The following is a 72,089-nucleotide window of genomic DNA, read 5'->3' on the forward strand; positions in this document are numbered from 1 at the left end:
CTATGATAGCATAGCCAGGGTAAAACTGTACACGGCCATGACTAAGCTGACCCTGAACAATGTACGACGCCAGATAAAAGCAGCAGGATCACTCTCACGACCATTCGACATCAACAACGGTCTATGACAAGGGGATGCCCTATCATGCGTACTCTTTAACCTGACCCTCGAGAAAGTGATCCGTGATGCTGAAGTAAATGCAAGAGGTAAATGTAAAAGGATCCTCTTTAAGTCCACCCAACTACTGGCCTATGCTGACGATATCGACTTCATGGGAAGAACCACCCGAGATGTACAAATTGCCTTCATCCAGATCAATCAGGCGGCGCGAGACCTTGGGCTGCACGTCAATGAAGGCAAGACAAGGTATATGGTGGAAACGTCAGCATCGAAAACCAACCAACCAACAACATCAAACCGCACTGGTCAAACAGGAAGAATAAGGATAGGAGAATACAACTTTGAGACCGTTGATAATTTCTCCTATCTAGGGTCGAAAATCACAACCGATAACAGCTACGATGAGAAAATCAGAAAATCCGCGCATCAGCCAACAGAGCCTATTTCATCTTACAAAAACTGTTCCTCTCGAAACGTCTCACCATAGGGTCAAAGCTTTTACTGTACAAGACAATGATCTTGCCAGTCCTCATGTATTCCTCGGAGGCTTGGGTTTTTGGCAAGAAGAATTGCGAACTCTTGGGCGCGTTCGAGAGAAGAATCCTCGGAAGAATTTTTGGCCCCCTACATGAGGATGGACAATTCCGTAGCCTACATAACGACGAAATCTATGAGCGATACGGTTGTGAATAACATCCGACTCAATAGGTTACGGTGGGCGGGTCACTTAATCCGTATGGATGAGGATGATCCCATCCGGAAAGTCTATAAGGGCAATATCTATGGTTGAAAAAGAAGACGAGGCAGACCCTGCCTAAGATGGAGCGTAGGTAAGGACGCCAGACAGCTTTTAGAGATATCGAATCGGTGGACCTCGGCCTAGACCGGATACCGGTTGTTGCGCCGTTGATGATGATGAAACAATTTCGAATGGTAGCAGTTGAAATGCTAATCTTTCGAAAAACTATAAAACACTGCAAACGTATATCCGTTAATATTGAGAATTTCGCGAAAAGAAGCTTAATTCGTGATCACTTGTATTGAGGAGATTAGAGATATTTACCGGATCTAATAAAGTAAGGTGTGTGTGTCTTTTTGTTGATATGCAAACTAATATTCTAAGTAACAATGCCTTTCTACAGGGGTACAGGATAAGTCGACCTAGATCCATTAAGGGCGTGTAGTACCCATAATTTCTGACTGATTTCACTATGAAACACCCTACCCCAAACTTTTTTTTATAAAAATTGTCGATTTTTCGGCTATTAAATTAGATATTTTGAAATATATGACTCTTATTATTATCATTATTTAATTTGCACATGTAGAATAAGATGCTTTATGACTTCAATAACCATAATTGTACGTAAGTAAATTAAATCGGTCGTTGTAGACGATTGAAAGTTAAAAAAGTTAGTACAAATTTAAAAAGTTCAATTTTCTTCACAGGATATCTCAAAAAAAAAAAAAAAATATGCAACTGCTTTGCGGATTTGCCTAAAATATCTAAGTTTTATCAGCTATCCAACGAGGTATAACATCTGGGGTTTTATTTAAAATCATAGAAAAAACTTAGCTTCTTATGTCACATGGGATTTCAAAACAATGGCCCTTATTTAATCTAATTTATTCTTTGAAGTTAGATAACTAAATAAAATAATAGATAAGTACAAAATAACATTTATTTAACTTTTTTGTTGGAATAAAATACCTCTAAATTGCATGTTCAACATGTCCACCTCTGTTTTGCACACGTTTTCGCACTCTTTTGAGAAGTTCACTTTTTACATCAGTTATCAAAGTCCTTATTTCATTCGTAGCATTAATTATTCTTTCTTTCAGAACTTCAACTAATGAAATTGGGTTGGACTCACTATACACGTGACTTCTCATGTGCCCCCACACATAAAAATCCATGAGAGTTAGGTCTGGACTTCTGACTGGCCAGGTGGAAAGGCTCACCTTGTCCAATCCATTTGTTAGGATAATTTGTGTCCAGCCATTCCCTAACACTTCTCTTGAAGTTCACAGAGCAGCCATCATGCTGAAACCACATATCTCGAAGTAGATTGAGTGGGAGATCTTTCAGTAAGTCGCCTAGGTCACTTCTAAGGAAAATTTTTTTAAATTTATATAATTATAAATTAAATTTTTTTTAGTCTTCGCCATTTAAATTATCAGGGAGAAAGTAAGGCTCAAACAAATGATTAGAAATAATGCCTATCACGCTGAATTTACGTTGTGACTTCTTACTCTGTTCTTATTGGGGTTTCCTTGTTTTTTTTTGAGACCTAGGAGTGAGCGTTGTGGCAATTCGTAATCCCATCTTTATCAAATTTTGATTCATCAGTCCACAATATTAATTTAAGGAAATTCGGGTCTTCTACATTAGAATTTGGCATAAATCTGCAAAAATCTAACTTTCTCGCGGGATCTTCTTCTTCGATAGGTTATACCGGCGTATAATGATATAGGTATAGGCCCGCTGTATGTACTGCAAACCACACTTTCAAATAAGAGAGTCCCAGTTCACGGACAACAATATTAGGGAAAGTGGTTGAATCTAATCTAAATCGTTCCAATATCTCATTATCTTGTTCTTCGTTGTCATCAATGACACGTGGTCTTCCCAAGTCTAAAGTTTGTCTTAAAACAGAGCCAGTTTCTCGAAGTCTTCCTCCAACACGTTCACTGGACGGCCGGGATAGCGTGTATTCATTATCTAATTTCAAAGAATAAATTAGATTAAATAAGCGCCATTATTTTTAAATCCCATGTAACATAAGAAGCTAAGTTTTTTCTATGATTTTATATAAAACCCTAGATTGTTATAATTCGTTGGATAGCTGATCAAACGTAGATGTTTTTAGGCGCATCTGCAAATAATAATAATCGCTGGCACAACAATCCATATTGAATGAGGGCCTTGAAGTGTGTTAGAGCACTTCATTCAAGACCGCAACGGCACACAACAGTACACTGTAGGAGGCAATGTGGTCAGCATTACGCTCGCCCGAGATTATTACCCTGATTTGACTCAAGTACTCATTCACAGCTGAGTCGACTGGTATCTGACATCCAGTAACGATAACAAATCACTCTGTCACCAGTGAGATTTGAACCGCTAACTTTCAATTGTCTACAACGACCTATTTAATTTACTTACATACAATTCTGGTTATTGAGGTCATAAAGCATCTTATTCTACATGTAAAAATTAAATAATGATAATAATAAGAGTCACATGTTTCAAATTATCTAATTCAATAGAAAAATCGGCTATTTAAAAAAAAAACTCGAGTATCTTGAAAACGATTAAGTTTGGGGTAGGGAGTTTCATAGTGAAATTAGTCAAAAATGATTTATACTACACGTTCTTAATCGACCTAGGTCGACTTATCCTGTCTTTTTCTTCAGCCTTTGTCCCGTTCACAAGCGGGGTCGCCTCGTCGTGATCGGTTTCGCCATTTGGTTCTATCGAATGCCTGATCTGGGTGCAATCTTGAGGCTTTTTAATCCCCATCCAGCGTATCAAGCCACCGTTGTTTAGACCTGCCTTTTGGTCGTTTACCATCGACTTCGATGTTCAGACCAATCTTGGGTTAGCACGAATTGCATGACCATACCATCGAAGACGTGTCTCTCGCAAGTTTTCCACGATCGGTGCAACCCCATAACGATCGCGGATATTCTCCTTTCGGATGTGATCAAAACGTGTCACGCCACTAGTCCAACCGTCCATTACCGCAAAACGCCGTTCATTGTCTTTTATAGTTGGCCAACACTCAGATCCATAGAGAGCGACAGGACGGACAACATTGCGGTAAATTTTCGATTTGATACGTTCGTTGATATGTCGGTCACAAAGAACACCAGTTGTAAAACGCCACTTCATCCAGGTTGTGTTAATGCGCGAAGCAATTTCATAATGCAGTTCTCCATTGACTGATAGCGTTGACCCAAGGTATTTAAATCGCTCAGTTCTGGGCACATCACTGCCGCTGACAGTGATTGTGCCTGTTTCATGGGGATCGGTCGTCAAAAATTCAGTTTGGATCGTAGTAGAGCAATTGAACCCAGCGCACAAGTGTTGTCGTAAAGCATACAAGATGAGTTCGTGTGGCACACGGTCAAACGCTTTCTCTAGATCCAGAAAGGCAATGTAAAGAGGGCGATGCTTCTCACGGTGTTTCTCCATGAGTAACCGCGCAGCGTGTATTGCGTCAATAGTTCCGCAGTTTTTGACAAATCCGGCTTGATTCACGGTTATTTCAACGATTTCGCGAATAGGGTTGTCAAGAATGCGTTCAAAAATCTTCATGATAATTTGATCATTCTGCTGGACTACCTTTCTTTTTCCATATTGGAACAGCGGTACTTTTTTGCCAGTCAGATGGTGTTCTTCCTTTCTGAATAACCCGATTTAAGAATTCACTGAGCCACAGTGTTGGGTCCCAGCTCTTCGCTTTCCAGAGCTCAGATGCGATGTCGTCAACTCCTGTGGCTTCCCCCGATTTCATTCGTTTTATTGCCTCCTCGACTTCAGTTGCGATGACAGTTAAGTCCTTGGGGTTTTAACGTAGGTACCTGTCGTGGAGACTTAATCCCACGGTCTTCTTAAGACACGGATTGATTTTGGGACCACAATCAGAGCCCCGCTGTGACAAGCAACAACCGCACAAGTCTATGCTCGAAGTATCCTCGCCACCTATCCGTTGCGGCTCGACGGTTGGTAAACAAAGTAAAGTAAGTGTTCGATATCCTGTGTACGTTCATTACGGTGTTTAGCGACTCGATACAGATCTCTCTCGCCATCCCGAGTGTCCAGTTTATCGTAAACATTTTTGTAATGGTTCGCTCGGGTGACAGCGATCGCTTTCTTTGCTTCCCGGTTGGCATTCTTATAAATTTGCCAATTAGCAGGCGTTTTATCGTCGAGAAATTTGTGGTAGAGGCGTTTCTTTTCACGGACCTTCAACATCATCATTCCAAAGCCTGTACCCCTATATAATTAACTTTCAAACTATGAATGGCTCCCTGATCCATGGGTTATATTTAGAAGAAAAAAAGGCCAGGTTTATGTTAGAAAGCGTAGTATCGGGATGCGCTGGGCAGTTATTGACCAGTAATAAAATATTGCGTTTTTATTCGAGTAGCTCTAGATTCCATCGTTTCGAATAATGACCAAGAGTCAAATATAGTATTTCTTAAAACCTATGCCAAAGTTAGAATAGGTCAAAAACGTGTAGTGAATGACATGTGCATCAATGAACTCACACATGGCTTACACCAACAGGGATAAATATATGACATATGTTATGACTTTTTTGAATACTTGCATCCATCCAAAATCCAAGATACCATTTCATACTTAATGCTCCCATTTTAGGGTCCCGCAACCTGGTCGGTGAAAAGTGAACAATTTCAGGTTTCTTTTCAACGAAACAAATAGTTTAATTAGATTTAAATATGCAATTATAGTTTACTCGCATAAAATGTTTTCTTAATGTAACAACAAAGTGTACATACTGATTCATAGGCAAATTCCTAATATTGTACTTAGTTCCAATTATGACTAGATTATTAAAAATGTTGCATTAGGCAAAAATTAAATTATCTCTGTGATCAGCGGTTCGGCAGCCAGTAGTCAGCAGCTCATCAATATTACATCCTAAAATCCGGTAATTGATTTCTTGTGAATTTTTCGTCCCAGCAGCTGATTTCTGCAGGATTGAGGTAAATGTGAATATAAATTCGTAGAGCATTGAGTGTATTATAATTTACCTGGAATCGATTCGACATCACCCACAACTCCTCTGTATTGATTCTGCTGCGTTTAATTTTCAGTCCACTTATAAATTGTAATGTTGTGGGGTTTTGAGCTACCAATTTGAAATTCGATCTTTGATAGGGCGTGTTAATATTCCAACTAGCTACTGCAATATCGTTCATCAAACCAAAGAACATATTGTCGCGGCTATCAATTGCCATGACAGCACTTTGTGTACCACGACGACCGATTGTCTGGAAAAATAAAAAGTGAATGATGTGGATATAGTCCAAATGCGGTCCGAAAACATTTCAGATCAATTGAATAAACTTTACATTTACACCTCCAAAATATCTTAACTTAACTTACAACGAAATCCCTTGGATTGGAATCTGGGGCATTCAGCCAGATCGTCCTGTTATCAACCAAACTGAGAGGCACACGATTCTCAACCTCGCCGGCCATGGCATGGAAATATAAGTAACGTTCACGTTCCCGCGGCGGTCGTGAAGACGAAGGATCTAAATGATAATCAAGAAAATGAAAAACGAAAAATATAAATTAAAGGGAGAGAAAATTCAGAATTCAAGTTTTATAAAACTTACATCCCCCATATTTTCCTTCGGAAGGTTCATTCCTTCCTCCCCTTGATTGAGGTGTCAGAGCCAGACCCACAAGACCATCCATCAAATCAAAGCTCTCTCCAGCGATAGTGAAGGTTCCCCAATCAGGATTTGGGAACATCAACTTATTTTCAATTCTCCACGATGTGTTTGCCTCGTAATCATAGACCAACAGGCCGAATCCAGTAATATCAGCAATGTAGACCATAGTCTTCCGGCAGCCATGACTTTGGCTTCGAATATCAACAATTGGAGTAACTAATAGTGAAACTGCAGTTTTGAATTGAGACTGGGGGAATCTGTAACGGTGTATCAGAGTGTCCTTTCGCAAATCGAATACAAGCAGTTGAGGTGTGCAGTGTTGTACGTTCCCAATGCGTCCAGTATCAATAACCCACAGTCTTTCGCAATCGTCAATCTATGAGTGAAATAGAAAGTGCATTCAATTAGAAAGAGGACAGATTTGTTTGGAGGACATATTTCACAACATATCTTAGAAATTTTGGGCTCTTAAACTATAGTAGCGATGGTATATGGATTTCTTTATTTCTTGTTTATTGCAGAATTTATCAAAAAGACCACCTCATTGTTCCGAAAGAATTTAAATTTGAATTCCTAGCGTTATCAACACCTACTGAAATCAACACTGAAACCATCTTTAAGCGAATTTTGCTAAAAAGACTGTAAAATGACATTGTAACAGAATGAATGAATAGGCTGATGAGTAGCTATAATTTTATTCGTAACAGGCTCTGGTTAATTATCATCAATAATCAAGGTTATTTGTGGTGGCTCCTGGTTCCCCCCTAGAGCCATTACTAACCCTATTCAACTTAAAGAAAATATTGATGATACAATTTGGTAGCAGCACGGTAGGCAACGCATTGCCATGGTGGGGTAAGTTGTAGCATTTTAACACTACACTAAGAGTGTCCAAAACATTAATATGGAAAGTAAATATTTGCATCCTCTTTAAATCCTCATCCGAGTTTGAGCAATCAAGTCGCAGTCGAAGAGCTAATTGTGGAGATCTCACCAAATTCCCACAAACCACGGGAAAGTCTGAGGAATGCGTACTCTCTTCTTCGATGTAACCCTGCACTTAATATTTATGGCGCAGTCGGTCAGGAAGGAGATTACTGCAATCCCATGATGGGGAGAGTGGAAACCTGACTTCGGCCGGTTTGTTCACTGAAATATTACCTAAATCTTCCAAAAAATGTAGGAGGAAGATTCAACAGAAGGAAATTTCAATCATTAAGCGGGGGAAGGGACTACAGGCTAAATCTTGACTATCGCACCTTTTCTTGTGCCCCAGTAAGGGGAAGCGAACGAAAGGATAGTTGACGGTTCCTCTTAGTCTGATATCAACATAAGCTCCACACGGAACAGACAACGTGAATCTGAGAAAGCACTGCAAAGAAAGCAATGCCTACTGGGAATAAGGGCTTTGGCATTGCTGTATCACCAGTTTCAGCAATGTCCAGAGAAATGAGCGCAAGAAAGCAGAACTTTCGGTGGAAAGTGGCTACAAACTGGTAACCCAAGTGAGACCAACTCTGCACGCAACAGGCTCTTCGATCTGCGACGGTCTTTCAACATAAGGGTTAGTCAAATGAACTGATAGCATAATAGAATTCGTGGGTATTGGATCGTGCCGCGGCGAATCCATGTCCAGGATTTAGAAGGAGTCATTTTACAATACCAGGTTAATAGAAAGGGGAGAAACATCCACATACACACTACAAATGTCCTGTATTATTGAGCTCTCTATAGATTGTGATGCAAACAATTAAATTATTTGTTGGGGAAGTAGCAAATGCAATGCTAGAGGAGAGAAGCTATTTGATTACATCGCTTTAACTCATAACATGACTGTGAATGCAGGGTGCACCCTTACCTTTGTCGGGAAAAGGGGAAGTGAAATAATTAACCTAACAATTTGTTCTTCAAAAATTTTAGAAATGATCCAAGGAAAACGGATTGGTTAAAGTTTGATGAACTACTTGGCAGACGAGTAGAGCGCTTTACCGAGAAAGAAGGATTCCTTTGTCCCCGGGTGGAATTGAGAACTATGAAAATTCAGGAAAGTGGTTGAATTCCAGGCTAGTAAGAAGTTTCAATATACTGTGAGGACCTGGAAGACGAAAGAGAGACTTCAAGGCCGTACAAACCTCTTAAATGAGATCAATAACCTAAGCTGGACGCTCGTACCACCACACCACAAGGTACTTTCACAAACTGGAAGAACAGGTGATGGGACTGGGCGGCAGAGAATCAGCGGTTTCTGGAAATTGGAAAACTGGGAGAACAGTGCTTACGAGTGAAGAAGCAAAAAATACTGGTTTGCATACGTCAGTGTGTAGGATTGTTATCTATTGGAACCACTCCCAACTCTTTCTCTACTCCGTGGAATGATCATAATGTGTTACATCATTACATGAGACTTTCCTTTGAGTACTTCAAAGCACCTAGCATGGATGAGATTTATCGAACGACCTAGGCTGATTTCAAGGAAATATCTTCTTGACCAGTTTTACTTTAAGTTACGTGTCTACTTCTTGGCAGAAGCTTAGAGTAGAATATTATCCAAAAACTTGGACAGAATGACTATTCAAACCCAAAAAACTTTAGACAAATTAGTTCAACATCTTTTCGATGATAAATCTGGAGAAACTGGTTGAGGTTCTTTCTCGAGAAAGCATTCAGGTCACACCAGCTAAATGGAATCCGAAATGTTAATCAACGTGAAAAGTTCTGTGAACCTGCTCTTGATTTCTTGGCTTCTAAGATAGAAAACGCAACTTTGAAAGCGAGTACGGAATTGAAAATTTTTTGTGGAGATTGAAAAAACAGTCCGACCTTTGGTCCTTTCAAAAACTTTATAATGCTTGAGAGAGCATGTTGTTAATGACACCTTAGTTAAGAAAATTTCTGCTATGCTAGCGTAGAAATTGTTGTGTGCTGAGAAACGTGTTAGTTGACAACAGAAGTGACAAAAGACTATTCTTCAGGTGTTGTGCTGATTGCTGTTATGTGAACTGAAATAGCTGCCAATATACGTCCAAACTTATGCAGAACTGTGTGTAGAAATATACAACGTGCCGTTGTTTTGACTAGCAAATTGCAATCGTATTATTTACAAAAAGGAGGAAACTGAAAGGTCTTTTTCTTCCAAAGATGTCGAGAATAACCCTTGAACTTGACAAAGAGGTGAAATAGCTGGGAGTTAAATAAGAGGTAGATAAGGTTGCTTCGAAAAAACATGTAAAAGCAAAAATGAAGCAAGTTCTTACAGTCTACGGACCAGGCAAGCGAACCTTCGCTTCGCCATGGATACTTAGACGTCATATAGCCATGTGGATATACGTAGTTGTCATAAGGCCGATCTTCGTTTACGCATCAATAGTGTTGTGGCTTACGATGAGACAAATGCGTTTTCACTGTGAGAAGGCCTGACTACAAAGAACTAAATAATGATACACTACAGTACATCGTAGGCGACAATGTGTTCAGCATTGCGCTCGCCCGAGATTATTACCCTGATTTGACTCAGGTACTCATTCACAGCTGAGTCGGCTGGTATTCGACGTCAAATTATGATACAAATTTCACTGCCACCAGTGATATTCGAACCGCGACCTTCCGTATGACATCTAGGTATTACCTATGCTATAAGAACAACATCTGACACAGATCTACATGCACCACTCATTTTTCAAGCATGCATATATGTAAATTTGATCAATGGAATGAGAGCAGTTCATAGAATAATTTATTTAGATCTTTGAGAAAAAACAGCGGATGTAAAGGGCACAGTAGTAGAAGAGATATTAGAAGAACTAAATCCTGTTTTTGTGATCTTTTCTATTTTCCGAATCCCCATACATCTTTTTGGTAGGAAATTAGCCTCAAATGCAGAGAAAAGTGAAACATACCAGAAGAATGCGGTTCAGCTAATATTGATGAGTTATACAACAATGACTCAAAACGGAACAACGCTCTGAAGCAAGAGTCTACCTTTCAGATGAAAACGAGAATTGAGCCTTTTCTTTGAGACATAGATCTTTCTAGCTGAAGTAGATGAGATCCTAAGAACGACAACCTGAGTGAACGACGACGGTTGATTGACTGGCGTGGTTAAGCAACCTTGATCACCCTAAAATCATTCGGGAATGCAGAGCTTATTGGAACTCTATATTTATAATAGATTGAATGCAGTGGAACTACTCTGGGTGAACGGAAGAAAATGAAATCTCGGGTTTCTTAGTAAAAGGGGAATTAATTTCTCCCATATCGAGACCGGAAGTGTAAGTATATATAAGTATAAGTAGTATTGGGAAATACTGTTGTCAAAACCGGGAAACAAGCTTCTCGGAGGGACAAGCGCAAGAGAGTAAATGCCACTAGATACAACAAACTTTTCCTGTTAAAACCAAATAAATATACTGCCAAGTTTATCCTTCGAAGAACAGAAGGTTAGACAAAGACTGGAATTCTTACTGGCCATAACTCACTAGGTGAGCAATTTTTCAGAATAGGAGCATTACAAGAGGATATGTGTCCATCCTGCAACGTTTCCTATGTTAGCCGTATCAAGCGACCGATTTTCGGTACTGATGTATTCCAATTTCAACGAGTAACATCACATCCAGATTTACATTAACTAATCCGGGATATTACTTGTGATTAGAGCATCAAATTCAATAGACCATTTCACTCTAATTGCTCCGGGCTGGTCCTCACTCATATCCCACAAATACAATTGTGATTCCAATATATGTTACTTTTCCAACCAGAGGCAGTTTACAGAATGCGTGACGTTTGGGAAACACAAGCACAAAATACTCTGGGCGATTTCAAATGTAGCAGCCAATCATATACTTCCATTAAAGTTCGTTGAAGGGCCGTAATCAATGGGAAAGGATTAAAATTGAAAAGCCTGGGGGACCATGAAATGGAATATTCACTAACTATCCAACGAACACCCTAAATCGCTAGATAACGTCTCAGATTATTCTTCAAATCTGGAGAAAAGAAAGGTAATTCCGATCTTATAGTCAAGGAAGAACTACTCACCTTACTATCGTCTGTTGCCAAGACACTGGAGCCTATGTTGCACCCTATAATTGTTCCCCATATTCAATTGGGGAACATCAGCAAGATTTAGAGAATACACAGTACCACATGCAATGAGTTCAAACTTCTTGAATCAAACCAGGTATACCGCAAAGATAAGTATTAGGTAGGCTGCTAGCTGCTTGGGATCAACACTCCAAATATATGCACCCTGATCATGGTAAACTTGAACGAATCTGCTCCCATGCCTATAGCAGCTGGATGTTTTAGCAATCACTCAACCTATTCCCATCACTGGAAAATCCTGAGGCCCTCATTATTGCTCTCGATAGCAAAGATGCTTGTCACAAGCTTTTACTATAAGTTAAAAGATGATAAACGGAAACAAGATTCTCAAAGTCTGACCTGAGGTTTTAATGGAAGGGATAAGGCAGCTCTACACCTAAATGCTAAATGCTGGTCTCCTGACTTGATGCACCACAAGATTATCTACACCAGGAGGCTCAAATGGTCCTTGTAACAAATCACAGTAACATGTATACTTAGAACTATTTAGTATGATGTGACCGAGATGATTACCCCAACCACGACTTAATGCATAGCCCCTTTGCCCCTTTGAAACCTGCTCAACATGAAGGACTTTGAAAGGGATTCAAAACACTTGAGAGGTAACCTCTGAACCATATCGCTTTCAGCCGTGGCACATTTGCACTATGATTCAACTTCAACTTCGGCCAAAGTGGTGTTTCCTCTTCCCTTTAAGAGAGGAAATGGATCCATGAAGTGATTCAAAAATATGCCGGTAATTCAAAAGGATTTAGTCTGTTCAAATCTTGGATATTAGTCATGAACTAAGAAATCTACTTCTGCATTGCACATGGGTACAATAAATCCGTTTATTTCTTGTTCAATCAAAGTAAATTGATTAAAATTCAATAGTGATAATTAATTAGTTTTGTAGAGTACTCACTGTTTATTGCCAGTAGAGAAGATTTTTTGGAAAAAAATAAGGTTACTTACCGCAACTCGAAACGCCGATGTTATTCCATTACAGTCTAGTCCATGACTTGAATGCCAAGAATATCGTGGATAAGCTACAAGTTGCGGACCTCCCTCAGCAGGGAGATTCGTAACCGTACCAAGGGTAAATGGTATCCCAGTAGTAAATCTTGGTATCGTGACAAAAATTCTGGATAAATCTCTTGCTGCAAAAGAATATTGAATGATAAATTGCATTAGCATAGGAATAATTACTAATAGTACACACTTTTCACCATTAAAGCGGTAAGAAAGTTTGACAATTTCATTTCAATTGATTATGGAGGCATACAGTATATGTAGATACCAAGATACCAAGTATAAGACAGGCTGAAATCATGAGCAAAGGAGAAGTTGAACTTAATAAAGCAGCTCAGATAAAGTTAAAGGAGTACATAAGCCCTTTAACTAAAAATTTGACTGAAAAGTATTAGTGAATGGACCATCAGTTGAAACTCTCAGACAAGAATCGATTTGACTGTTTTATATTATAGTTTCTGCAAACGTAAGATACAAAATAGATTCTGAGAGGCAACTATCATATATGAGATGAGGAACCGAAGTTGTGCCAGTACCACAACCTTTGCAAATAAATATGTACATATGTAGCTTTATTAGACTCCTAATTGAGTATGAACTGTCAAGCAGTACATGTCAGTAGCCTAAAATTGTTAACCAGCTCTTGTGTCAATGTGTTTCCTCAATAATCTTAAATCAATTCGATTTAAATTTGTAATTACCAACCAAACCAAATTATCGACATGCATGCCAAATACATGCCCCGCATACAAAATCCTAGTTTTTTTTGGCTTGACTTTCAAACTTCCAGGAAGAAAAATATAGATCAGATTCCGCTCAAAATCCCAGCAGGCGAGTTTTTTGTGACCAACGTATCACCGAACGTTTCCAATTTCAAATTCACCGCAGTGTCATACGCCCTGTCGCCCTCATGGTTTTGAGTGTTGGCCGCCTATACAAGATAATGAACGGCCCATCGGGGTAATGGAGACAAAGATGTTACGTTAGACTAGGGGCATAACACCCCATGGTCACATCCGAAATGAAGATATCCGCAATCGATATGGGGTTGCACCGATCGTTCAAATTTTGCGACAGAGGTGTCTTCGACGGTATGGTAATGTAATTCATGCTAAAAGGAATTCATTTGCAAAGATTGGTATGAACATCGAAGTTGATGGGAAAAAGCCGAAAGGGCCGGCCGAAAAAACGGGGGCTTGATACAATATTGATTTGAAAACCTCACGACTACTTCCAAATCAAGTCTTTGACAAAGCAAAATGGCGTAACCGATCAAGTTGAGCCGACCCCCCTTTTGAACGGGAGAAAGTCTGAAGAAAAAGAAGATTGAAGAAGTATGATAGCTCCATCGCTGGCAATACCGTGGAATAGTATTCACTATTGGAATATTGTTTAATATTCCAGGATGAAGTATTATCAACTACTATTGTCGAATTTCAACAAGTAGATCAATCGTATATAACGGATGAGAAAACATATACACCAATACGAAAGCCATTGTACTTATGTCATTTCTAATGCGAATAGTACATTACATCCGTAGGGCTGGCAAATTAGCGCAACTCCAAGATTTACAGAAAAACGAGTAACATTTGAAAGAATGTAGTAAAACATTATCGCAGTACATTTGCTCAGTTGGAATAGCTTTGTTCTCATACGTTCCACACGTGAGGACCACCAGGGAAGGTGGATAGCAAACACAAGTGCTAAAAGGAATTCCTTTACAGAAGTAAGCACAATAATAAACTAATTGTACAGTTTGACGGATTAGTTTGAATTTCAGAAGCAGATACAGTAGAAACATAGACTGCTTGTTTCGAATCTGGAATTTTTGAAAGGTTACAAAGTATCTATCTCTTTCTATCAAATGAAATGACTGTTTTGGTACTAAAATTTGAGACGACTATAAAGCTTACAAAAATTTATTTATTTAATCAAAATAGGTGCCAGTCGATTCAAAATACTTCTCCTAACGAGATTCAAGAGCCAGTTTTGTAGAAGTCCAACTGTTGGGTGTTGATAAATTCGTCGAAGGCAATTTTGACAGCCTCTTCGTTCCTAAATTGTTTTACCGCCAAAAAATTATCTAAATGCTTCAAAAAGTAATAGTCGGTTGGCGAAAGGTCCGGTGAATATGGTGGATGAGGCGTTGTTCTGGATGCATGAGGTCGTGCATTGCCGTGAAGGAGTATCATACCATCCCTGTTGACCAATCTCGGTCATTGAATACTCAATTTTTGGTTCATTTCCTCGAGTTGGGCACAATATTTCTGTGCATTTATCGGTTCTCCAGGTGCCGAAAAAGAATAGTGGATAACTCCAGCTGTAGACCACCAAATAGTCACCATTGCCTTCTTCGGATGGAGGCTCGGTTTCGGCATATGCTTCGGTGGCTCATCAGTATCTAGCCATTGCGCTGATCGGCGACGATGGTCGTATAATATCCACTTTTCATTACATGTCACTATTCTGTGCAAAAAGGAGTTGCTTCTGTTGCGGGAAAGTAAAGAACTGCAAATTTCCATTCGAAGCGACATGTTTTGCTCCGTAAGGGCTTGCGGTACCCATTTGTCAAACTTTTTCACCTTTCCAAGTTGTTGCAAGTGCCGGGGAATAGTGTACGCCCAGTTTCTCTGCAATGTCCCTCGCAGACTGACGTGTGTCCGATTTGCCTAGCACAGGCAGCTCGCCGTTATCAATCGACGGTCCTGGATGTACATGTGGCTCACTTTGCAGGTTTACGTCGCCTGACCGGAATTTTCCGAACCACCGCCGTGTGGTTCGTTCGCTTACCGTATCAGCTCCAAGTGCGCTGTTAATGTTCTTGGTCGTCTCCGCTGCTTTATGGCCGAGTTTGAACTCATACAGAAAAAGTATACGTTTTTGGCTCTTTTCCATCCTTTTTTCCTTTTCATTCACTGTTATCACAACGATGGTCAAAACTGAAATGACTCCTTGATTAAATGCAGGAGAATTTATACTGCATTATGCGACACCAACAACGCCAACTGGTGGTGGTTTGATACAGCATAATCGCAACTAACTTCACTTGATTGCCGAACTGGCCATTTCATATGCAAGAACCTAATAATTTGCCTTCAAGAAGAGTAAAAAGAAGTAGCACAGATTTGTATTTCCATAAGGTTTAGGAAGCGATGCGAAAGTCAAGTTCATTAAAGGTCAAAATTCGAATTTTCTCATAGGTATTTATGTATCCATTCGTATTCATCCAGTTCACTGGCCATAATAAAAACGGAACTGAACCAGAATCAAATAAATAATAGAAGTGGCAGAAATGAAACTGATGAAAGTAGTGTCCAGAAAAATAAGTTGCATGCAATTCCCAGCTTTCGTGGGCTTCTTTTCCCGGTAACTAAAATACAAGGATTTCTTTCTTCTTATGAAAAAAAAAACAATTTTACACCTCTTAATATTATTTAAGTACATGCATATGGGAACTTATATCTATTTCTCTATGTACATGAGGTCGTAGAAATGAAAGAGATAGAGGTAGCTTGAGCAATGTAACCATGCCTTATGCATAAGATGAACTTATCCTTCCAACCATAGAATCAGTGAAATGATGACTATAATAATACTCATGAGTCCCTGGATGTTTATGGGTTTGTATGGCCATATTTCTAACTTTGAAGATGGTTTCAGGAGAAGTGAAAAATTACTTAATTATGGCAGTTATAATTTTCAAACATTCCCAGCCAATAGTTAAATCTAAAATCCTTCCAAAACTGGATATAATCTTTGCATACCTGAATCTGGAAACTTTATGCCGTTGATTGTTGCATTTGACATATTCGAATCTGAAATTTCAACTAATGTTACTTCTTTCCAAGATAAGTAAAAGTAATTATAAGATGCGTAGGTTGCAGAAAAAGAGATTACCACGCCAAACTCAACTTAAGTTTTGGTTAAATTACAGTAGGTTAGAAAAACATTTCCCTTTACGAATCTTAATGATAACATTAAGATCCCGGGTGTAGTAACTCCCGTAACGAAAACTATTTCCTCTACGCGGGAATTGTAACTGTTTAACAATTTGCTTCCCAAGTTCTTCAAATTAACAAATTAAACTTTCATAAAATGTACCCCCAATCAGTGAATTGAGTAACGGTCAAATATTTAGGTAAACTAACTTACTGGAAAATTAAAAGATCATTGTCCACATCTTTTGCTAGTTTCACCCAAAGTAGTGTGCTTTTGATATTTTGTCATATCCATCTTTCTTCACTTCTTATAAAATAAGAGTAGAAATACATTTTATTTTACACACATCAATTCGCGTCATCCCCGAATTGAATATTATGAATTCGGTTTAAGAAACCCGTTTAAAGATAATTATATGGTAAATCCCAAATGTCACACCTAACGAAGGGAGTTTCATTATGTCTCCTAAGGGCCTGAAAGAACAGACTATTAATTAAAGATGAGGTCTTATTTTTAAGTAGAGTACAAACAAATGAGTCTTTAGATTTTAGATGTTAAGAGTTCAAGACCACTACAAAATCTCTTCGTTCTTCCTTATATGGAGCACACAAAGAATCACCGCGTAGGTACACAGAGCCAACTATGCCGCTTCTCCCCTTGGCATTAACCTGGTATTGTAAGATAACCGCAGCTGGATCCTAGGTGCAGAATTGCAGTTGGTTGCTTCTAACAAATTTGTTCATCATCATCATCATCAACGGCGCAACAACCGGTATTCGGTCTAGGCCGCGGTTACCAGATTGCCCCCCCCCCCTCCTTCCGTCAAAAATGTCAACCTTTGTGAAACTGGTAGTGCACCAACGCCAATGTCCTTGTTCCTAAGAAATCGCCCTCTTTCGCAGTACCTTATGCTGCTGAGCGCAATGCTGACCACATTGCCTCCTAGTGTACCGTTACGGTCTTGAATGAAGTGCTCTAACACACTTCAAGGCCCTGATCCAACATGGATTGTTGCGCCAACGATTATTATTATTATGCTGCCGTTGCCTGAAAGCTTTCGTTTCATAGTGTTCGGGCTACCGTTATTAGACCAATTGCTTTCACTTTTCTTCGCTTTTCTTGGTAGAAGCGGAAGGAAAAGTTATGTCACGCAGGGTTTTATATGTAATTCGCTCTTCTTTGCAGCTGAAGTAGTCTTACTAAGTCTCGCGTTTCCGTTTTGTTTTTGCTTTTCCTTCGGTCGACTTCGCATCCACGCTGATGAAGAAATGAAGAGGTGGAAAGAACACTTCCCTACGGTTCTTAATCGTATCACATCCGGTGAAGTAACATGCGGATGCGGATTATTCCTGCACCCAAAACGAGTTAAGTCGGTGGACTTGATGGGCTCTCCGCAGAGGTATTTATCGCTGCACCTACAAACACTTTAAATCTACTGCTTCCATTCGTGTGGAAATCTTGGTAATCATCGCTGCCGTCGCAAAGATAATAGCTAAAATACTCTTGGAACATGTCAAACAGCATCTCGAAAGCTCGATCGACCGCTCCGGATACTTGAATGCATCAACGAGCTACGGATCATTTGGAGAAAGTGCGTGGAGTGTAGATATTCGCTTCACCTACTCTTCATCGATTTCGAGAAAGCTTTTGATAGTGTCAACAGGGAGTGTATCTGGAGTGCTCCATGCAGGAGGGGCATTCCGGAGAAATTAGTTGCTATTATCAGAGGGGCATATAATAGTGCTAAATGTCACGTACAACACCGAGGTAAAATCTCGTAGCATTTTGAGGATCAAAGCGGAGTCCACCAGGGTTGCATCTCGTCCGGAAGGCGTGGACGAGTTTGATAGACCATGAAATCTTTACTCAAACACCTCGACTACGTTTATGATATCTTTTTGCTCCCTCACCTGATGCTGGACTTTGGCAAATGGCTCTGGATTTGGAAAGAGAGGCAATTCTTTCTGTGTTGCTTGGTCGGCACACAGGCCGAAGATGAAAATAGCAGAGGATTGGTCACAAATTAAAGGGGCGGCAATTGTATTGCAGACTACGCCATGCTGCAGAATATTGTTTCCTTTTGCCTTCTGGAGTGCTATCATGTTGTTCTATTCATTCTCCTAATTTGCTGCGGCTTCTATCAAGGGGATTTTAAAAAAGGGCACTTGCCATGTGCTCTAACCACTCAGCTATCCGGACACCGGACACATCTGGAGATATTATCACCGAGAGTATATTAAGGCTTAGATATCATGTGCATGGACCACCATAACATTTTTCGGTTGGGTAACGTTTCCTTGAAGTAATCGACCCTTTTCCTCCCTCCTACCTTTGCGAAAATGACGAATCAAGGCCTTTCATAACTATATTTAATTGAAAAAAAAATCACCTCTTTTGCGTGAATGGGTAACCTCTCCCCCATTAAGTTAAATGTGGTACAATGTAATTTATCGTATGTATGGGTGCTCGCAGTTGCAAAATGTAACCAAATTTCGTGTCAACAGGTGTAACTGTTTCTGAGAAAAGTGCGTGTGACAGACGGACAGACAGTGAACCTATATTAATAAGTTTTCATCTTGCACAAAACCTTACAAAGGAAGGGCAAAGTGAAATTTTCTTAACAGCTGATATCATGTCTTCAGGAAAGAAAATATTGACGGAAGCTTTTAAATGTGTTTTATCGAAAAAAAGAGAAAGAGAAATTAAGTTGGTATAATTGAAGCAACCAAATCCTATCATTTTTAAAATGCCTATAATTTTTTTTGTACATGTGTACATAATATCTGGATGTGCTTGGGATGAGATTAAAATAACAACTCTACTCAAATCGTGGAGAAAAAACTGGCCTGATATCAAAAGAAAGGTCCAATAAGATGATTTAGAAATGAGCGCTGACCCTGATATTTGGCCGCTGCGTAAAAAAATCGAAACTCTGCAAAGGGGCAAAATAATGGATTAAACTAATATTCAGATAAGACTTCTAAAATTATCGGGTTTGAGGGTTCCACTTTATATGACCTTCGAATTTTGTCCACACTTAAATTTTATCTATACACCACAAAGCATACTTTCGGTCACGCTACTCCCAGAGCAATGGTGAGGCAGCATCTGATGAGTTACTTCTGCCCTGGACAAAACCGTCAGTCAACTTTTTTATTGAAAAAACGATCTCTGTGTTTCTTTAATCCTATTTCATATGTGGGAATATTTTTCTTCTCAAACCGGAAAAGACACTTCTCTTTCTTAAACCCACACACATGTCTCTCTGGGGATGGCCAACCTTATCTAGGGGCCCGATGCTGGGGATACAGCCCAATTTGACCCGTGATCTTAAAGTTTCTTAGAATACTTAATTTCTACGCGGTCCACTAGGAGTTAATATAGTCAGGAAATATTACGCTCGTTCCTGATTATTACCCTTTTCGCCATCACTGATATTTGAAGGACGACCTTCCGTTACTTGCGTTTAATACTTATGAGTACACCATAATGGTGGGAGTAAATCAGTTATTCCTTTTGCTACTGCTATGGTAATCTAAACCGGAAACACTTAAGGCTTTCATGAAATGTAAAGACTGAGGAAGAATTCTTGATTCCATATCATGAAAAATCTACATTCAATAAGTTTTGAAAGATAATTAGTTGAACATTTTTGTAAACAAAATATTATTTTCAACTTCAATGTAACTAAAGCAGCAAACCAAAATGTTTATTATCCAATGAGAACTAGGAAAACAGTATATTTTCATATATAGTATCGATATATATATATATACCTAAATCTTTTTATGGATATATATATTTTTTATAGAACTATATTTTCAAACACAAGAAATTTGTGCAAATGTTACTCAAAAACTTACCACCATAGTGAACGTCTACGTCAATTGGAACACCATTTCCATGCACGTAGAGACCGTCTCTGATAGCTTGTAATCGATCCGCATTTGATGGAAAACTATATTCCATCTCCTTCCATTCTATTAAAGTGCGAAGACCTCTTTGAGCTAGACACACACTAAGTATTGTTGAAAATAATAAAAATAATCGTGTTAAGTCCGCGTTTCGCATTTTAACAATCTGTAAATGAAAAAAAAAAAACTTGTATTATTACTTGTAGCAAATAATAAAACATTAGGAATATAATGCACGTTTAAGCCATATTTGCTCATTGACGCTTGGCATACAAATAATTCAATTTAAGTGAAGAAAGAATTTGGGTAATGGTATTGAACAATTATTAAAATTGTTGCTGAACTTTCGCCAATATATGGCGAAGGTGTTGCAAATTCAATTTATGAAAATTGTGAGTCTCGAATGTGAAAACATTGCATATTAACCATCAGTCATTAAACCCCAAAGGACAAGGTATATAGTGTGACAAGGTATATTTCGAAACGAAGCGAAAGATATGGCAAAAAGTAAAAAACGAAATCTGGAGACAACCAGATAAGGTTCTGCTGTCAGACCAGGGCAACCTTTTTTGGTCATTTGAATATGTAACAGGATTCTAGAAAAAGAAAAGGTGAATGTCTCAAAACCCGAAAAGGTGACAGATCTTTTACACTTCATGGTGCTTACACTTTGAGTACCATTTCCCCTATCTTTCACCTGATATTGAAAGTTGGGCCAGTTCTGAAAAGTACTTCTTGAACACCTTTGATATCCCGTATGACCATAGTTGAGAAAAAAAATTTAGACCCCCCTTTCGAATATATGCAGAGCGTTTCGTAGACCAAACTCCGGTAATTATCTACACAAACCAGCAATATGCAATATCAGAGATATCGCAGCGGATCCACACTGAAAAACAAACCAACCGGCTGCAATTATACAAATAGCTGAAATGCCATACTCCAACCACTCCAAGCAATTCACACATTTTTGAGAGAAGTGGCAATCCAAATAACATCAAAGCCACGAAGCTTCATCTCAAATCGAAGTGACAGGCAAAACTTAGGGAAGCTATTGTACCTAACGGAACTGTGCGGATACTTATAGTAGAAAGTAAACAAGATGACCATTGAGCCTCTGCCTGTGCTCAACAACTGTGCTTTGTCTCCCGAATTACATTAACAAGTAGAAGCCACAAGACAGATCCCTACGGTATCAGCGACACTTGAACTGCAACCTTGGGAAAGCCTAATTCTTTAATCACTAAGCCATCGTCTGATTAAATCAAATTATCTTTGCTAAATTAGGTCGAGTAGGATAATCTTAATCCGGATCGGAAACACTTCAGGCTTTATACGAATATAAAGTTAAACGCGTCCCCAGTTTCACCAGAGGATGTCTCAGAAAGTCGCCTGGGCTTACCATAGATGTGGAACTTCTGTTTTCAGGCCCTTTTAAGTAAGCCTGTAATGAACAGTTTCAAGACCTTATTAACATTCTTTTACTATATACTTGTCTGTCTATATGATACTCGCACTTGACTCAGAAACGGCGCAACTATTGTTGGCATAAAATTTTAAGAGGAGCCCATACATGTAAAAGTGTCGGGCACATATGATTATAACCGTGTAGTTTAATGGTTTTTCCTTTTGACATCAGCTACGAGAGAAAACTGATATGTCAAAAGATACAGACAGAAATGATCGCTCTGAAGGTGTGGTGGCCACTCGAACTTATAAAAAGTTCATAATGAAAGAGCGTGTGTGGCATATGTGGTTCAGCGTTAGAGACGTTGGACCCTCTCATTTGTGGTTGCACTCTTACAGCGCGGGTGCAATATACGGACAAGAACAATGATGTACAAGCATGGACTGCTTACAGAAACATACCTGGTTTATCGGTGTGAACCACAGAATAGAGAAATTTGGCATCTGGAGAGGTGCTTGAAGTTCTCATAGTATTGTCAGCTACAAATATTATACCTAAATCCATCACGGATTTTCTGATGTCCTTTGATTTTCTCACAGTCTGATTCAAACCATGTATAAATACATCATTCTGCAATCATATAAAATGTTGCAGGAGGTTCTGGACGGATTCTCCCGCTAACCTACCACTAGCGACCACCACCAGAGCCCCTATATATTTACTTTTTAAATAGGATTATTTGAGCCTTAATGCTTGGCATTTAGTGCTAATATTAGATAAAATCCGTCAACTTCCGAAATGGGATAAGTCGGGGACAGCATGAAATAATAATAGTAAGAAAAATAATAATATAATATAAAAATGAATTGAAAAACATTTCCTCAATCAAAAGAAAATATCGAAAACAGTCGGAACATTTGTGAAATATTTGATTTAGTTCAAGAAGAAGGGAATAGTAAACGAATGAGGGAAAATTAAATCAAAGTAAAATGAAGTCAGTGAAACCCCCTTCCCTTCAGATCTCTAAACACATTCGTATCAAGTAAATCGAAATCCATATGATTTCATGAACAAATATGCGAATATCATAGAAAGTTCACAAAAGCGATAACTTTTTATAAAAAAGTCGTTTTTAAGATCGTCATGCTCTCGTTTAGTTAATCAGTCGTTTTTAAGATCGTAATGATTTCTCAATAAAAGTCGTGTTTGAATTCAAAATTAAAAATAGTTTTCTTTTTATAAATTACAGAATTTGTAAACTATAAGTTAGTCGTGTTTAAGTTTATCATCATTGTCAAATAAGAAGAAAGCTATTTTTGTTTATAAATTGAACTGAACTCGAGTTTAGGAAGTTATCTGTCATAGTTTACAAATTCTGCGCTAAGAATTTCCGCGGATACGTAAATGCAAAACTGCAACGTAGCGTCTAGCAGATTTCTTTTGCTGAAGTTTTGTTCGAAATTTGGAATATTATACGTAACTCGCACAACCTACAACTATAACAACGGTTCTGCAGCATCAGGTGTCCCCAGCATGATTTGCATGAATGCCTGAGAGGAAAGCAGACGCTAAAAATGCATTTTCATTATACATCATAATCAAGTCTCATGATGAAGCAATAACAAACAAAAAAGTTAATGATGGATTTTGGAGCATTGGAGAAAAATATTTACAGGGAGTTTTGCTTTTTGGATGAAGTTAACATAAAAAGTGAAAGGGTTTTTGCATAAAATTATCAAAAAGGATATAAAAATAATAATTTATAAACTAATTTTTTATATACGTGAATGTCGGGATGGGAAATAGGAAATTGGAAGGAGTGTAATGAGGTGTTAAAAACATGAATAACAAAAATGATGCATATTAGCAAATGAATTTTCTCGTCAGTTTGCAACAGGCCAAAAGAAACGAAATGTTGCACAAGCTGCGGACATTACAATATTCATAGGTATAACGGTTTCTCAAGAAATCGCAAGTGACAGGCATACAGGCGGACAACGAGGAGATATCCGTAAGGTTTTTTTTATACAAAACCTTAAAAATGGATAAAAACAAAGCCCTTGTTAGAAGATGTATGTACGTAGTTCTAAATTAAAATAATGCAAGTTGACCTAATAAGAGGAACGTGGGGGCAAATAAAACCTAAATATGCAAAAAGTACGATGTTATTCGATATCTACCATCACTAAGTTCTAGTAATCTTCAATGTTAATGGGAAAAGTTTAATAGATTATACGAATAACGAGGTTAACAGAGCAATAAAGCTCAGCAAAAACGTGCATATTACAATAATTACCAGAATCTAGACGAATTTCAAAAGAAAAGTTGAACTTCTGTGTGAAGGTTTTAATTAAATGCCAGTAGATGTGGAAACTTTTCATGAAGCGTAATTTCCCAAAATCCGGCAAAATCCGTGATCCGTGACAAATTTAGAAAACAATTTTTATATCAGTCGGAAGTATAAAAGCACTTTCCAGCTCATGTAAATTCTGACAACTACTCCAAATATAATAATAATACGAAACAGCTAGGTTATAACAAAAAGATAAGAATTGCGAATGAATATCTTATAGGATGAACTGCACTGAATTGTAACAAGACCGAACCATTGATTAGATATTGCCTTGAGGAAGATGATTTTAATAAATTCTATTTTACTCTATATTATATGATATTTCTTCGGAAGCTAACTACTGAAAGTAAACTAAACACATATTAATGCAACAAGTTAGTGCCGAATCAATCGCAAAAGTTTGGAAATTTGCAATGAAATTCCAAATCCGACAACTCACTTTGATGCAACTTTCTTATAATCGCAGCACGTATGCAAATAAAAGACATACGTAAAGTAGCGAAGGAGTAATAATAATAGATACTGATGCCAACCTCATTATCACATCGCCTTTTAGTTAAACTAGTGTTAAAAAGGAAGGTTTGAAATTAAAAATGCGCATGTCTTCTCCATCAAACGCTACAGATCTAATTGACCAGACGAACTTTATTAGAAACAAAATTGAAAAATTAAAAATTAAAAGCTCAGGTTTACTCCAAAGCTGCTATCATAACACACACATAATATAAATATCGTTCCCTGAGCACTATATTTGCATAAGGTAACTTCAAAAATGGGATATGTTATATCAAAAAGGGGAGAGTTTAGGATCTTCCCAGAAGAATTAAATTTGATAAAGGATCAATCACTTGGTGCGGATTCGCGATTACTTTCGATTAGGCCGGCAGTATTAAATTATACTTCTGTAACTTGTCCTGGTATTAAATTTAAGAGATATAATATTTTGTGTACGTTATCAGTTATTGTATGTTTCTATTTTTTTTCGAACAGCCGCCCCTCTCCCCCCCCCCCCCCCCGCCGATAAAAACACTTGTCACCAATTGCCATTGAATGTCTTATTAAGCTAGCTTACTTGTATAATTACACTTGGGTAGAGCAAAACCAAAATTGAAGTTCATCTATTATGAATTCATCCCTAAAACAGATTTCACTACACTTTTTGAATCTCAAAATAATAATTGAACCTCCAAAGTCAATTTACTTGAGATATTCAACGTCTTTTGGGTGCAAAAGAAGAAAATTCAATCGAGTAAGCCCCATGAAAATCACATCGAATCGAAAATCTGTCAGACATTTAGAACGATAACGTCATTGTTTCTCACTGATTTTTTTTATGCTTGAAATAACAAAAATTAACTTTGCGATAATTTGGTGAATCTTGGAAAAATGATATGACGATTGGATAAACAATGTAAAAAATGTTTGCTTAATATTTTCTTTTTAATTTGAAGGAAAAACTGCAAAACTCCACTTGCACGTAATACAGAAATATTAAATAAAAATACCGAAAACACTGAGAAGAGTGTACTTCGGCCCGAAAATTGCAACAAATGTATTTCTTGACAGAAATGCACTAAGTTTGAAGACACCGCACCAACACTGCACTTAAACAGTATTACAAAGTATTTTTGTAATGAACAGATTGGCGCTGGTCAATGTGGAATAAAGGCAAAATGATGCGACAAGTGCTTAAAAGAGAAAACTCTCACTTGTTGATTGATTCAATTCCGGTATATACTGTATACATATATCTAAGACAGCCAAACTGATATAGATAATGTCACCAAGTTAGTGAATTGCGGGTAAATAACGTTCATTCACTAACTATTTTTTACAATTTGCCGTCTTCCTGCCTTTCAATTGCACTAGTCACTAACTTTTTGCACACCATATTTGTAATGTTGCGAAGTTTCCGGTTTGAAACCGTAATACAAACTAATACCAGTTTCTTCTTTAAATTTTTAGATGCCCAGACAAGCAAACTTTTCAAAATTAACAATTAATGAAAATCATTAGCTTGAAATGGACTCCAGTTAATTCCGCACCACACATGCATTTGATTATTACTTTGTTGTGGTTTCTGCAAAATCTAGACGGAGCAGCCTGCCAGATTACTATCTATTTGAATCACGAGCGTGAATCTGTGAATCTGAATCTCATTACCATTTCTGCCAATGTCAACACTCGAATAATAATCAGCATTTTGAAATATAATTATAAGCGTATAAACCATGCCTACAAGCAAAAAAGAATATAAACAATAGCAATTTAGTTGTTATAATTAACGAGCGTTAAAATCTTTTTTTGTCGAACTTTATTCATCCAAGAAACGAACATACAGAACTGTAGTGATGAAGTAATTGTAACATAATTGTAACGCATGTATTCATGTAAAATAGATATATTTCTTATCCATTTGCACTAAATGTAGTTTTAATTAAAAAGCTTTGTTTTCCTCAATCCAATGAACAATCGTCCAAAGTAAAAGTGAAGCACATATTAATTTATCTGAGTGTAATTATACGTTTATACAGGCATTTATGAATAAACGCACTTAGTATACATATAGTACTGTTCATATATGCCGAGTGTGCACATGCGAAACATCAAATTAACCACAAGACTAAATGGATATTTGAATAATGGACTACATACAGAAAAACATAACATATGGAACTCGGTAATTCCACAGTTTTGCGGTTTGGTTTTTCCGTCAATAATTTTTAGACATATCAAGAAGTTTTTTTGTTAAATTTCAATCAGTATGTAAAATAACTTCCTCCTTTTTGTATGAAATGGAGCGATTTTCTCTTAAAATCTATTTTCGGTTCAAAGAATCTCCAATTGTTGAATAGTCTTTATTGATGAATTTAAATGTAAAATAAGTATCGGATGGGTTTATTGATAGATTTATATGTAAAATAGGTACTCATTACAATCACCAGTGACAAATTGGTGTCACCTTGATATATGAATGGATGTATATCTTTCCACTTCACGAGAATAAGAGGAGCTGATTATGATTATTTAATATAGCGATTTTTATAGATTGTCCTCATTATCATCAATTTGTCAATTAGTTCGAATATTCGAATGTTCCAATGATGCGTCTTCGTATCAAAGGCTTTCATTGAATTTAGAGAAACTCAATACCCAGAAATGTATTTAATAAAACAATATCCTCAGGTAAAGGCAAACTGTAGAGATCGTAGGCTTATATGATACAAATGTCCTATCGGTAACATAATGTCTACGATACATTGAAAATTAAAATAGCTCGGGAAATTGGAAGCTGTACGCTTTTGATATGGAAAATTTTGTGTATTTCTTATATAAAAACATTTCACTGGACATTGACTCCATTTGTACCTAGCACGTAATATATGTATGTGCATATATTATGTCAGAATACTGACTTTATCGTGATACTGACATTGAAAGTCTTGGAATTTACACTGCAACGACAACTTTTATCAAATATAACTTTCTTATTAATAGCGCGGTTTCCACCAAACTTGGTAGGATCAGCTCCATATTAAAGCCTATATTACTGCAGTGATTCTAGGATTAACTTAAGGGGAGTTTACAGTCAATTGCTAGAAATTATAGTAACATACTATCATTATCTTTATCTGGACCATATCGTAGAAGTTTCGTGATTTTTCGTAGATTTTTAGTTTTGGTAGGTTCTCATAATGGGTCCCCGAAAAGAATGACCACTTTCTAGCACCTGGCTTTTCACTTTTTGCATTAAATGTCAGAACTGACGCCATCATTGAAAAATACTAATCAAAACTTTTCATTTTATACTCTACATGCCTATATTTAGTGAAAAAAATTTATTCAATTGGGATCGGACCGCAAATTCAAGCAATGAGTAGTTAAGTACCTGATATTGTTAAATATTGCTTTCAGTATTGGAACAATAATAGCCAAAACTGTACTAAAACTAAAAATATATTTGCCAGTAAGTATGAAATTTGTCGAATATGACATTAACTTGATCATTGACCGGACATCAAGGAATTAACACCATTTTTTGACCGAGATCTTCCTTTCTGGTAATTAGTCACTCAGAGGAAAGCAACTTGGACGAAACAAATGAACTCTTCGGGTGCTGATAAACAATGCTGGAATGGAAGTCTTACTTACGACCACATTTTAATGTACATGAGCTCTTCGTTTGAAACGAAAATGATACTAAATACATGAAAGGATCGTCGTGATGAACTTTGGATGAATGAAAAGAAACGACTAAAGGAAGAAGAGAACCCCCCATATATGCAAAGATGTGTATTTTTCTCATCCCTGCGTGATTCAGATGGAAAAACAGCACTTAGTCACGCACATGGAATTAGATATCACCCGCTTTGAAAATTTTCTTCTCCATCAAAACAATATAAAAAACTTTTGGGTCAGCCAAATGGTGGGAAAAATACTTGTGAGTCATAAATAAATTAGCCAGAGCTATATATGAAATATTAAAGAAAATAAATAAAAAAACAATCCATTCTGGCATACAATCTGTTCAGCTTACGTTACTTTGAAGATAAAGGGGAATGAATGTGTAACAGAAAAAAAATTGTATTTTTCCGGCCATTGCAACGGTATATAACCCTTTAAATATCTTTCGAACAACAAATTCATTACATACCGAATCTCACCGTTGGCATTTTCAGGAAAAATCCTTTGAAGGTCACCACGGAATCACCCAATATAAAAAATCATCCACAAATTCAATAAGTGCTTATATTAAAATTAAACGAACCCTTCACAAATGAGTTTAGTTTTCCAAGATAAAATGAGCGTCAACAATGTAAACTATGTTACATTACGACCTACTGCCCTTCAAGAAACCATGTTCAATGGGAAAAGTAGGAATATTGATAAAAATTGACATTTTTTTTTTTTTGATTATTTAAATCAAAAGATAATTTACAAATGTTCGCAGGAATATATATATCAATGAATAATGTGAATTTATCAAAATCTTAACCGAATAACTGCCCGTTAACCTTCCACTTGATTACGTGACTCTGTTCACCTAAATCATATCGTAAAATTTTCTGACCGAGCTACGTATGTAACATATGTACATATACATAGTATGCATATTTGAATATTGACAATCAATCCGATCAGCCTTCTTCCTTTGAAATTCTTATGAGTCCAAACTTTATTGATTAATTATTCAAAGCTTGCATAAAATATAATATTTAGAATCAAATAACAAAAAAGCTGACCATCTATTAATTTGAATCTTTCTTGAGTGGATTTAGATACAGAGAATGTGAGTTTGTTCTCCACGAGGGGAATTTGGTAACCTTTTCATTTAGGAAATGAAATATTTCTCGTTTGATAAATTGAATTTTATCAATTCTAAAAAGTGAATCCCCGGCTTAAAATATTACTAATCCAGAGTCTGAAAAATGTTAACATATTTTTAAAGATTTATAATTTTATTGCGAACATCATGTTCGAATTTCAATTTAAAGCAAACTAATAATGAACGGGTATACTTTCGCCCAGGAGGACATTATATTTCGATACCTAATAGTCTGTTCAGAAAAGTGATTATTGTAGCAATCATACATATGTAAAAGGTTTTAGATGAAATCAAAGTATTTGAAATATTGGTAAGTTCTATGTCATTTCATATTTTTGGTTAAAACTAGTTCATAGCGATTTCTTCTTCAGCAGTAGATAATAATAATGGCAAAGGGAAAAGTGAAATCGAACGCCCTAAATAGCTAAAATATACTGCAAAAAAGGTTAAGCAGTCATTTAATTATAATGATAAACGTTTATAGAATACAACAAAGAAAATATAGGAAAGGGCGAAGTTCAACCACTACTGTTACTATTTTACCATAGTTCGCAGTGGATTTCGCAAGCAAAATTAAACAGGAGGTGGCTAAAAAATTCGACTTCAACCATTTAATGATTGGTGAGGCGAGATGAGGAATAAGTTGATGTTGGTCGGATAACATTGATAAATAGCCCTTTGATCCCTCCCAATATCTAACGCCTTATTATTGATGAGTATTACTTCATATCCTTTTCTAGATAACATGCAAATTTGTGGGCAGGAACTCAATTCTTCACATTGTAGAGATGTTTCAATTTTTCTCTTCTTCAATAGCCGGACAAAGCAATTTGAGATTAGGCTTTTAGGGTATAGTTCCTCTAGGGAAATCGATTTTCCATCCGTGTCTTCAAGCTGCGAACGTTCGCTAATTTCACTGTTTTAAATATCCTTTTAGAAACTAATTCATTGGCCAATCGTATTATATGACCGTTTGACGGAATTCAGTATCCTCGGTTTCGTTCTCACGTATTAACATGGCATAATAGCTGCGGAACTCGTTACCCCACCTGATAATAGGTTTTGCTCACTAAGGTTACTCGCCGCTGACGAGAAAGAAAATTTATCCCCATGTTCTGTTAGCGTGATGAATTTTATTTTTATTATGTCAGTTCTTAATCGATGCAGCCTCGTCGAGTTCAAGGAATACATTTTTCTCAGCAATAATCCATTCCATTATGTTGTTTATATCTCCAGCGAATTCAATAATCAGTGAGGATTTCTAAAACAATTTGTTATTATTCTTTATCAAATCTACACTGATAACATGCAAAGTGAGGTCTTAAGGATGGTATGTGCGTCGAGATAATTCGCAGATTTGGCAGTGCAATCCTCAATAAACACCCGAATAATGCACGTACAGCTACTACTAAATCCTTCTGCCATTTCCAGACTGGAAAATACAAAGCAGCATACTTAAGATGTTTTGGTGTTTATTAGACAGTGGGGTGTTTAACTCTCGCGCACTGTTTTTAAAAAAGGAACAAATCTGAAATGCGAGAATACCTCTAGCTTTTGTTATACCCAAGATTTTCTCCCGCTACACCGGTAATGACAAAATGTGAATTGACGATGGCCAAAGGATCAACCTGAGTGAGTCCTCGAAGAGGGTAGAGCTATCCCAAATATCGATCCCTTACGTGTCATTGCTTCAAAATTCACCTATCGTAAGACTGACGCAAAGCGAAGAGATCAAGAGCAAGAAAACCTCGGACACGATTATGGACGGAAAGAAATTAATGGTTTGACGAAGAGGACTAGAAGGAAGGACTAGAATCGAATAGAAAAACGCACCATACAAACAATATCAGCAGCGATCCACAGGGATAGGGGGTACCTTCTTAGAGATATGTACCAGATAATGCATCGATGGAGAAAATATTTCGAAGAACTATCCAATGCCACAACACAATCCACATACATCAAGAAAGCAATGGCCGTACAGGCACCTGTCCCAGCACCCACACTCACAGAAGTGTCCGTGGAGGTACTAAAAACAAGGAGAGTAAAGATGGTAATCAAGTTATAAGCTTCTGATCAACCTACGTCGAAAGATTGATGCAAATGACACTATTTGCGCTATTTATAAAAGAGGATGGCAAATTCTGTTACGAAAACTATAAAAAGATGTCGTTGTTGTGCTTGAATGTCACTGGGTGGTCAAATATTATCAGTGAAGTAGGTACTGGAGAAGTGTCAGCAATGATGTCTATCAAAATTTCATTGACCTCAAACAACCATACGATCAATCGAAACTGAGTATTCCCATCATAATGATAATACGTCAGTGTAGCACTCGTGTAAAGTTGTAAAACCAGCTAATAAGTTGCATCGGCACAAACTTCAGATTAAAACAAAGCGATGGGCTGTCCAAAACTAAAACATAATTTATCATCGCTCTGGAGTATATAAAAGATGCCTATAGAGCGAAATATTCCGGGATTGTACAAATCATCCCAAATAGTGGCCTACCTTTATAGGTGATATAAATATTTTAATCAGATTGAGAAAGAGAGAGCGAAGGAGGCCCTGGTGAAATTTGACGAAGTTGCGAACAAAGTTGGCCTAAAAATAAGTGAGGCAAAGAACGAAATGCTGACATAAACTAGGGCAAAATATCAATCAGACAAACACCGTCAGCGAACGATTACACTTTGAAACAAATCGGCAGTTTTGTTTACTTAATCATAGCTCTCACAAAGAACAAAAAGACGAAATCAATAGGCGGATGATCCGCCGTCAGAAGGCGCTTACTCAATGGGAAGCTGGAAGATAATATCACCAGGAAAACCCCAAAACAGATGGGGGAACTCAGTAGACGACACAAATTGCTTGGTTTTCCAGATTGTAGGACGGAGTCGCTCGACCGCGAAGAGCTGAGCTTCGGGAGGCCATGAACCGACATATGGCTACATATATGTATAATATATTTTAGAGCTATTTATTTATTTTTTATTTTGTTTTATTATGTGTCTGCAATACCAACTTGTTAAGTGGTCTAGCTCCCAATTTTGTTGCCTTTTAGTATTCGTATTTCAACAGTCTTCAAGATTGTGACTATTTGTGACAATTTGGATACAACCCATGAGCATATCTGGGAATATGTTTAAACTGGCAATCTAGAGAACATACATATGTCAATCGGACATTACTCTAAATATTTGACAAATGTTATCAATTAACATGGTTATACATACAGATTATCAGGGGAACGACCTTGACAGCATACATATATGCAAATCATTAAAATCTAAATATATAACTGCCGTAATGCTTTTGGCGAAATACTTAACTTGCGGAATAAGACAGGAAATAACAATAAGAGGTAAAAGTTCACTGAAAACTACCAATATTCCAGACTACGTCATTGAGATGCTTCATTTACCATGAGCATATTAATGCATGGCTGTGCAATGCAATTTGCTTAGCTGTTGCATATGTGTTTTTTTATTTAAATATAAATGGGTTTTCCCATAGCTATCAATGTCTTCTTCGATGTCACGTCAAATACATACATATGAATATAATTGAGACTCGTATTTAGATAATATCCGAAGCGGTATTGAAATTACGTTATTGAAAATACAATAGCTGTTATAGTAGTAAAAATAAACTTATTAGTATTTTCTGTTTTAAAGGTTATTTCAGGTTTTTCAATTCCTTCATATCTTTAATAATGTTAAACTCATCAGCAAAAAATAACACGCAGTAATTTCGAACTTATCAAGTGGTAAATACGTCCATTAACATACTGGTATGCATGAGCAGAAAGTATTGTCATTTCTTAAATGTGTGATTTACTTTAAACAGTATGAAGATAACCGATGCTAGGTGATTATCATAAAGTAATGCATTACGACAGAAAAATTTCCAATTTCCTATGCTTTTTCATTTATTTTTATTATTTTCGATATATAAATTAATTTTTTGGATGATGTTAGAGTACATCTTTCCATAACCTGAGAGAAATCAAGCATCTAAGAGAGCGGCAAACTGAATAAAAGTGCCATAATAAAATTTAGTCAAAGGCGAAGGATTGATTTGGTATGTGCAGTAATTGAAGAAGAAAAACACTTTGAAAACCGAAAGCTCTGTGCTTCAGGTTTATTCTGGTACGAACAAAATCGCTTTTTAAGGTTTTGTGTTAAGCAAATAATAATAATAATCGTTGGCGCAACAATCCATATTGGATCAGAGCCTTGAAGTGTGTTAGAGCACTTCATTCAAGACCTTAACGGTACACTTCAGAACACTGTTGGAGGCAATGTGGTCAGCATTACGCTCGTCCGAGATTATTACCCTGATTTGACTCAGGTACTCATTCACAGCTGAGTCGACTGGTATCCGACGTCAAATCACGATACCAATCCCACTGCCGCCAGCGAGATTTGAACCGCGACCTTCCATACGACAACCTTGTACTCTAACCACTCAGCTATCCGGACAAACAAAATTTTCTTAAAATGTCCGTCTATCTGTCTGTCATACGCAATTTACTCCGAAACATTCCGATTGTTACGAAATTTGGTGAGAATATGTGGTATGCGTGTCCTTTTACATGCAGCGATTAGCGCCATTTTGTGTTGAGTTTGAACGAGGGCTCCCCATACAGGCGAAAGGGAGTGCAACATTTTTGTTCATCGATAACGATCACATGATCATGATCAAATGAAATTGTCCGATTAGTACTTTCCGAAACTGATTTTATTTCTGACATTAGGTGAAATCTAGGGGAGCGAAGGATCAAAATGTGTTCCCTAAAAAGTGAAACAGGTCCCGTTCTCAGAACCTACCCAATCGAAAAATTTGAACAAAAATCACAGTGATGCATCTCTACAAAATCTAGGCCTTAAAATACGTCCCGTTCTGATATCTCTACAAATAAAGTTAATAATAGTATATTACCATATTTTGGAATTTCCCCGAAAACGACCATTAAGTTTGTTTTAAGAATGCAACATTTAGTATAAGCATAGGCAATATATATATGTATCCGGATAGCTGAGTAGTTAGAGCACAAGGCTGTCGTACGGAAGATCGCGGTTCAAATCTCACTGGTGGCAGTGGAATTTGTATCATGATTTAACGTCGGATACCAGCCGACTCAGCTGTGAATGAGTACCTGAGTCAAATCAGGGTAATAATCTCGGGCGAGCGCAATGCTGACCACATTGCCCCCTAGTGTACCGTTACGGTCTTGAATGAAGTGCTCTAATACACTTCAAGGCCCTGATCCACCATGAATTGTTGCGCCAACGATTATTATTATTATTATTATAGGCAATATAGGACATAACTATTATTAACAAAGTTATTGAAAGTTGAATTTCTGCATTTTACGTAAATTTATTGCATTCTAAGACGTGCATGCCGTCCCCATGATGTAAAGTGAACTTATCTGAACGGCGGGTCCGTGGGGTCTGTTTTGGTTTTCTTTTTTAGCTGTTTTTAGTTATTTGAATGTCAGTATCAATTGCTGATAACAGGTATGTGTGCGTATTTATATGTACGTAGTTTGCGGGTAGTGTTCGATAAGTTGGATATGTGTATACGGATGTAACATATGTTTTCGTGCATAGGGTAAAGTGGAAATGCGCCGTTTGTTTATTACATATACCTTTGATATGTATGTGTATCATGTAGTTTGGCAAAATATGAAGCAATATTTTATATTCTTATCTATGTAGGAATGGAAAACGTGTATGAAGTCTTGCTTCCATAAGATGAACAGAAAACCTTTTACCTGAAGCGTCGAGCTTGCGATATTCCAACTTATTTGTAAAATTCAGATTATTAGACAAGAAGAAATCCGTGAGTCTGACTTCTTTAATAATTTCTTTTCTTTCAAAACATTGTCCGAAGAGCGGAACAAATAGAAATCTGAAGGTGTAGGGTCAGGGAAGTATGAAGGTTGAATCAACTGCTGCCAACCTAACTCAGTTTCTTTCAATGTGAACCCTAGCATTATCATAGTAAAATATGATGTTACCTCTATTCACCAGGGATAGACGTTTTTCTTTTCAACACAGGCTCGAGACGGTCTAGCTGGGCACAGTATACTGCCGCTATTAGAGTTTGCATAGTAACAGTTTCCAGCGGTTAATTTCTCTAATATTCTGCCAAACGCAATAAAAAGCTAAGAGGACTACTTTTAATGTCAATGGCGGTGTTTCGTTCTTCTTACAAACGGTTCACGGGGATTCAAATTTCTTTATAAAGGACCGACTTTTCACCCTAGATAGCCAAAAAGCGAAGGAATCCTTTCGATTTTTGTCTAATCAAGTGTGAAACCCAATTGTTTAGGCTCCATACCTTGCTCCTAAGAGATACCTCGTACGGAGCCCAAGAATCAGTTGCAGTTCGATATTGGGATGTTGGCTTATATTTACAAAAAAAATATGGCATCTTACACAATTGTGTTAGTAATAGTAGGGGCTTGCCACGCTTTGCAGTATTACACTTTATATAGGGTGTCCCGTTTATGACGGTATACATTTTAGTGGCAGATAGTACCAGTTGTTCGAGGAAAATTGGTTAATGGATTGATATTCATCGTTTGTCGTTACAGAGTTTTAGCCTTTTACGTGAAGAGTGTCAAAAAGCTTGACCTTCCCAAAAAAAAAAAAACATAATTTTCCACTCTCTAAATCATTTAATCCAAGATCTGATGCCATTTTCGGAAACTATATAAAATTTCTTATAAATGGATATTTTTCATCATTTTTCATCATCATATATCAATTCGTGAAAACCACAATGAAATAACTTCATATAAATGGCGTCAGAAAGAATTATTTTGTTTTAGTTTTTTAGTCATTTGTATATGAATATCAATTACTCCAAACAGACATGTGTGTATATGGGTAATATACTATATGTGTGCTAATGAAGTTTGCGGTAGTGTCTTATTTAGATGAATATATTTGTACATTAAATCAACCGTATTTAATATACGTACTATATGCGTACATATGTATGCTTTTATGCACGAAGTAAATCGAAAATATGGGTACGATTAATTTATTTATTCATGTGTATGTACAGTATTCGGAAATAGGCAGTTTATTTGTTTATGGTGAGAATAATATCTATGGCTGTAATATGTACGTACATTTTGTAGTTTGGAAAAGAATGAATGAATGATGAACGAAGATGTTGGATTTGTAGCTATATACGGATAGAAAAATGTGCCTTGAAGTTTCTCACATAAGATAAACACAAAACCTTTATACCCGAGCGCGAGCTTCCGGTATTCCGACTTGTTTCAATTGCAAAGGACATCATGATATAACTGTTGAAATTTTAAAGAAATTTCAAAATCATTTTTTTCATCTAAATTTCAATATGCATTATCGCAACGGTACTTTAAACTTATAAACCTGCAAATTGATAAAGGTTGCCTCATTACATTAACTTTCAAATAACATGTAAAAATGATGGACTTAGATATAGAAAATTTAGGAATATTACTTATTATATATATTTTGAAGATAAAACACTGAAGAAAGAAACAGTTGGTCCCCGAAATACATATTTGTATTATCACTACCAAATACTTTTAGCCAATAAAAAGGAAAATATCTTCAAAGGCAAATCTTTCACATTAACATTTGTACCATCATAAACGGGACCCCTTGTATAGTAGAATATAAATTCTCGCAAAATGATGTGATTTTATGTATTATAGATGAAGTTTCCAGGATTTTTTCAAAAATATAGTAAAAGATAGTTTCATTTAAATAGATGTGTATATGCGGGGGGTGATTTCGCGCCTAGATGTCTTAACGGGTAGCGTTATTATTTATTCAAGATTTTTCAGTTGAGTAGTTTCTGAGAACGGGTGCTTGACTAATAATTACTCTACCCCGAAAGCAGCGTGACCGAAAATGGTTCTCAGGTGTTTTTTGCAACCAGAAACTGGACGCTTCTGATGTAGAAGGTTTGCGTATGGCAGTACTATTATATTATTTAAGACCCTTTTACACAACCAATTCATTCTGGCAAGCACTTGGTAATAGTACACTTACGTTAAGGGGGTTTTCTACCGTCTTGGTTTCAACAACTCGGTAATTGTTTTCACATATTTTTTAAGCAAATGATGTCAAAAATACACCATAAAAAAGGTTTCGTGAAAAGCGCATTCCTTCATGGGTATTTCGGAGGGCAGAATATGGACACCTGCGCTTAGTGGCGTGCAACCGTCCCGCTCATAAAGTGGCGTAAGACAGTTTTCGGCATGACAGAATTCCCATTGATTCTAGATGATGAGATCGACATACGAAAATCTGTCTTCTGATAGTTTGTTAGAAAGATACTTGGGTGCACACCCCCAAAACATCAAAGAATCCTAAAGGAGCTGTGTTTGGATTTTGGCTCAACAAAATTTGCACTCCAATAAGGGGGTGGTTGAAATTACTACCCACGTTGCAATAATGATCTTCAACGATCATAGTCGATTTTGTAAGTCAAGGACGTGTCGACCGATCTAAGCGTAGGGTGACGCTGCAAAAAGGGGTCGGATTCAACAGAGAGAGGAAAACGCGGGCAGCCAAGAACATTTTCTTAATGATGAAGGAGAACTATACGGCCCTGGCATTGCAGATTGATCGGAAATTTCTCATGTTTTATTCCATACTTTATCGTTTAACCCGTTTTCCCGAAAGTGGACTTTTTTAGACGAAATCGAATTTAGTCATAATTAGAATAGTATAGTATATAGTATAGATTTAGACTAGTATAAATACAACTAATTAATGGCTAGAAACACCGCATAATTTCACTCAGATTCCTTAATTAACCCAGCTTCTGTATTTAATCATCGTAATATCGATAATAATCCAATTAACGGCACTATAGATTGTCGTGTTGGATGATACCGGTAAATATTTTGATGAAACGTTTAGAAGTCCGAATGCCATGATGGGGTCTGACAACGCTTTTCTCGAACATGTTATGGTGAGGCATGATCTTGGTGACCAAAATAATACCGGTGGGAGGTTTGTACACTTCTGCTACTACCATCGATCGTCTCGTCAATGGCGGTACACTGTTCGAAAACATGGTCTGCCACAATATCAGATGGGTTTAGACTGCTCAGCAACGACTTTCTAATCAGATTGAATCGACATCAAAAGTGCCTTTGTCTCTGGTGCGATTGTTGTGAGCAAATTTATTATTATTTGTTGGCCACATCCCAAAAGGACATTACAAGACCTGGCTAATTGCGGAAACGTGGAGGCAGACCCCTGCTACCGCGGATAAACAGAAGAAGTTCTACGCTGCATGCACTGTGACAAAAGGAATTTCAACATTGCCCTGGTGAGGAAAGGAGAATTTGCTGCAAATAACAACAAATCGACATTCGTATAACATCCGGTAAAGATTTATCTCTTGTGGATGGTATGACAAGCCACCGCAACATACGGATACGCGCTGCTTCTCCAAGCAGATCAAAAATAATCATTGCCATCAATGCCCTCAAATGGGATAAAGCTTCCGGTCTTGACTGTTTCCCGCCGAACTCTTCTGTGCAGCTCCCACCGTTGTCGCAGAGTCATTACCTCCACTAATTTGTATATGTAGGGAATCTACAATCTTTCACAATGAATGAAAAAAAAATTCCGAAGACATATTGAGTACCACAACTGGAGGGGTATTTGTGTACTTCCTGCTGTCACGAAGATATTAGCTAAAATCATCCTGGGGCACATCAAGGAGCATATGGGAAGCTTGATCAACAAATAGCAAGCTGGTTTCTGCTCTGGATTCTCTTGTACCGACAGCATTAATACCTTCTGGATTATTGTAGAATAGTGTGCAGAGACTAGATCGCCTATTTGCTCTTCATCGATTTCGATAGCGTGAACAGGGAGTAGCTGTTTTCAGAGCGACGGAGAAGGACACAAAATATCACGTGCTGCATCGAGACAAAATCTCATAGCAATTTGAAGTTTTAAGTGGAGTCCGGTAAAGTTGCATCTTGTCATCCTTTTCCTTTCCGTTACCGATGACTTTCATCATGCTGCCTTGATTGGAGGACCTCACTGGTTCCAATTGGCAATGCCATCTTTCCCCAAACACCTCGCAGAATGGAAATGAACTTGATGTCGCCAGATGCATTGACAGTGATAAATTCGATATCGTTCTTTTTCCCAAAGTTTGGAAATGCAATTAAATTTATACTTACATCAAGTTAAGGTTGTTCCGCGGCAGTGTTCTATTTGTGCTATATGAATTCATTTCTGCGTCGTGTCATCAGTGTATTCTGACCCAAGCAAATAACTAATGACGAACTTAACTGCGTGCAGGCCAGATACCCGTGGATGTGTTGATCATGAAGCGGAAGTGACAGTGGATAGAGCATACATTAAGGAAGAGTGGCAAGCCCATTGTGGTATATATCATGCAATGGAACCCACTAATTTAGGATGATCGACGAGTTGGTCGCTTAAAAATATGTGGTATAGAACATCGGAGTGGAGTGTTTCTAGTTGAAGTGCAGTGCCGAGAGCCGATAAAGATGGTGCGGTGTGGTTGGTTGGCGCGCTTTGCCCACATAGGTGATTATAATAACCACATAGTTGTAAGAGAAAATTTGATGATAATATTATAATTTCAAACAAGAGATATGGGAAGTAGTGATACAACCGACACCCTAATTGGTATGATTTGCCTTCAATTTAGTTTTATAATAAACAGTGTTGAACAGCCCTGACGAAGAGGAGGTGGAAAGGGAATATCCTCGACCTTCCAGGATAGAAACTTGAACAAAAAATGGATAATATGCCGATGTTATAATTTTCACCCCTGCGGCCCTGATGTTGAGTGATTAATTATAAATAATTATAATGAAAAACAAACTAAATAAAATAGCTGACGCTTCTATTGTTTTCAAAATTTGCTACATTGTGTAAAAGAAACATTATCAAATCTCCTATTTAATCATTAATCTGCAACCTGTTTCTGGTTTATCTATTCATTGTAGAAGTAGCAAAATGTTTTTCATGTGTCTATTTACAAAGTCAACTTTATAACATATTCATATACATTTTCCATCTACAGTTATATATTTAAGAACAGTGCAAAGTAAAACTTTATCATGATTTGCTGCAAGCGATTGCTACAACTTGATTTGAAGTCTATAATTTATTAGTTATCTCACACCGCGCCCTGCCTAAGCATAATGTTTGCGGGATTCGTTCCCATCAAACAATGTAGGTGTGGTGTCTTTGATATTTAGCAATTTTGAAATACTTTACCTCGTATTTGCAAGAGCAGATTGTGTACATTCTTAATATAAATGCACAACGACCAGGGAGCGATCTCGACTGGTAAATGCATTTGGTCTCAATTAATACTTGCCCTAAACATTTATATTACAATAAACAATTGCAATTGGAAATCGTTCGCAGATTAATTTCGCCTGAAGTGATTTACAATCTTTGACTTAAAGGTTGGTGTCATCTAACTACTCTATTATTATTGCTTAATCAGAAAGTTTGTCTACAGTAAATGGTAAATCAATTTTTTTAAATTTTTTGACAAATATTTTTCGTGTGAAATAATATTACACAATATTAGACCTATGTATAATCCGGCGTGTATTGTTCTAATTCTGAAACTGGTCTGATTTCTGTAATCTGAGTGGCAGGCCTCAGGACGCACTAGAGGCACAAATACTTTGCAGTAAAACTACTTTGATGCCCGATATTCTTTTAAATAACCATCTATTGTCATATATTCTGACTAAATATTTGCCCTAATCTTATACAATTTTTGTGTTGTTGCTAATTTGTCATTATTGCGAATTGATTTTTTGGAATAAGCTGCTTCAGTTCGGAATAGTTAACCAGTCATAATTTGGCAGCAAAAGTTGAAATTCAGTTAATAACATTTTTAGAAACAAATTACTTACGGCTTGATAAATAACACTATCTGAATGTAATTGAAACCCTTTAAAGAAGTTTAAATTTATACTATTATAATATTTCGTCCAGTTATTTATTATTATTTAATCCTCGAATAAGATGTAAACTATATAGTCTTATCTAACCGTAAAAAGGAATTTAGTCCAAATGGGAAAATTTCTTTTATCATAATTTCCAAAGATTTGCTTTGAAAAACATCTCTCTGGCAGAACTCACTATTTAAAATGGTCAAAGGGTTAGATTTATATTAAAGTCAGAGAAGTCACATATTGTTAATTTGGGGAGTTAACAGTAATGTAAATAATATATGTATGGCAAAAAGGCGGGGGAGTAATGCACAAATTTACGCTTGCTCTCTAGGTAATAAAGCGCTTATTTATGTAATAAAATTTTACCCTCCTAATTTGTATATTTACACTTATATAATATAATATAAAATATAACTTTGCCTTCATAAATGGTAACAGCTCGATTATTTTATCACAGGGAAATGCAAATTAAACGTTTTGCTGCAGTGTTATGCACCACACAATTGCCCTTCCAATTTGATATTTTACGCTTTATTTTTATTATTTTTTGTTATTTTGATGTAATGGTGCACCGAGACTCTTTGCCATATTGGGAAGATACAAGATAGCTAATTAACACGTGGTACTTGTGGTTCACGTGTTGGTGTTTCGATGGCGCCTAGATAGCTTCTTCTTTTGGTGTGTTCCCCTCCAGTTGTGCTCCCGACTATGTGCTCGGAATTTAGTGGCCCCTCGCCAATGCGCTGCATCACTTACATGGCATTAACACCAGAGTAAATACGCGAAATTTTTGAAACGCAAATAATGAAGAACATCGAACATATGCAATGCTTTTCTTCCACCATACAAATTCAAGCAGCGTTCCGAGAGATAAATCTCTTGTGTGTAGCCTTCTAAGGTGGCACTATAAATATACTAACGCAAACAATAGAACCCCTGCAAGTTGACTTCTTATACTATCTGACACCCGACTGGTAAGCTAAGCCAATATGTTATGCGTAAATGAACCTTACTCAACCGTACAGAAATAAAATTCATATATGAAAATCAAATGTATACATTAAGATACAGCATAATTAGTGAAGTGATTATAGAATTGCCTAGCTTGTATTCTAGTTCCAACACTGACTAATCTAAACTCCGTTTTTTATATTGTCGAAGCTGACCGTCAGCCCCCAGGTTCACCACCATATATCGAGTTGTTTTCATTCTATTCCCTTTCTACAAATCGATTTGGTTCACATTCTGATTCATAATTCATGAATAAAATTCATTTTTTTGTTTAAAAAAATTAATAAACAATAAAAGATTACTTAATCTTTTTGATTTGATATCATGGGGCGATGCGATGCATTTAGCTAATGATTTTCAGAAAACCAGTTCTTTTTTGTTACCGGCCCGACACTGTCAGTCTGAAGTTTCTTCATCCATCATCAGTTCGGCCTGTCAGTTACGACTGAACAGTTCGCACTTGATCGGCCACCGGAACGTGCATGGGATGCGGCTGACCTGACTCTTCAGACGGCCGGTATTCTAATAAAAAATGATTCGCCCAACCGGCGAGATATGTTTGTTTACGTTGCGAACGGGAATTTTATGGACATCTTTATCGCTGGTAAGCATTTATTATAAGTAGTCACCCACGAAAATACGCCTTCCGTCTAGAGTTGAACTAATGATGCGCTTCGCTTGGTGGTACGTGGATGGCGCTTTCAGTTCTACCTGTGGTCGGGTGCACTGTGGGCTCTTCCTTCGTAACTGACAAGCCGAACTGAACTTGGATGGCCGCCTTTAGCGATGGCGTGGTTACTTATGTATGTGAATACTCTGCCCTTATTCAACTTTTCCATTGCATTTAACTAGTGATTTTCTGAAATTTTTTTAGTAAGTGATAAAGTGAATTTTTTCTTACATTGCAAAATTTGGTGCGCTAAGGTGATTGAGAATGCAGTATTATTATTTTCACCAAAGATACTGATAATGCTTGCACACCGAATATTGATTAAAAAAGTACCTCAAACATATATCGCTTGCATAAGAGGGCAAGGGAAAGCTCTTTAAAGAATTTTAAGGTGCATCCAGACGCTTACTATTTTTCGCAAACTCCAAACCTTCAACAAATATGTACCTTGATTTTGCAAAACAACATCTTCATCGTGTGTTATACTAGCCACAGACGTGTAACCAAGTTGTCATGCAAGTTGCTGGCTGGCGAGATAATGCGTGTATAGGCAAGTTGCGGCTGCCGCAGCCTGATCGACCAGCCGTAATCAATCATGAAATTTCGCTGCAACCGCAACTTGGCGACAAACGTGCAATCTCCCTGCCACCAATACCTTAGTTGATAAATTGTTTGCACGTTTGTAGTAGTATTAAGCCGGCTCAATACGTTTGCCGCTTGCCGCAACCCACCGGGAACCAAAGTTTGTTTTTGTTTTCGCGCATGAACTTTTTGGAAAATGTTTGATTGCTCTAAGCCACTTACTCAAGAGCGAAACGAATAAAAGTTTCAAGTGCAACAGTGTAGTGTTGGAAATATTATATTTTAGAAGTATACAAGTACGTGTCAGATCACCAAGAAGCACTAGCAACGATGCCAAACAATTGCCCATGCGCTTGCCGTTGAGACTCTTTCTTAAGGCTTGGCAAATATGTAGACAGCACTTTATATAGTGCGAGTAAAAAAAGGAAGAAAATCAGTAGACTACATGAAGCAGGAGATTTTAAAATGCCTTCATCCAATGCATGAATTACCATTCGTAATTGGGATAATTCTTAAACTGGACGGAAACCTTGGAGCAAGAAAAGATTCTACGAGACGACCACTGGCATGCTGTCTGACACCCCTTTACTGAATTTCCAATGTAAAGGAAAAAAGTCGGAATCATGCGCTATTGTTGCAAAATTGCATTGTGATATTACCAAATGGAGGCGATTTCATGTTCTTGTTCACGATTCTAGATGTGGGACGGACGTCAAATACAAGTTCATATGAATTGGACAATCCAAAGGAAAGAGTATCGTCAATTTCGAAAAGAATCATAAACCATTCTTGTAGAAGTTAATTTATTGCTTGTACAGGGTGCAGCAGCATAACTTCCTTTTTTAAAATGCGCGCCACTCAGTTAGTTGATATCATAGCGGAGCGCTAGTGGTCTCGTTCAAGAGGGGATACTGTAAAGTTTTGTCCCGACACGGTTCAGTCGCCATCATGCGCCGTCCAAGAACCCTACAAGATTTGAAGACCAACATCCAAGAAGAAATTGCCAACATAACATAACATAACATAACCTGCTGTGCTAACAAGCGTCATGACAAACGCCAGAAATCGGTTTACGCAATGTATGGAGAATGGGGGACGTCACGTAACAGATTTGATCTTCAAAACAATGTTAATAGAAACTTTAGACATGTACCTACATTATCAAAAATAAATAAATATTTTCCGATGCATACAATAGTTTTTATTGAGTTTTGAAAAAAAGGAAGTTATGCTGCCGCACCCTGTACCTGTTGGATCATACCTCAAGAATAAGAGACCCCTTAGGGATTTTCATTCGCTCGATTGCTTTAATGATAGATATTTGGATTTTAAGACCCACCCATACGTGACCTTTAGAAAAAACATGCAAGGGAACAAATAGGACTCGAAATATCTTTCTGAAGTATAGCAATGTGTATTTTAGATACTTTTTGTGAAAAAAATAACTAAATTCAAAAATACTTTTCCAGCACTAATGAAGTTTTTTAGTTTACATAAACGAGTATTTCGGGAACAACTTGGTACTTTACTCAGTGAAGTTGCCCATTGTTAACTTTGCCCGCAACGTTAACAATAGTAAACTTGGTAAGAGATGAAGTCTACAAAGGCATTCATTGGAGAAAAACAGTTCGTGGATTCAGAAATGTTTGCTAGATGTTAAAAAGAATTTAATTTCATATTATAATTAAGTATTCCATCTAATTTTAGAACTCTGACAGAAATTGTGAGGAAATTTCAGAAAAGATTACGTAAGTGATTATAGTTTAGAATGACGTATACATACTCGTTTATGCATAGAGACCATTTAATGTATTCGAAGGACTCTAACATTTTCCAAAAGAATTAGATAATTTCAACTTCATCAATTTGCTGCGGACTACTGATGTAACATGCTTTTCATTTAGTTCTTCCACTTGCATTCGCACTCACTTTGATTATTATGCTGAATTGCAAAATTCCAAGACTTAATAGACTCTTTTAGAGCAAGGTTAAATATAATGGCACACGAGACACAAGTAACCTTACATCGGACATCGAACTTATATACGAAACGAAACCCACAGATGCGTATACAATAGGGAAATCCACACATATCTACATTTCCTGTATAAGTATTTAATTATTAACACCAGAAACCGAATTGTATTCACGTAGAGGAATTGAACTCATCTAGTACCAAAACTAGACACATAAAGTTGTGATGCGTTTCGGTTGGTAAATTCTAAAAATAATGATGTTACAGATATATTAAGTGCGCTGAAATAAATAGTATTTTAATAGAAATTCATAGATGATATCAGAGTTTGTAAGGATATATGCTCATGTAAGTCGCTTGATCAAATGATTTTGTGACTCAAATGCCAATCAAAGACCTTCAATATGCCTGTGAGGGTGCCTAAGTGTATGTAGATTCTGCAGGCAAAATTTAAGAGCGGTTCATTTTATTATACTCGTAATTGTCATTATCTAGAACTAGGTGCCTTCGGTTTTCAAAGACATGGCATCATTTATTCAAAAACAAACTTTGGCCCCCTGAAAATCAACCCCAAACCATATCATGAGTGCTGAAGATACTTTTCAGTACGAAAAAGATGGTTTGAATCGATGTTATCACAGTGACTTATTTTGGACATTTTCTCTTCATTATTAAGGAGTTTGATTGCAGCAGTAAGAAATGAGATCGATCTACATACTAATTTCGACTTACAGGACTTGGAAAGTTTAGGAGCCGTCTCAAGTTACGGTGAGATCGCTTCGACTTACAAGGCAATTTTTATTCAAGAAGCGAAGATCTCCTTCATTGTCCTCAAAACAGAAAAAGAAATCTTCAAATTGATATCTTTTGAGGAGAATTACATTTTAATGAAGCTTTCTAAATACTTTTCTGCGAGCACAGATTGGTTTGAAAATTTAAAAAAAAACGAATTGATCTCCACAGTTTCTGACTTCTCAAGACCGTTGAAATAGGACTGTTTTGAAAAAAATGCTTAAAAGGACTTTTATGAGTACTTCAACAATTAGAGCATGTTGGAGGGAAATCATCATGACCTTTTTTCCGATGATTTAGCCACCTAAGCGAAAAAGAAGTGGAAGACCTTATTGATCATGGTGGTGATTACTTTACTCAAGAAGATCTAACTGCCATTTTGAAGGAAGAATCCGAAGTTACTAACGATGTTGATGGCGAAACTCAAAATCACCCACAAGATTGGGTTTATATGGGTGTAAACACAAATTTTATTAGCTTATTTATTATTCCATTATAAGTTCTTCTTTTTTAATTTATATTTATTCCGCTTCTGTATTGTCCAATCACCTTCTGCCGTTTTCCTGCTAAAATCATTATTCTATCAATGTAGGATTTCTGGGGATTCTTGTTGGAAAACTGAACCATGTAGTTCTTATATGTCTGCCTCTTTTGAATAAATGATGACTTGTCGATAAAATGTAACGACTATATGGTGGACGCATTGAAATTACCCATTCGAATAAGAGTTGTCTTGACGGTTCGTGGATGGTGTTTTCAGTTCAACTGGCGACCGGGTGTACTGTAGGCTCTTTGGCCGTAGCTGACTAGCCGAACTGAACATTGATGGCGCCCTTTAGCGGTGCCATGATATACTTATGTATTCGAATTTGCCGCCCTTATTCAACTTTTCCGATGATTTCACAGATTTTTCTAGCATATATCCCATCTGTTGGTAGTAGTCTTTTAAGAGGGTCGGGTCACATTCTTCCCTTCAACATGATAAATTTTCAGATTACGTATACTGAATTATCTCAAAAATTTCATTATTTTTTGCTTTTAAAGACATCGTGACATCGGCAATCTATAGTAATAGTAATAATAAGTAATCATCAAAGATCAGTTAATTTGTCGACTATCAAACAAAAAGGAGTTAACCCACCCAACTAATCATTTTGAAATCACAATAATTCAAAGTCAAATGACCACCCAAATTCATATAACGCATGAAACGTACCATCCTAGGTTTTTATATACCATATTCTATCACATAGTATATATTTAAATTTCAATCACCTCTATAATTATATACTTCAAGATAATAGCTTCATTCGGTTTTCGTGCTGAAGTACATTTCGAATAATGTTACATAACAATTATTTGACCTGTTAATAAGTCTTCTACTTCCCCTAGTAAATGAAACGTGTTCTGTCTAAAGCAAAAAATACCGGCCTTACCAAAGGAACGTACTTGTACTGGAAGTACGGTCAATGGCCCATCTGACGGCACAATTTACAAATTGAAGTGTTCTCTGATTACTATTGTTGTAAATTACCATTGATTCTCCATAAAACAATATAAATTATTCTAATTAGTTGTTTATTATCATTTCTGTTTTCTCTGAGATGTGTAATAAAATGGTGAGCTGTTGAGCTTCTCCATATATATGTACATACAGATGAAAACTTCTACGTATTATTTATATAAAAATGCCTGTGCAGTTGACTATCATTAATTTTGAACCATAGCTGATGACCTTGACAATGATCTTGCCGAAGTCGTCTCATGTTGTAAGAAGCATTTATTAAATCACTACCAGTCTACGAGATATTTAAACTGTTCACTTTTTTGTGAAAGTTTGAGAAAATCGTCAATTAAATACCTTTTAATGAATTTTTTTGGTTTACCATGGCATGCGAGAATCAATAGTAGTATCGTAGTTCTGATTTATGAGGCATATGAATCACATGTACCTCAATTTTTTAGTACGTATCTGATTTCATTTGGAAAGGAAATCTATATAAGCATACGTTGTACATTGGGAATTTTGATTGTGGTTTGAGAGGATGTTCAGCTCATTTAGATGGTCATTAATGGGATTAAAGTATTATAATTATAGTGACAGTAATTACTGTTATTGTTAACAATATCAAAACTGAAGCTTAATGTTCGGGTGTTTTTCGTTTTCACTGAATTCCATGAAATTGATTTATGAGAGATTAAAATTATTTTACATAAGTCCACCTGAAGGTTTAGAACTTGAACCTAAAGCTGACGAAAATTCCAAAGATCATAGAAGTTTCTTTGAATAATAAGGAAATTGAAAAACTATAATGCGTATAATTCAGGGCATATGGTAAGATTCAGCTTTTCAAATTTAGCAATTATCTTTGTATCGGAGTGTTTTTGATATTTCCTATTTAATTTTTTATGGCTCAGTACTGCTGGAATCCAACCTTACAAATACAACTGCGAATGCGATTTTCGCAGTATTTAGATTAATATAATAATAATTTATATTTTCTGGTAGGCTACATATAATATAGGATACAATTCATTTGGATGAATTTAAAAGTGATGACATATGCACTTTAGGTATAGATGTTGGAGTAGTGAAAATTTCAAAGAATTTCGTTGGATAGATTTTGGGCTATGGTGGCAGCAGATTTTTAAATTACAGTTTATAGAAAAAAACACATTTAAAAAGTAGAATGCGATTTTTACCCATAAAATCTTAACTGACCGTTAATCTGCTACACCTAGTCCATAAAAATTAGGTTTCTTGAAGAAACACATGTAAAGCTTTGGCTAAAATCTTATGATTTTAGCGAAGTCATGCGAACGTTATTCGGACCGATAAATACGCGCTTTATTACGGCGATCGACATAAACCTGGCGTGTGATATTTTACCTGTTTAACACTGTTATTTCCGAACGACTCCAAATATCAACAAAGCACTTTGCCTATATATTCTACACTATATCCAGACACGACTGATGCCAAAAAAATATTCGATTCCTTGGATCAGACAGACGGGATGACCGCCTTAATCATAATTAATTAACGGGATGTTATTATCAATGAGAAATTTTATTGAAAAAGTGTGAATAACTTGAACCCACTTAGCATCTTCAACTACCATCAACTGAATTACAATACCGACAGGTCGTGCCAGATGTGTTGATTTGAATATACATTCAATGAATATCAATGCAAGAGGACCAAGTATTATTGAATATTATAATTAGTAATCAAAAATTTTTGCGAAGTTTGAATGGGAGAACAGTTTCGTTTATTATGCCTATCTGTTAATCACTTCCTTTAAGTTGAAATCAGGCAGAAGTACTAATGGTGCTGATATAGTCTGAATATGACAGCTACAATAAATCAAAAATCTAGAAAAAATCACAGATGTGAACTGAGGGCGTATTAATGATTTTAGGGGTTTTAAAACAGATTCCATTGCGAATTACAAAGGTGACCTGCAAATTCTTGATGATTTAGAGACATGTAAGCCCGTGTCGGCCGGTATTTAGAAACTGGTTGACCTATACGATCATTTCGCAATGCTCCACAACAAAGTAAAGCCCCCATGGTCTTTTCGCATGGAAGCAAGTGCTCAAAGCGCTACACAATGAACTAACCAGTCGTTACGGTAAGATGTCCCGCTGATTTGTCAAAAGACAATATGGCCTTAATAACAAGGACGTTAATTTGCTCATTGATCCCCCAGTCACGAAGGACAGATACCCAGAATACTTCGAGCAGATATCAATGAGAGGAATGTCTCAGTGTTGTCAATATTTGGAGTGATTCCGCCTATTCGCGCTTCACAGGTTAAATGGGTAAAACGAATGAAACTATTCCTTATATATATTACATTAGCATTACCTCTTTAAATTGCCATCTTCGATCTAGAAAAGGCGTTTGATCGCATGTTACATAAACCCATTTGTTATATGTATCATAGTATGTGTTGCAATAGCACCTAGTGGTTTCTTATAACCAAGCCGTGTCAAAGGAATGCGATCGCTGCGTTAAACTGTTTATATCAATTCGAAGAGTAAAGTTGGAAGTATGGCTGGCATATTACAAGCCAATGTTCACCAAAGGAAGTGCCCTCTGGCAATTTGCCTTCGTAGAGACTGGTCTCGGGTATAATATGTTCGTAACGTCACGTATCAAAGCAGTTCTCATTCCAATTGCGCGTACATTAAATAATCACCTAATGAAGTAAGATCTCCGACTAAAAGCGAATAAAATAAAATTTCTCACGACCGATTCTAATGATCCTGTGACGGTCACCATAAATGACTATGCCCTGCCTAGAATTGAGCCATTTGAGTGCTTTGGATTGACGCTCTGAATTAAGGTGAATTTCATAATATCCAATAACCACGCCCCATATTATGGCCTACGCTTTGCAGAATAACTGAATACACAAAAATGAACTTACGGCAGATTCACAGCAAATTTCCAAAATTTGATTATATAACATACCATTATTAAATTCAATTGAACTGAACTACTAATCTAAATCTTTTACTTGATACCCCAAACGGCTATATTCAGTGAAAAAACATTGCATACACCACACACCAACTAAACCTTAATAAAACCGACGAGAATTCGAGGAGTTTCGAGGACAAAACAAAAACGCTAGTAAAAATATCAAAGGCAGCAGGTGAAGTCGATTTTACAACACACAAGTTGACAACTCCGTTATGCTGCTACTCCTGTCTTAAGTTGTTGTAGAGCATACATAGTTATTACTTTTCCCGGAAAACGTGAACGCTACTACATTACCTGTAGTCCATGTAAACTCGGAAGTTCCTGCAGTTGCAGATGAGACAGTTCTTGATACCTCAAAAAACTGGCTGAAAATATGGTCCTGGCACCGGACAGAATATTGAATAAGACTCCAAAAATGAAGGCCAGGAAATGCCCAATAGAAGCTTCAGAAGTGGATCTTCTTTTCAAAGCAAGCAAACCATTGGACAATAATTTCTCATCTAGACCGATAAGTTTCCTTACATTATTTCATAATTATGTTTTTGGGCGGATAATATATAATAGACTGCTTCTGATCGCAAAAAGTCATAAGAATATCCTGGTTGAGGCCGGACTAGAAGACGACAAATGCTGCGCAATAGTAACTCAAGGGTTGGGATTTGTAGTACCCATACACACGATCTTCTTCTTTTTCTTCAGTTTTTGTCCCATTTACAAGCGAGGTCGGCTCGTCGTGATCGGTTTCGCAATTTGGTTCTATCAAAAGCTTGGTCTTAATGCAATCGCGAGACTTTCAAATTCCCATCTAGCGTATCAAGTCACCATTGTTTCGGCCGGCTTTCTAGTCGCTTACCATCAACTTCGATTTTCAGACCAATCTTGGGACGATACGGATGTTATTTTTCTCAAGTCTTCGTTAAACTTCAAACTCTTGTCACAGAACAAATTTACTCCACGCTTCTCACACTCTCGATTGAAATTTGATACATAAGATACATAACAGTAAAGGATTATGTTGCTACTCTTGATACTGGAACTCATTATTGGGACCCATGTGCTCAAGTTGAACGGTGAAGTGCATGAAAGTCGTCCTCTGTGTATTTTACGTTGACTATGATAGATCTTAGAGTAATTAGCTAAAACCCCTCGGAAGGGAACGCTGATATTTTTTGGTTTCCTCAAGCAATACACTTCTTGAGGACCTTAGAAGGGTTTTGATTTGAATTGACTCTCTGCACAGTGACTTTTACTAGCGTTCCAAAAACCCAGGATTGGTGCCCCTATCTATATTAATAACAAGTTTGAAAAATAACTCCATTTAATAGTATGCAACTGTGTAGTCTTCTTTCCATAGTCCGTTCATGTTCGTGAAATAAATTTATCCGATATTTTCATAAACCAATCAATCTTACAGCAGTAAAACGATTAAAAGAGCTACTTAAGGAAATATAAGGGACATATTTTCAATTTTTCATTCAGTCGAAGAATGAAGAATGAAGTTTTGAGGGTGAGTTTATACTATTTTAGTTTGTACCAAAATCTGCTCTTTTACTGCTCATCACAATTAGCTCGGTTTACTAGCGACGAGTTCAGTTAGAAAGCGAATAAATACTGTTATCTTCTATTTTGAAGCACTATTCACTTTTTCGCTCTACTACTAATTTTTTGATAAGTACAATGAAAAGATTAACAACACCTTATACGGTGCTGCCAATATACGGTGATATTCTATCTTTCTCAAAAAACAAAAGTGTATGAAGATTACTACGATTGATTTGCAAACCAACCTTGGGGGCAACGCCACTGACTCACAAGAAGAATGCGTTCTGCAAGGCGGTCAAGAGAACTTCATCCATAAAAATAGGATCTCCGAGGCATATGCGCAACCTTAAAATAAGGGACCTGGACCTTGGGGGCAACGCCATCGATATATTTTACTACCACCATTGGGGCGGATCGATGAGTGTAACGAGATTAGAATTCTCTTAATATCTGCAAGCGGATGTAAAGCTCCGTAACCGCAGAAAAGTATGAGAAATGCAGAAGAACGCCACACAAAAACTAGCTAAAATCATCGTGGAGCATCAAGGTTTCGATTTCGAAAAGGTTTGACTGGAATGCATAGTCTACATATAGCAACACTGGATAACATAAAAAGCGAGGCGCCAAATATCAATTGTTTCATGTGTGCCGCATGCTTTTGAAACTCAAACTTTTTTTTTCTTTTATGGAGTGGTAGTAGTTAAGTTACACATTGAAAAAGGTGATAAGTCCATTGAGCATACACTAGAATTCACTATTCCAGGATGGTCGACATTCTGTTACCTTACCACACCAAATTGGTATCTCGTGGAAACTATTCTAAGGCAAATGCTACTGCTGCCTTCATCGGGCAGGCTTCTTAGCACGTTCAAAACTATGATTCCATTAAGTTAGTAGTGCGGGCTTAGTTGAGATTGGCTCCTGACTAGCACCCCGGCCCTAAATATAAACTCTCATAAGGATTTGTGTCGACCGACACCTGTTGGAGATGGGCTGCCTCCTCCACCGTGTCACATACTAGCACAACAACTGGTATACCGCAGAAGAACTGAAGAAGAAGAAAATTGCTAGCGCAGTCCTTAGCTACGCAAAATGGCAAAGTCGACGTCAACTATGACAATATTAGCAACAAAGAACACGAAAAGTAATAAATCACACTCAGAGGCTCTTCTTAATAAGCCGAATCAAAAGAAATCTTTCACGAAAATTTTTCAAGAAATCAACGACATTGTACCGTGTCAAACTGACTCACAAGAAGAATGCGTTCTGCAGGGCGGTCAAGAGAACTTCATCCATAAAAATAGGATCTCCGAGGCATATGCGCAACCTTAAAATAAGGGATCTGGACCGTCTTGCGAACAATGGAGAGGTGGAGGAAACGATAAAAAATGATTATCTAGATGTAGGCAATTTCAACGTGGGAGTTGCTTCTGTCAACTCCTGAGGACAAAAAATGACGTTTCTGAGAAAGCATGGAACTGGCGTCGTTCCTCCGGTAAAATAAAGGTAGATCGTCTGCAGGATAAGGCGAAGGGCAGTCCCAAAAGTTGGGATTTGCAAAACGGATAAAAGCTCTTTATGTTTTAGGTCTGGCGAACCCGGAAACAAACCGAAGTTTTGAGTGTTGGAAAAATTTTGCGCTCTTTGAAAGGATCGAGTCTGCAGAAAGAAGACGTCGTTCATGTTCCTGGTTCTTGACAGTGCCAGGTCTTCAAAGAAGAGTTGCAAAAAGTGAAAAGTCAAGGAACATGATCCACATGTTGCAAGTGATTATGCACATAAGTTTAATTACTCATGATCTGATAGGACAGATGGTGCAAAAAAGAAGAGCTTACTAGTTGCTTCTCAGTGAGTATTACCGAAATAGGAGTCGACTATTGTGGTATGCGGATATTTTTGCCACTGCTGCCATCTGGATTAGAGATATTGTGAACTTGGGAGTGCCGAGGAGATCACTTCGTTTGTGATCGTTGAACGCAAGTGTCTTTTTTCGTCGTCTTGAAGGACGAGATTCGAAACACAGAAAGGAGAGTTCTAGTTGGATGAGACTTTAACGCGAGAGGGCTCAAATGCGTGATGCAGCGAGCCAACGGATGGATTATTGAGCATGGATTCTTTTTGCCTCTGGGGAAAATTAGTTTAGCCGTCCTGACAAAGGAAAGGGTTCCCACATTCCTTCCTATTAAGGTTCATGAGCTCATGGTTTCTCCGAAGCCGACGGTGAAGCACCTTGGCGTTATGATAAACACGAAGATTTACTTCTCGGAGCATATTCGGAACCCCACAGAAGAGGCTGCAGTTAGATGTTTACGATGGTCAATTTTGGAGGTCCCTTATCTAGTAGGCATCGTTCCCTTATTAGTGCGGTCCGTCTGTCCTTCTTTCCTGTTCCGTAGAAGCGCAAGCGCCTAACCCAAATGAGAAGCTTTGCGAGTTGCTTCTGCCTGCCGTACCGCCTCAGAGCTGCTGAGCGGTGGTCTTCATACCTCAAAAGTAAATAAGGAAACCGTTGCTTGTGCAGAAAGAAGCCGCATATATATTTTTTTCACTATTTCAAATTCTAGTGTTTTTATAACTGTTTTTGTAACTCTATGTACTCTTCAGTTTTTACGTCTCATGCTAATACCAAATGAAAGAATTTAATGCGGTATATTTCATCCTTATTAAGGATAGGTTGTGCAATACCACTCTTTTCATAAATCATGGTAGTAGAATGTGCCTGCACTATCCCTATCGAGCTATTTTTCGTTTCAAAAAGGAACATTTCACCATTCCTCAGCTTAAGACATTTGAATACAACGAAATTTAATCGACAAAAATAGGAGTAAGTTGTTATACAGGTTTCTTTTTAATTCCATACACATAATATTTTCAAAGGTCCGGATGCTAACGTTGTTGATTGAATTATGATTTGAGGTGACAAAAGTGTATTCTACATTGAAGTAAATACACATTTTACCACCTCAATCATTCAAGAACAGGATTGAAGCAGATAAATATATACACTCTCACGCAAGGAAAACCCTGATACCTCGCGTCTCATTCTTCAAGTAAATATGCGTATAAATAATGAAGTTTATCGCAGCAATATTTATTATGAATTTTCGTCATTGAAGTCCATCCATTCATCAAATCAATCAATAACTGATGTCATACAGCAGCAGAAAATAAATCGTTACGCCAGAAATACATTGGAATAATAATGGAGCCCCTAGAAATCAACCAGGAACTTTTGAATAAAGTACCACAAATTTTCTTTTCTTGCAGAATACTCCCGATGGTTCTAGGATGAACATTTTCTATCCCTACCTGCGAATGTACAAAAAATCAATCATGCCAATTGGGGAAAGTAGGTCACCAATGTCTATCAATACCTTCATTAATGAATTTCCGAACAAATCGCTACCTAAAAATGCTTTCTGTATTGCTATTACTGAGATTTTGGGTCACTGGAATCACTGGATAACAAAAATTAAACTAATAGAACTCGAAGTGAATCGAAAAAACCCATGCATATTCCATTCAGAAATTTTTAGACATATTCATATTCAAAAATCCACTGCGAAACTAACGTGGCGTAATACATTAAACGCTGGCTGAACGTGAGTTTGGGCAAGTAATTTACTATAGCCAGGAGAAATTATTGAATATGATGTAACATCAAGTTTGACAAAAAATGTAAAACATATAAAGTGCTTACAATCCACATTTTAAAACTCAAGTGCCACTTTCTGCGAATGTGTGCGGAGAGCACAACTTTGATAGCGAAAATACAGATGTACGTGGTAACTGGTAGCATAAAAACACTTTCATTAATCAAGTAAACATTTCTCCAGAAACACGAGCTGAGTATGGGGCATGATTATTTATTAAGAGAGAATGGGCACATAACACACAACATAGAACACAATAATCCGTCCGGTCAGACGGGATAGCTTAAAAACTTCATTTTCGAAATCCTTCCATTCCTGTACATGGTAAAGAAAAATTCGAAAAAATAATGTACAATTAAAGTTCAATAGTATAGAAATGCTATGTTTGCAATTTACTTAACAGAATAACAACAATATTAGATCCTGGAGCCAGATCAACACTTTCCGCATTTCCATCAATCTTCATCGATGGCTTATCTTTGAAAACAAAAGGTAAAGAAACAACAAGAAGCTGATTAGAATACTAACGAAATATCTCGAAATACTCAATTGCGCGCAATGAATGCGTGCTTCAAATAAGCAAATTCGGACACAAATGTAAACATAGCAAAAATTATTTTAGTGTAAACTACACGAGCCGATAATCGGGAACAGACACACAAAGACCTAAGAAAACTAATCAACATTAACAGTCTTTCAGTTGATACCGAGATTGCCGAGTTAAATTCGTGTACTACTCATGTTTCCTCTAATCACAAAATATTTCAATCGCTTGTTATTGTACTTTAGGCACAACTTATTCTTTATTTCTATTTGAAATTCAAAGTTGAACAACGTCATAATTACTATATTTCTAAACAATATTTGTTATCTCAAGGACTATCACAAACTTACGCAAAATATCCTTCAATTTATGAAAGAAACTATTTAGATGATTTTTTCGCCAGCAACCACTAGTTTTTTAGGCAATAATCACGGTAAATATTCATAAATATTAAATGCTTGTTTCCACTTTCAAACACTAAACTAGCTGCAAAGTGATGCTCAAGAACTGCTTAAATTAACATACATTAATGTATGCACTGAACGTGTCTTCTTCGGTTTTAAATGTACCCAATCGAACTAAACTAGCCACTTCGAAGCAACAGTCTCAACTAAACAATATTTCGATTTGGAATGACCTTAAGTAGCTTTAACAGAAAATGGAAAGCCAAAGAGTAGCAAATGTTCTGAGCAAGTTGTTCTGAGATAACCAAGAAGTGAGCATCCCCTTGTAGTGGGAGTGTCAAAACGTTAGTACCAGCAAAGGGTAACTGAAGCTTGCACAGAGTTTATAATATTACCTAGGCTTAAATTTCATATCACCTGCTTGATAATTAAATGAAACTGGGACGCAAAAATAGGCTCTCTTCGGTTAGTAGATAGATTAATTGATAAGTGAATGCCATAGAATGTTAGAATAATCAGTCACAATGAAAATTTCAGTACTTACAATTTTTTGTTTCTGTGGCCACAAGAGGGTTAAAAATCGTATGGTAGGAAAAATATTAATTTTAAGTGAATTCTTGAGTGTTATCTTCTCCTCTTCCGTTCATAATCTAGTCAATAACGTAATTACTTTGAACACGGTTGCATATATTTTTCCATATTATCATTGACTGATATTCCAATATGGTTTTTAGGAATTTCCTCGAAAATGCACGTGATAATTCTAATGATTCATAAGAGATTATCTTTTTCTGGATCTGGGTAAAAAGGAGTTGTCGTTAATGTCTAAATAATAACTTGCGTCTATTGACGTAGAAATTTTGATATTTGGGGGAATTATGTGAGTTACTGAGTTGAATGAAATGGCTGGAAGGAAAATTACTCATATATTCCAAACAGGATTTGAAATTGTTCTCCAGGGAATGATCATATTAAACTGTTGAAATTGATTTGAAATATAGTGAAGTAATAAAGTATCGGAACTTGGGAAAACAAGCACATTCAGGAAGATGTCTTTATGTAAAATCTCGAAACTGAAATATAAATCACTTCAAAGGTAAATAATAAGAGGATCATTATTTTTTTCGTTTTTTCCTATTTATTGTATGAAACAAAACCTTATTCAAACCGTCCATATTTTAGTTCCATCACTAAAGTCGCAAATCCTGGAAATAGATTGCTGCGCCAGCTTGCAGCAATATGGAGAATTCTGCCCACTAAAACCGTCAGACTTTCTCCTTCTTCCTTCCCCGAGAAACCACCACCAATCATTACTTCGCGGGGAGGACTGTACTGTTGGGCGCCCTCCATTCGAGCTCCGCTGTCTCAAGTTCCGCCTGAATCCTTTTCAATACGGAGTTCACTGCGCACCTGCTTTGCTCCGATATTAGTATTTCCCCGACGACATTCTGAGTGCATATGCTGATTTTCAGATAGTCTTACAAACTGCTCGTCTCTGAGTAAAATTGTGGCTGGTGGGATATTACATCCTCTGAGCATAACATTTCGCATTCAGGGCAAAGTAAGGAATCACCCAACCTAAGTCATTTCTGATACTGGTACTTCCTGTTACCACCATGCCCTGGCAGGAATTGGAACAGGCTTTGAAGCGATGATGTGACCACTAACACGAATACTAATTGAATTTCTTTGCCAACAGTTAGTAATCAAGACCACCTCAGCCTTTTGTTCTACAAGGTCAAGAACCATCACTCCCAACCACGCGTTTGTCGCACTGATGGTTTCATTAGCATACACTGCAACATATTCAGGCTGTTTCGCTACGACAACCCCGTTCAGATCATCCTCAGAATCGCACCCTCCTTCGGTACAATAAGGACAAGGACATCACATTTTATAACACTGGGCTCTTTGCTACCCCAGTCGTGACGGTGTACTCTTTCGGTCCCTTATCCGTACCGTACTAAAACGTCGTTTCCGAATGGTAACTGCCGAATAGCTTGATCAAGTGACTGAGCTTCATATCCATTTCCAACTGGTTGATTTGAATACATTTTTCACGTCCAGCATTACCACGCTACAACATTTATTATATGGCATTGCATATCAAGCCGCAAATCAAACTGTGGCTCCGATAGGCCATCCCTATGATAGGAAGAAGTCTATTGTAGATGACTCTTTCTAGTATAATTCTTCCCGTGACTGTAAGGTAAATCGGATGGTTCGGTGGCAAAACTAGCGCGGGCGAGGAAAACTCGCATATGGTATTAAGAGTCTTTAGTGGCCCTATTGGAAACGGCACCCAAATTGAAAAATTTCATCAACATCGATTCTCTCGAGTTTTCTTGGCATGTTCCTCCTTAGCCACCGCAGGTATGATGATGCCATCTAAAGGGGGCTTTACACGCAACGATAACTCGTAACAATTCATTGAACGATTTATCGCTCCAACAAATCGAAAGAGTAGAGCACTGTTTACACGCTACGCTAAATTGTAACGATTTCTTGTCAAATGTCACCCTACATCGACCCCCCAGTCTTTATAAAAGCTTTAACCATGGAGGAAGTAGTGTTGCTGTCGCTGTACATCGGTTGTTTGGTGAGAAAGGTGAAGAATCGTTACGATTCCCAGAAATTGATGCCGGCCGGCATCAACCATCCACTCCAACTCCAATCCCAATAAATCGCTACAATCTCCCGTTTACACACAACGATAAATTGTAACAATCTGATCGTTACGATAAATTGCTACAATGTATCGTTGCGTGTAAAGCCCCCTTAACGCTCGTTTATAGTTTTTGAGCTCTCCTTTGTGCGGAGTGAAAGAGGACAAGAGGGCTATTATTATATGGAGAAGAAGATACGGTTTGGTCAGTTGTGGTAAGTCCCTAGTCTTTATAACAACCCTTTACGCTGTTGTTGAGGAGTTTTGGTTTAACTCTCTACACTATTCTTTAAAGCATTCCGGCTTACTGATGCGAATAACCCGTTTAAGACTTCCTCGAAAGTTAGCACATAATTCCCGTTTCTTACCGAAGTCTGATTTACCTCTAGATCGTTAGCACCTCGTCATCCGCGGCAACGCACACCACCGCATGGCCTATTTTAGATCTGGTGGCAAATTGGCTGGTGATCACCATGAGAATAGTGCTTACTGAAAAGCCAGATTTTTCATCTGTTCAATTCGGAACTCAAATCGACTATATACAAATCTGGCTCTCGAAAATTAGATACACTTCCGGTATTTGCAAGCACCAAATGCGCAGCCTATGCATTGTCCCCTCGCAAATCGTACATTCAGCATCACTCCTTGAATAGATGATCTTTGCCTATAGATTTTCTGCATTTTTTATCCAATCACAGAGCACCAGAGTATATCGCCACTACGTGGCCAAATTGAAGGCATCTAAAGCAGTGTTTGTGGGATACCTATTCTCTGAGCAAATGACTCAGCCTATTTTTACTTTACCAACTGCCAGCAGTTCGAACGCTGTGCCCGCCGATAAGCTTATACGCCTCAGGAGCCTCCATACGCCTTGATGATTCCTCTGAACGCGGGCTCTTACAAAGCGAGTAGTCCGAACCGTTTCTCTAGAGGCATGAAAATATCCCACTTCGTCCTGACTTCATCAATGTTTTTATATTCTATAAAAAAATCTCCTGTTTTTGAGCCTGTACCTGAGCTTCTCTCCTGAAGAACTTTTGCACCTTGCCAGAAGATTTCTTCAACTAAAACCTCCTTTTTGAGAATTTCTGAACCAACTGAATCCTTCTTCGAGATCCTTCGGTTCCGGAGAGGATTTGACCCCCTGAGAATGTCGACGTACAACATATCAGCTTTTTTAGACATGATTAGTTTGAGATGAAATCTTCTTTGGCGTGTCGCCTTTTTTCGCCAACCTTACTCCATTCTTCCTCGGTTCCTTTTTGGAGCTTTACGTTTGTTGTCTTCATTGACGCTGTTGTTTCCACAATTTCGGTTATTTTGGTGGGCTTTCCCTTCTTCGGAAAGAGGTAAGAGACTAAAAGAATCGTTCACATCCTCTCTACTACTCTTTTCCAATTTACCACCCTATGGGTTTGAAAGAGCATCACTTGTTTTGCCTGATTGACGTTTCCTTACTTGCTTGCAGATTACTCGTTGGCATGGTGCTGCATATACCCGATATTCAAATCCATGTGGTACTCACACTTTATCTCGTGGGGAGTAGCAATTTGAGGCGAAGGGCGGCAACTTTGGCCTACTATCACTTCGCTAACAGTAGTAGGATGGAGTTTACCTGTCTAATTACTCAGTAAGAAGTATACTGCATAATAGCATTTTTAAATACAACACGCTTTAAAAAAAATCAAGCGATGACGGCTTTACGGTTTTTTACCAGGCCAGAGGCAAATCGTCAGACACTGCCTCACCTGGTAAGAAAGCGTAAAGCCGTTATCGCTTGACGTTTTTGGAAAGTTTGGGTGCAAGCCCTAAGCGAGGAGCCCGTGGACCAGGAAAGAGGGAGTAAGTTGCTCCCCATTTGGTCCGGTCCAGCATTAAGTTGATGCGGACTTAGGACCCCATCATTCTCAAAACGAATATACAACACGCTTTGTTTTTCAGATCCATAACAGTGCCCTCATGAAAGAATTTCGTTTCGTATACACCCTTGAATAATTTAGAAAACAATCAAAAATTTCGAACAGCTGGAAAACTTATCAAGACCGCTCTTGAAACCAAATGAAAGTCTGGGAAAACCCAACTTCCACACCTATCACCGCTCATTCTCCCCTTGATGGTTTCCTATTAACCGGTTAGTAGTTAATAGTTGCTGGCTATATCAATGAACAAAAATGTAATTAAATAATTAATTAAATATTTTAAGGGGAGAAACCCTGGCTAGGAATACAAGGTGAAGGGAATTCAACAAATGATACGCTATTTGAATCCTATAGATAGGGACAACTAGATATTCTTTGCAGACGACGTGACACTGGATTAACAAAAAGGAAGACTTTAGAACCTCTTTGATAATCATGATTCTATTACGAAAACATTGTATATAAATACGAGTACATTCATGCGCACATACATTTGTTTTAACAAATAAATAACAACTTAAAAGGAACATGTTTCAAGCCCCAAGACTTCTTGAGGTAATAAGCGACCGGTATCTGTATTTCCTTTCCGAATCGTGGTTCGAGTGAAACAATTACGTAAGCTTTTGTGAAAACTTATATGTATAGTACATAGTAGGGGAATGCCTTGAGTACATAATACTCAATGACGTACACGTGAAAGAATAATATTTAACATTTTTTTTGTTAATATCTAATAGGAAACAACGCTTTCATTGAAATTTACAATAAATCCACAATAGGACATAGTTAGATACTATTATTTTGAGCTTTTTTCCTAATTGCAATATATGTATATTTAGTACTGGAAGTGGCTGTGAACAGAACAGGTTGTTATTTTGTGCTAAGACACTTGAAATTGAACCACTTCAAATTTCATAAAGTGTCTGTGCTGGAACTGTGTTTCAATAGTACAGTGGGAAAATTGATTTCCAAGTTAAATAGTACTAATTTAAGAACTTGTAGCACGCCTCCATATACCACGAGAAAACACACATATGTATATTACGAGCGTCTGTAAGGAATAAGCGCTTTGAAAATATTTAATGTTCTAGAGACAAAGAATGAATTTATACCACACTTTTAGTTCATTTGCTGTTTTCATTGTGTTTCTTCATAAAAAATAGGTGAAAAAATATCTGTCCTTGAGAAACAATCGATTGGAGATACAAATGTTTATATGTATTATACATTATTCTCATCTTGTGATACATTATATGAACCTGTTTTTTGATGACAATAACTGTTATCAAAGTTATTGTTGGAAATGAGAATACCGGTACTAAGTATCAATTAGTATTTTAACCGTTTGCAACTTGTTCCAAAATTATTAATGAAATATTAAAAGTGTGACGTGCGCTGACGATCGATTCGCTCTTTTGCAAAATGCGTTAAAATAAAGTTTATATTTCACTAGGAGATTCATAAAGAAGTAAGCAGTGAAACTAGAAACACGAATTGATTAATCTAACAATGGCTTTTAAAAATTTTAATATGTTATTGGAAACTGAATTACGTACCTGTGGATGCAATTCCTTTTTCCTATTTATAATACTATTCGGGTAAAACGAACAATGACAATTATTTTTTCTATATTTTTATTTGACATATGACAATAGAACTTTTTACAGAACATTATTCTAGCCTTCAAGAGTACAAAAAAAATTGTCTTTTTTAATATTCCACAAAAAAATAAAGAAGTAGGAAGTTAGACACTTGTGGACAGAAAGTCTAACACAAGAAGAAAGAGCACTTTAAAAAGGAACACTTCTCCATGACAATTTACAACCTTTTGTAAAAAATCATAAAAATCCGAAAAATGGCAGATACTGGAAAAAACTCGAAAAATCGGCATTTTTAGCACTTTTCTGCTCGTTAGAATTTTTTTTCTTAATTTGTTAGTGGCATTTTGGGACACTATAATAAAGAAAAGCCATGAAGATTAAAATCGGTATTGTGAATACTGAGAATAGCTGTCGTCAGTTTGAAAAATGTAAATTTGATAAAGTAACATTTAAAGACTTTGTATTATTTTTAAGGTAATATTTTTTTAAAAGATTAAATCTTAACATTGACAATTGCTCAAACTGCTATCTGTAAACTATATGAATATACTTCTCAGCCGATATTCTCCCACCCTTCTTCTTGCTACGCTACATATTTGGACAAACTGGCTTCCTTCGACGAAGCTGTCGTACCTTTTTCGACCATTGCGATCCCGTCTTCATCTTTCTGTACCCCGCCTAGAAATCTAGAGCAGAATTATAAGCCCTCGTTTTCCTTCAAATATTTGTTTCGGAATGATCGCGCAATGCGTTTTGTTGTTGCACTATTTTGAGCGTTGTTTCACAAACACCCTTTCAGTAAATCGTCGGCGGTCAATTTTTCAAAACTAGATTTTGCATACTCCTAATCTTCTAGACTAAGAGCTGGTGTTTACACCTTCTTTTTCGCCTGCAGGTATTTACATCGCTCTGCCATGGTTCTCTGGCTGCTGGCACCTGAACACTTGCCCATTAAAACTACTATAACTATTCTATTTTTAGGATTTTGTGTAAAACAAGACCTTATTAAAATTGTTTGCCTGTCTGTCTGTCTGTCTATCACACGCACTTTTCTCAGAAACGGCTGTACCTATTGACACCTAATTTGGTATGAAAGGGGTCACTGTGAACCCTCACGCATACATTGAGGTACATCGTTCTACGTGGAATAGTTATGTGGGGTATCAAGGTCTGGATTAGTGCTTTTCAATTTTGGCTCAGTTCTGACACTTAATGCACAGTGGTCACTTTTTTGCGGACCCATTTTCAGAACCTACCTAACCGAAAAATCTGAAAGAAAACCAAGAACCTGCTAGGCTCCAATATACCCTCCATACCAATATCTGTTCAAATAAAGTTAATAATAGTATATTACTCCAATTTTTAGTAATTAACTGTAAAACGACCTTTAAGATCATCCTAGAATGAGCAGTAATATAGGTTATGATATAAAGCATGATCCTATCAAGTGCGGTGGAAATTGAATTTTTACTAACAAAATTATTGTTGGTCAAAGTTGTCATTTCAGTGCAAAATTTTAAGACTTTGAATGTCATTATCGTGCTAGAGTGATTATTCTGACATAATACATGATGGCGACATTTGCTTATATCAGGGATCAACAGACCACGTGCTCTCACCAAATTTCGTAACAATCAGTCCAGATCGGGTGTGACACACAAGCAGTCAGACATCGATTCGATTCTAATAAGGCTTTGTTTCACACAAAACCTTAAAAAGAAAACCGAATACAAGTATTTACCCCGCGTAATTCAAAAATGTGTCTTATTTATTGAACACACCGAGGTGCATCGTTTCCACTAAATTTATGCAAAAATTTTAAAACTTTTGGGTAACTATTTTATTATTGGACGACGAAAGGCAGAGTATTGCGGTAAGTTGGACTCGACTGAAGATAAAATTTCTTCTATTCCAGTTGACCCACGGAAAACAGCAAACTTAATTGACTTGGAAAAATCATATAGAATCTCAGCTAAGTTAAGTGCTTAGCAATCTTAGCGTAGTTACCTTAGCTTAACATTGATGAAGGGGCTAAACAGCTTCCAAAATGAGTACATATGTATATGGTAAATAAAAGTTATTTGTAAAAAGGAGAAGCTACTTGTTTAATTTCAACCTTCAATAAGCTGAGTAACCTTTAAAAAATACGTCAGTGTATACAAACGCATCCATTAGAAGGTTCCTTTAAAACTTATCCACCCACGGGTCCACTAAGTAATCTTTGAGAAAGGTTTACTGACCACAGTTGCACGATCCGCACCTAAAATAAAGCGCTGACAAATGGATTGGAAACCCAAAAGCGATAGCCAGCATCCAAATGACTTCAAACCGTGCCCATAGGTAGCAACTGACGTAAACACGACGCTTGTAAATAAGATTGATGAAGCTGAAATCCTTTCTCTAACTTTCTGTAAGCTGAAAAACTTTTGCAGAAATAACCAAAACATTAAAATAACTGATCTTACCACCGTGCAGATAATTAAAGAACTTCCTGAAGTTGCTCTACGAAAACTCTAGCATCTAATATTGATGGCATTGGCCAGCTTTCACTTTTAACATATTCTACAGCACTGGAAAATTGTCGTAGTTTTTGTCATTCCAAAAGAAGGAAGGTCTTTCTCGAGGTCATATCATATAGAAATCGTGTTTCGCTACTTCCCGTAAAGTCAAACATTTTCTAGAGCTTGGTACTAAATCACCTCAATGAAATCGTTAGAGAGCGCAATCTCATTTCCAATTATCAATTTCGCTATAGGACCAAACACTCTATGATTGACCACGTGCATTGTACCACTAATGTCATTGAAGAGGTTTTTGGGGAAAACGAGTGTTTGATAAAATTTGACACAAAGGCTTTGTGCTTGCTTTCAAACTTCACGAAGATTTACTAAGCCATTATATCATATATGTATATATATGAGGTCATTAAATCATGTTTAGAAAATAGACTCGTCAGAGTGCTGAGTGAAACCTGTTATGAGGAAAATCTCAGCAGGCATTCCTGAAGGGAGTCTTCTTCATCCGACACGCTGCCCTTTGATTACCGGAGATATGATGCTACATTTGTGGATGATATTGCAATTCTCACAGTTGATAGATTTATTGGTTGTCCCCAAAATATCTGTAAGGAATATCATCCACTTCTTGCGTTGCTTGCAATTATGGAAAGCAAGAACGATTTGTAGCAATGGTTTTGATTTTGCAAAATGTCTTCGTCCTGACCCTTCGGTGTGGATATCAACTTTTTATTTCACCTACATATTGCGTGCACAGTACAAAGGTTTATTATGAAACCGGTAGCAGTGATCGATTCAGTGCGAATTTTAATTGATCGAAAATCTTCGAATATTATTCAATTTTCAATAAGTTCTCATCGATATAAAGTCGAACAGCAATTAACAATTAACGAATATATGCATACATTATACAAGTAATAAAGTAAAGGTAACCTAAGAGATTATTTGAAAAACAAGGCTATATTCTGTGAAATGTGCAAATTAGTGTGAGATGTCTCAAAGAAAAAGCAGCTCTTACTTTTTCTAGGTCAATGGGCATACGTAGAAGCATACTATCTACATACTATACTCGTATAAATTAATTAACACTTTACGATCAACAACTACTTCCAGCAAGGAACCAACAGTGACCGCAATAAATACAAATTTTACAATATCTTTGAAAGACAAAAATAGTTCAAAGATGATGTCGATACTTTTATATATGAATCAAGTATTTGGAAATACCATAATGATCAATTTACAAAATACGTAAGTTAAAAAGTAGCATACAAACCGCAACTTTGAACCATGTTGAATAATAAAAAAGTTCATGTTTGGGTACGATGTCTGGATGTCTTGATAATCGGCTAAGGCAGAGAACTTTCAAATATAACTGCTATAAATATATAGCTAATAGAAGACAGATAATGAAGTGTAGTAGACGGGTGGATTGAAGATTCTGATAAGTCTAACCGATATGCGTACTCTCCGTATATAAGATACTGTTGGGCCAATCCTGTTGCTAAAAACGTTTATCTTATACAATACTGTATGTATTCATTTGAAAAAAGACTATGAAGTTAATTGAATTTGCTTTATTGATCGGTGTTGCCTGGAGAATTTATAAAGTTTTTCGCATGTACGCAACATAACATTTTATTCCTTTACTCTATTCTAAAGTTCAATTTATAATCAGTACATAATTGAATTCCGCGATACCTTAACAATCATTCGAGCAGCTTTATGTTCTCTAAATTAACAGCAATCGTTAAAAGAATTTCTAGCCGCTAACTACCTCAGTAATCCTTTTAATTATCAGGTTTTTATCGTTGGCGCCCTATGTACTACTAGCACTATAGACAACAAAATGAACGGGGCGTAACAAATTGGATTATCGTGCATACTATTTGTAGTTCTGAAATCCTATGATATAATTCGATTTTATACAAGTTCTTGGAGTTTTCAATTCGGAGACGTGTGATTTGTGCATCAAATTAGCAAGCGAATAAAATCAAACGGAAATGGATAATGTGAGAAAAGTGGAAACAACCACCGCGAATCTGATATGTGACATTAGTCTTGCGAAATTGCTTGCCTTATAAACGGAATGATTGCTTTGTTGGAATTTTATTCATGATAATCGACACCTCAAATGATTCGATGAATCTCAAAATAATCTTTGGTGTAAATCAAGCTTCGTTCTCCGACCTTTGTTGCTGTTAATTGAAGGCTTTCTATTTGTTGCCTGTTTATTGGAAAGTGCTTATCGCGACTCCGCAAAAGGCGGATTCGTTCTAAGGCGAATTTTTCTTATAAATTTTTCCTTTTATTGAGTTTCAAATGCAAGAATTTACTTTATTCTAGCTCATGTACATAATACTCTTAACTAAATCCTGACTCGAAATATAACCAATGGTTTTTGTAGTAAAAATTTATTGAGAAACAAACATGATAAAACAAAGACGCTTTTAGATTATTAGAGATTAAAATGTATGAGGTCCCGCTTAAGGCTTTTTTTTATAACATGAATTTGTCAGGAAGGTAAGAGGGTATACATTATCCCCCCGAAAGTTTTTCAAGATTACATTTTTCCTCAAAATATTTTTCCAAACTTTCCAAGCTTATTATTTTGTTAGAACACAACTGCCCTCGAAGCTGAGGCCCTTTAATGTTAACGTTTTACAACAAGGCTCTAGTCAGAGAGTAGTTGCTAAGGAATTCAGCATCTCGCAGGCCGAGAAGGGTAACGGGCATCCGGAAAAATCAACTTAGACTCAGGACCGTCAGCAAGTCCGTATTGTGTGAAAAAAAGGGTTTAAAATGGTGTCTCAGATTAGATCGATAGCTCGTGGAAGTTGGGAGCCACGGCGGTTACGACTAGAATTATTTTCATCATCATCATCATCAACGGCGCAACAACCGGGATCCGGTCTAGGCCTGCCTTAATAAGGAACTCCAGACATCTCGGTTTTGCGCCGAGGTCCACCAATTCGATATCCCTAAAAGCTGTTTGGCGTCCTGACCTACGCCATCGCTCCATCTCAGGCAGGGTCTGCCTCGTCTTCTTTTTCTATCATAGATATTGCCCTTGTAGACTTTCCGGGCTGGATCATCCTCATCCATACGGATTAAGTGACCCGCCCACCGTAACCTATTGAGCCGGATTTTATCCACAACTTGATAATCATGGTATCGCATGTAGAAGGCTAAAAAGAGAATTATTTTGCCGTAGACAAATTTAGACACTTTACTAGTTTTGATTACAGGAATTATGGTAGGTTGGTGGCCAACCTTTCGATTGCATATTGCAACTCTTAAGTCTAGTTTAGCATTTCTCCTCCTGCCGGTAGGGTGCTCCTTTCCAAGCTCAACAAGGATTTGTACTAGTCACATATTTCTTTTTGAGGCTCTATCGGTAGTCTTTATAAAGCTAATACACGGGTGAAGCTCCAACGGGTGAAGTTTGTACCAGCAAAGTAGTTTCGATTTGATACGATATTATATCTACCGGATTTACGATATAGTTTTTGCTGCATATGTGTAGCACATTCTTCTTGGACAGTGCTAATATTGATGTTCGCGTTGTATTATTCTATTGTTAACGCAGCGAGATTCCCCATGAATTGATCTAATTATCGTTGTTTGGACTTTCTGGCTGATCCCCAAAGCTGTATCCTGTAAGACCAAATTGGCTTCAGCAGTGTTTTATATAAAAGAATTTTTGTGTTTAAGTTCAGTTTAGATCTTCTATTTAATAGGCAATGAAGTTTACTGATGTAAGTTTGACTTGGTCCCTTTCCTTCTGGATATGGGTCTTCCAATTCAACTTCCTATCCAGGTGTATTCCTTTATTTTTTTGTTGGTGGTAATTGGTCTGCAATTGTGCTTCCTTGAAGTAGATACAATTTGCTCCACTTTGAACCAATCCATGATTTTGTTAAAATGTGGAGCTCCCTTACAGACATTGTGGGGTTGACGTGTGAGTAGAGTAATGGAGTATCGCAGCAAAAGTTGTGACTACGATGTGTTTGCTTGTTGGTATATCGGCGGTGTATAAAAGATAAAGGATCGGTCCTAAGGCGCTGGTCTGTGGTATGCCTGCTGTTATGGGTTGGTGCCTACTGACGATGTCTTTGTAATTAACTTTATCAGAACTTTAATCATATTCTGGGCTTTCTTCTCTCAACGCACGACGTCGAAAAGAAAATATTTGATAAGAATACACTCCCTTACTTGAGGTAAAAAACGACTAAGAAGGATAGAAATTTGTGAACGTCTCTCGCTTAGGATAGAGACTCACCGCTCGGCAGCGACCTTTGGCGATCGAAATCGGATTGAAATTGCTTTCTTGCAAGTGTACACGCTCCGTGAAAACGATATCGAAGGTCCTCAGAATGCTTACTTTCCCTAATTGGAGCGTAATTTCCAACGATATAAGCTAGACATTCTGGGCCTAAGCGAAATAAGATAGAACTCCGGAGAGTGCTTCTCTCTGCCAAGGTGTGGTAGACGCGCAAAGCCAAGTGGTAGCAGACGTAAGTCCGGTGTCGGATTGTTACCGATTGCTACGGCCAGACGTGTTTGCTTAAATTGGTAGCCGATTTCTGACCAGATTTCAAGATTCCGGTACGGTCATGGAACATCGTAATCGTACAGTGCTATGTACCAACGGAGACCTCCGATACAGTGGAAAAGGATGATTTCTATGAGCAATTACGTGAAGTTCAGAAGAGGCTAGCTGCGATCCCCTAAGTTGAATAACGACCAATTACATGATCCAGCTGTCTTTCGATAGCGGAAGAGTTATCTTCAGTCGGCAAGCACCTTGAGTAACCCGCCTGAGAATCTTGGTAAGTATTAGGCCGCCATCAAAAATGTTCATTTCCAGCGTACTAGATAGTTCTTCAGCTAGAATGGATGCCAGAAAATCTGGCTGACCGCGGAATTATAAAAGGGGGTCTATTGTTGCGCTGCCCAGGGAAGCAGAACTTGCCCCAAGCCGCAATAATTCCAGAATGGTATTCTGTATCACAAAAGAGCTTGCATACAGTCGAAAAAAGTTCGATAGTCCTGAAAAGGACATTCAAGGTCCACTCCTCATCCACGATAACGAGCAGCTGAAAAGATGAAAAAAACGCTTTACCACGACTGTCATAGAAGGGTGGCATAACATCGTATGACATCTGGTGACATTCGTCCTCTTGAGAATCAAATGACAGTAATATACAGATACGGACTGCTCTTCTAAACAGAAGAGAAATCATCTCGGTTATCAATGCCCTGAGACCGAGTAAAGCCGCTTAGCTTGGCGATCCCCCCATCGAGCTATTCACTGCCGCCCATCCGATTTTTGAATATCTCCGACTTCCCTTCGTACGGAAATCCTTGGAATCCGGGAGCTTTCCTTGAGAGCATGAGAAGAAAATGATCGCTAAGATTCCAAGGAAGGACATTTATATATAATAATTGGAAGGGTATCTATGTGATAATAGCTTAAATAGTCCTAGAACGCATCAATCAACATCTCAAAAACTTAATCGACAGAGAGCAGACTGGCTTCCGCTCCGGAACCTCCTGCATTCACCACATCAACATTCTAAGTATCATTTTGGAGCTGTGTGTTCAGTTTAGATCTTCGCTGCACCTGCTTGTCAACGATTACGAGAAAATTTTTGATAGCGTGAACAGGAAGGCGAGTGGCATGCTCTACGCAAAGGACGCATTCCGGAGAAACTAATAGCTATTATCAGAGCGAGATATGATGGTGCAAAATGTTACATACTTCACCGAAGTGAAATCTTAGAGGTCCAAAGCGGAGTCCGACGGGGTTATATCTTGTCTTCTTCATGCTGCGCTGTCCGGTGGATGTGCAGTAATTCAATGGGTTATGGCAACTTTCTTGAAATACCACGACTACGCTAATGACATCTATTTGCTCTCTTAACTAGTCCTAGACCTCGACTACATGATTCTTTATTTGGAAAGAGAGGTAAATAGAGTGGGACTCAAGGTAAACAGTTACAAACCCAAGGTTCTCAGGGTGTGCCACCGCATTTTTCCTATCTGCATTAATAGGCAGAAGATCAAAACCGTTGATAAATTCAGATATCTAGGAAGCGTGGTTTCTGCCGACA

The 72,089-nt window shown here is 37.3% G+C and overlaps 1 protein-coding gene across 4 annotated transcripts; it reads right to left on the minus strand.

Annotated features, from left to right (window-relative positions):
- Nucleotides 1-5,553: 5,553 nt before the first annotated feature.
- LOC119657120 (major royal jelly protein 1-like) lies at nucleotides 5,554-57,540 on the minus strand. 4 transcript variants are annotated; one of them, XM_038063880.1, is made up of 8 exons: nucleotides 57,219-57,540; nucleotides 20,475-20,691; nucleotides 16,437-16,487; nucleotides 12,613-12,797; nucleotides 6,496-6,931; nucleotides 6,260-6,411; nucleotides 5,905-6,144; nucleotides 5,554-5,843 (listed from the first exon to the last, which is right to left on the minus strand). In XM_038063880.1, exons 2-8 carry the CDS (start codon nucleotides 20,680-20,682, stop codon nucleotides 5,718-5,720), a joined length of 1,398 nt encoding a protein of 465 aa, XP_037919808.1. In that variant the 5' UTR covers nucleotides 20,683-20,691; nucleotides 57,219-57,540; the 3' UTR covers nucleotides 5,554-5,717. The 4 variants fall into 4 exon arrangements, with proteins under 4 accessions (XP_037919808.1, XP_037919810.1, XP_037919811.1 ...); XM_038063882.1 differs by lacking the exon at nucleotides 57,219-57,540 and adding an exon at nucleotides 25,996-26,152; XM_038063883.1 differs by lacking the exon at nucleotides 57,219-57,540 and adding an exon at nucleotides 25,792-25,919.
- Between the last annotated feature and the right edge of the window lie 14,549 nt (nucleotides 57,541-72,089).

The sequence above is a fragment of the Hermetia illucens genome, chromosome 5 (genome assembly GCF_905115235.1).
Source record: "Hermetia illucens chromosome 5, iHerIll2.2.curated.20191125, whole genome shotgun sequence".
Taxonomy (NCBI): domain Eukaryota; kingdom Metazoa; phylum Arthropoda; class Insecta; order Diptera; family Stratiomyidae; genus Hermetia; species Hermetia illucens.

What these genes read in the sequence shown, in the direction of transcription:
- LOC119657120 (XM_038063880.1), bottom strand. Translation starts at nt 20,682, where the DNA reads ATGCGAAACGCGGACTTAACACGATTATTTTTATTATTTTCAACAATA. An exon ending in CATAAAGTTTCCAGATTCAG is followed by an intron (nt 12,798 to 16,436) that starts GTATGCAAAGAT and finishes ATTCTTTTGCAG; the next exon opens with CAAGAGATTTATCCAGAATT. An exon ending in CGAAGGAAAATATGGGGGAT is followed by an intron (nt 6,412 to 6,495) that starts GTAAGTTTTATA and finishes ATTATCATTTAG; the next exon opens with ATCCTTCGTCTTCACGACCG.